Genomic DNA, 72089 nt, shown 5'->3' with positions numbered 1-72089 from the left:
TTTCCCTTCCCCCAGTGAAATCTTCTGTTTTTAAAGTGAATGTGCTTCTCCCTGTTTCTCTGCCTGACCATGATTAAGTGCTCTGTAGTGCCAGTGATGCCAGCCTTAACCAATAAATGAGTGCACCTTGCTGTGCCATTCACTTCCCAGTGTATGGTGCTCCATGTTGGACAGGGCGTTTGTGCAGCTTTGACACACACTGTTAGAATTTATTTGAAAATAGAAATTGCAGAAGAAACTAAGCAGGTCTGGCAGCAGCTATGGAGTCACAGCAAAGTTCATCTGTCGGATCCAGTGACACTTCTTCAAAGCTCTCAGTTTCATCAGCAACTTTTGTTTTTGTTTCAGATTTCCAGCGTCCACAGTTCTATGTTTTGTTGAAAATTTATTTTGTGCTGATTCATTTCTGGAGAAAGTCAGCAGTTCTGGATGCATCTGTGGAGACAGAGAAACAGAGTTAAGGTTTCAAGTCCAGCGTGAGCCTTCTTCAGAACTGAAAAGGATTGGAAAATACCTTGACAGAGGTGGAGGATGAGTGACAGAAAACAGAGGGCGTATTGTACAGTGCAAAAGACAAATGGACGTTTAGTTGTAGTGAAAGAGAAACAGATGTAGAATGGGAGTAAATACAGGTGTGAATGGGAGAGATGGGTTCCTTCCATTCAGTGCAAGATAAACAAGACACAAACATGACATGGTCACAGGGAGACCGGGAGGGAGAACGTACGAAAAATGGAGAACATTCCCAATGGTGTCAGGCTGTGAAGTTATGGAATTGAATATTAAGGCCTACAAGCTATAAAGCACAAAGCATAAAATGAGGTGTAACTCGAGCTTGGGATGCCCTTCATTGAAGCATTGCAATAACCCAGGAGCAAAATGTTAGCATGGGAACAAGGTATATTATCGAAATTGGAAGCAACGAGGAGGTTAGGGTTATTCCTACAGACAGAGTGGAAGTGTTTGGCAAAGCAGTCTCTCTTTGGTCTCGCCAGTGTAAAGCAGGCAGCATTGTGAGCAGCAATGACAGTAGACTGGATTGAAAGAGGACAAGTGAAATGCTGCTTCTCTTGGAAGGTGGGTTTTGGGTTGCAGAGAAAGGAGGAATGAGTCTGCGATCTTTTCAAATATCCGGCTTTATTTCATCTTCAATATTGACAACATTGTTGTACATTGGGACCTCTGCAGCAACAGCTTTCATTGTGCTTCTTAGACTTTTAAAACCTCAATTTACTCACAGGCTGTTCCCAACATCCTTAACTACAGGGTCTAGGCAACAATTTGTTTGTCATGTGCGCTCCTGTATGCTTTAAACCGATTTCCTTCATTTCAACCGCACTTGCAAGTCTTCAGTTTGTATTATAATTTGTAAATTTAACCCTTGTTATGCTGTAGCTTAATCAAATATTTTTTCAATATACTCCACCACTTCCCCTCTTTAATACTCTGGACCTCCATTCATAAAACTAAGGACCCACTGAGCCTTGTTCAAAATATTTTTCATTGCCCCATCACCTATAATTTCCTGATTTCTGTGTCTCTCTCTCCTTAAACTGTGGGGTGATATTTGCCAGTCTTCTGGGACCCTCCCTGACTCCAGTGATTCCTGAAAGATCACCAGCAAAGCCAAACAAACTCGTCCGCTATCTCCTTAGAACTATGGCACGCAGTTCATCTGATCTGGTTAATTTATCTACCTTCAGATCTTTCAGCTTCCCCAGCACCTTCTCCTTACTGATGGTTACCTCACTTACCTCTGCTTCTGATTCGCTTTATGTTCTGGCTGGCTGCTGGTGTCTTCCACCGTGAAGACTGATGCATAGTCCCCAATCAGATACTCTACCATTTCTATGTTTCCCATAACTACTCCAGCCTCATTTCCAGCAGTCCCGTGTTTGGTCCTGCTTCCCTCTCTTCCTTGTTATATATCTAAAGACCTCTTCCAACCTTCTTTTATATTATTAACAAGCTTGCCATCATATTTCATCTTCTCCTCCCTATTGTTTTTATCATTTACCCTAAGATGGAATGTCAAGTCTCAATAATCCTTTGGATTTCCAATAGTCTTCACCACTTTGAACGCTTTCTCTTTTGCTCTTATGCTGTCCCCGACCTCCTGTATTACCGACAGCTGCCTTGTCCTCCCTGAGTATGCTTCTTCTCCCTTGGGAGGAATTTAAAATGTGCCTTCGAATTATCCCAAGAAAGTCCTGCCATTGCCGCTCCACTGTTTTCCCTGCTCGGCTTCCCTTCCCATCAACTCTGGCAACATCCTTCCTCCTTTATAGTGATGTTCCTCCATTATTATCACATCACATCCACAAATGAGCAATAGATCTAACTGAAAGAGGGAGGTTTGAGAGATTTACCGGGGAATTTTGAAGGATTTATTAACAAGATATAAATAGAAAGGGAGACTGAAACAGAGAGGGAATATGGATTAAGAGGTGTAAAAATAGATTATTGACAGAAGTAAATGTACTTCGCTATTTTGGCAATTTCTGTGTGCTGTGTTCCTCAGTACAATGAAGGTACAACAGAGTAACATGTTCGCATTCTCTGTCTGATGCCAGAACTTTTATCTACACTAATATGACAGACGCCAGCCATTGACAGAACCCAGCAGGTCAGTATATTTATTTCCTTGCAGTGTGTTAATTAATTCAAATAAGGTACGACACACAAAGCAGAAATTTATAACACACAAACTGATAAGAATGAGAGAGGAGAGCATAGAAACCCAGAGAGGGGAAATTCTTGAGAGAATGGGAACAGAACACATCAGCTGAGAATCAAACAATGTTTAAATGTTTTATAAATTTTGTACATCATCTGCATCATATTTTGTGAACTATGTCTCAGTTGTTAACTCTGAATGTCTTGTGCATACATGAACAGTCTTTTCTATCTGCACACACTGACAGAGAACATATCAAATCATTTCTCCTCTATTCCAAACTATTATGTTTTGTTTACATTGTCACTCGCCATTCCTTCGGACAAGGATATTCTTTTTCCTTCTCTGCATTTTATTTTATTCTGACTATAAGATGATATTGGTGTCTGGGGGATATTGCTTTACTCCTGCCCAGTCTGCATTTCCTATTCTCCTATTCCTTTCTGTTTGCTAACCAATCACATAGATGCTGTCTCTGACTCTTTAATCCCAATAAACACGGCAATTGGAAATGTAATGCTTACTTTTAAGCTCAGGCCAAAGGAAATGGGAAAGAAAATGTGTATAAACTGTGAAAAAATGATTGCAACTTGAGAGGGAAATTATTGAATGTATTGTGTTAAAGATAAAATGTTGCCTTATTAGGGCAATGAGAGGAAAGTTCAGCGTTTCCTGTCTTTCTTCAGGGCAGTTGTGTCCAGAGACAGGGCTTACTTTGGCACTTATAGTGGAGGAGGCTTCAGCGCAGTGAAAACCTCTTGAATGGCTCTTAGGAATGTGGTTACACCGAACGCCTCATGTGGATAACACAATAGAGTCATCGAGCCTGTGAAAAGAAATCTTCACCTTTCTCCTTTATGCCTAACAGTGTGAGAGTAATTGGAGATGAGCACTCAGACCAATAGCAGGCAATGTCAGCTTCCCACCCAGACCAGGTATTCATGTTACATTTAAAGTGTCAGTGTGAAAGGGGTTAACTGGAGCTGTTTGTTCAGTGAATCAAATTAATGTCTGTCCCCATGGATACTGACTGTGTCACTGGAGGGTTTCCCGCTTCTATTAATAAGGGGTTTCTTTCAATGTGTTATCACATCGTATCAGTGGCTGTGTCATCCTCAACACGATTGGGATCAGCAGCTCCAGAGAGTGGGGAGATCAGAATCTGTGACTAGCAGATTGGGATGTTCCAATATTGGATCAGAATGTGAGAACAGTGGAGTGGAATGTTACGACAACGCACCAGAATCTGAGAGGAATAGATTGGAATATTCCAACAATGGACAGGAGTTTATCCGTTGGCCTTTACTGGCTTACTTTCAATTGGATACCATTAACATTGCTCATAGAAGCTGTTCTGATAATTATTCAAGCAGGTTACTATCCCATTCTCGCTTTTCTTGGTGTTCCTGGTAAGTTTCTCTGTGTCTTTCCATTTATTAATTCTGTAAGTCTTTGTGAACAGCATCTCGATTTCTATTTTCTGTATTTGGCAAAGATGGAAACTATTGTATTCACTTTCAGTCACAAACTCAATTCTTATGCCACAGCTTCACTTACAAACATCTGAGGATGAAGAAAAGTATTCATAACCACCATTGGCCCATTTTGCCCAGAGCTGATCTGTATCATAATATTCATTTTATCACCAATAATATCCCCAGTCTTCACTTCTGCCTCAGTGCTGTTTATGAATAAATCATAATCTGCTCCTTTCCAGTTGCAGTTCTCTTCTGGCCACACTTGCAGTTACTATAATTTTGACTGGAGACTGATTCTTGTCTCTCCCTGGACCTATGTCAGTTGCAAAGTGTGAAGACAGTTTGATTCTAAAATGAGGTGGTTACAGCTTTGTGTCACTGGTTTCAGCATAACCTGTCAATGGTCGTCAAATGACAGTTTCATTGAACTGTTTAGATTCTAGAACTCTCCGAGCAGGAGTGGGTGCCATGTCCATCATCTCCTAAGTGCAGTGCTCCAATGTATTCGCTTGGTGACAGAGGCATCTCTTTTCACCTCACCCCCACTGACCCACTGCTGGATGGGATACATTACTCTGTCTCCACTGAAGAAGATACAGAAAATCTTCCAGAAATTCCGCAGGGCAGAGTGAATGTGAAAATGAGTAACTGTAGGAGATTAGAATTAACAAAGAAGAATTGCTCAAAACTAATTGAACTGAAGTTTGATACGTTGCTCTGGTACATCCCAGAGTAGACACAGAGGTGGTAATAGAGCTAGTGAAAGAGTTACAGGGTCAGACAGCTCTTCAGCCCAACCAGTCCATTTCAACCATAATCCCAAACTATCCTCGTTCCACCTGCCTGGGATTGACCAGCCTTGGAGGGCTGAATTTTCTTTGTTTTTTGATCTATGTAAATTCCCTTCTAAGTTGTTCCCCTCTCAGCTTTGAATTTAGCACTTGACTTTTGGCCTCCTCCCCACCCCCCCATCCCCCCCCCCCCCACCCCGCAGAGAAATGGACTTTGGTTATTCAGAATATTCATGGAATTGAAGTTTTATAAACCTCTGTCATGTCACCCCTCAGCCTCTGACACTCGAGGGGAAAACCTTTCAAACTATTCGGCCTCTCCATACAGTTCAAACCCTCCAGTTGAGGAACATCCTTGTAAATCTTTATTTCTGCACCCTCTCAAAAATAACAACTTCCTGCCTTGAGCAGAGCCAACCGATATGTGCGCAGTATTCTTAAAGTGCCCTCATCAATGTCCTGTACAGGAGCAACATGCCATCACAACCCCTGTACCCAATGCTCTGACTGATTAGGGCAATCATGACAAATGTGTCCTTCCCTACCCTGTCTCACATGCTACTCCACCTTCAAGGAACTAAGTGAGTGCACTAAAGGTCTCTTTATTCAGCAACAGTCCCCAGGGCACCAGCATTGACTGTATAAGACCATAAGATGATAAGACATAGGAGTGGAAGTAAGGCCATTTGACCCATCAAATCCACTCTGCCTTTTAAATCATGGCTGATGGGCATTTTAACTCCACTTCCCTGCACTCTCCCTGTAGCCCTTGATTCCTTGTGCAATCAAGAATTTGTGGAGCTCTGCCTTGAAGGCATCCAACGTCCTGGCCTCCGCGGCACTCCGTGGCATTGAATTCCACAAGCACACCACTCTCTGGCTGAAGAAATGTCGTCTCATTTCAGTTTTAAATTTATCGCCTTTAATTTTAAGGCAGTGCCCACGTGTCAAAGAACAAAGAACAAAGAAAATTACAGCACAGGAATAGGCCCTTCGGCCCTCCAAGCCTACGCCAATCATAATCCTCTGTTAGCGAGTTTTGAGAAGATTTGTAGCTCAAGTTGAGTTTCTGGATGTGAGTTTGCTTGCTGAGCTGGAAGGTTAGTTCTCAGACGTTTCGTCACCATTCTAGGTAACATCATCACTGAGCCTCCGATGAAGCGCTGGTGTTATGTCCAGCTTTCTGTTTATCTGTTTAGGTTTCCTTGGGTTGATGATGTCATTTCCTGTTCTTTTTTCTCAGAGGATGGTAGATGGGCTCCAAATCAATGTGTCTGTTGATGGAGTTCCAGTTGGAATGCCATGCTTCTAGGAATTCTCACGTGTGTCTCTGTTTGGCTTGTCCGAGGATGGATGTGTTGTCCCAATCAAAGTGGTGTCCTTCCTCATCTGTATGTAAGGATACTAGTGATAGTGGGTCATGTCGTTTTGTGGCAAGTTGATGTTCATGTATCCTGGTGGCTAGCTTTCTGCCTGTTTGTCCATTTGATTGTCCATTTGTCCTGTTTGATTGGGACAACACATCCATCTGAGGACAAGCCAAACAGAGACATGCTCGAGAATTCCTAGAAGCATGGCATTCCAACTGGAACTCCATCAACAAACACATTGTTTTGGAGCCAATCTACCATCCGCTGAGAAAAAGAACAGGAAATGACATCACCAACCCAAGGAAACCAAAACAGATAAATAGAAAGCGGGACATAACACCAGCGCTTCATCGGAGGCTCGCTGATGATGTTACCTAGAATGGTGACGAAACGTCTGAAAACTAACCTTCCAGCTGAGCGAGCAAACTCACATCCAGAAGATCCTCTGTCTGACATGTCATCTATTTTCTAACGGTCTGGGTCCATTTTCTCCCTGCCCATCCATACACCTGTCCAAATATATCTGAAAAGACGCTAACATGTCTGCGCCTACCACCTCCGCTGGCAACGCATTCCAAGCACCCACCAACCTCTGTGTAAAGAACTTTACACGCATATCTCCTTTAAACATTCCTCCTCTCACTTTGAACTCATGACCCCTCGTAATTGAATCCCCCACTCTGGGTAAAAAGCTTTTTGCTATCCACCCTGTCTCTCCCCCTCATGATTTTGTAGACCTCAATCAGGTCCCCCCTCAATCTCTGTCTTTCTCACGAAAATAATCCTAATCTACTCAGCCTCTCTTCATAGCTAGCACCCTCCATACCAGGCAACATCCTGGTGAACCTCCTCTGCACCCTCTCCAAAGCATTTATATCCTTTTGGTAATATGGCGAACAGAGCTATACACAGTACTCCAAATGTGGCCGAACCAAAGTCCTATACAACTGCAACATGACCTGCCAACTCTTGTACTCAATACCCTGCCCAATGAAGGAAAGCATGCCATATGCCTTCTTGACCACCCTATTGACCTGTGTTGTCACCTTCAGGGAGCAATGGACCGAAACACCCAGATCTCTCTGTTCATCAATTTTCCCTCGGACTTTTCCATTTACTGTATAGTTCGCACTTGAATTTGATCTTCCAAAATGCATCACCTTGCATTTGCCCGGATTGAACTCCATCTGCCATTTATCTGCCCAACTCTCCAGTCTATCTATATTCTGCTGTAATCTCTGACAGTTCCCTTCACTATCTGCTACTCCACCAATCTCGGTGTCATCTGAAAACTTGCTGATCAGACCACCTACACCATCCTCCAAATCATTTACATATGTCACAAACAACAATGGTCCCAGCACAGATCCCTGTGGAACACCACTGGTCACCGGTCTCCAATTTGAGAAACTCCCTTCCACTACAACTCTCTGTCTCCTGTTGCCTAGCCAGTTTTTTTATCCATCTGGTTAGCACACTCTGGACCCCATGAGACTTCACGTTCTCCATGAGCCTGCCATGGGAAATCTTATCAAACATCTCACTGAAGTCCACGTCTATGATATCTACAGCCTTTCCCTCATCAATCAACTTTGTCACATCCTCAAAGAATACTATTCAGTTGGTAAGACATGGCCTTCCCTGCACAAAACCATGTTGCCTATCACTGATATGCCCATTTTTTTCCAAATGGGAATAGATCCTATCCCTCAGTATATTCTCCAGTAGCTTCCCTAGCACTGAAGTCAGGCTCACCAGTCAATAGTTACCTGGATTATCCTTGCTGCCCTTCTTAAACAAGGGGAAAACATTAGAACGTCTCCAGAGCTCTGTGCCCTCACCCGTGTTGAAGGATGCTGCAAAGATATCTGTAAAGGCTCCGGCTATGCCCTCTCTCACTTCCCTCAGTAACCTGGGATAGATACCATCCGGGCCAGGGGACTTGTCCATCTTAATGATTTTTAGGTTACCCAACACTTCCTCTTTCCTAATGTCAACTTGACCTACAGTAAGCAAACATCTATCCCTAACCTCAACATCTGTCATGTCCCTCTCCTTGGAGAATACCGATGCAAAATACTCGTTAAGAATGTCACCCATTTTCGCTGAATCAGCATATAACTTTCCTTCTTTGTCCTTAAGTGGGCCAATCCTTTCTCTAGTTATCCTCTTGATCTTTATATATGAATAAAAGGCTTTGGGATTTTCCTTAACCATGTTTGCCAGCAATATCTCATGTCCTCTCTTAGCCCTCTTAATCCTTCGTTTCAGATTCGATCTACATTCCCAATATTCTTGCAAAGCTTCGTCTGTCTCCAGTCGCCTAGACCTCATGTATGCTTCCTTTTTGCTCTTGGCTAGTCTCACAATTTCAACTGTCATCCATGGTTCCTTCATCTTGCCATTTCTATTCCTCATTTTCACAGGAACATGTCTCTCCTGCATGTTAATCAACCTCTCCTTAAAAGCCTCCCGCAGATCAAATGTGGATTTACCTTCAAACAGTTTCTCCCAATCTACATTCCTCAGATCCTGCCGAATCTTGGTATAGTCAGCCTTCCCCCAGTTTAGTACTCTTCCTTTAGGACCACTCCCATCCTCGTCCATGTGTATTGTAAAACTTACGGAATTGTAGTCGCTATTTCCAAGGTAGTGCCCTGCTGTAATATCAAGCACCTGGCCGGGTTCATTCCCCAGCACCAGGTCCAATATGGCACCTTCCCGAGTTGGACGACATACATACTGCTCGAGAAAACCCTCCTGGACACACCTTACACATTATGCTCCGTCTTGACCCCTCACACTGAGTGAATCCCAGTCAATGTTGGGAAAATTAAAATCTCCCATCACCACCGCCCTGTTTCTCCTACACCTTTCCATTATCTGTTTACATATTTGTACCTCTATCTCACGCTCGCTGTTGGGAGACCTGTAGTCCAGTCCCAACATTGTTACTGCATCCTTCCTATTTCAGAGTTCTACCCATATTGCTTCATTGCTTGAGTCCTCCAGGGGGCCTTCCTTCAGTACGGCTGTGTTATCGTCTTTGACAAGTACTGCAACTCCTCCACCCCTTTTATCTCCCTCTCTAACCCCACTGAAGCATCGATATCCTGGGACAACTAGTTGCCAAGCATACTGTTCTCTCAACCAAGCCTCAGTAATAGCAATAACATCATACTCCCAGGTACTGATCCAAGCCCTAAGCTCATCTGCCTTATCAACTACACCTTTCGCATTAAAACAAATGCACCTCAGACCACCTGTCCCTTTGTGTTCATCATCTGCTTCCCGACTACTATTCCCTTTAGTCACACTGACTCCATTAACTATTACCCTGCAGGCTTTCGTTCCTTCGTCTTTTCTATCCAATATTTGGTTGCCATCCCCCTGCCACATTAGTTTAAACCCTCCCCCACAGCATTAGCAAAAGCATCCCCAAAGACATTGGTTCCAGTATGGCTCAGCTGTAGACCATCCAATTTGTAATAGTTCAACGTTTTCCAGAACCAGTTCCAAAGTCCCAAAAATCTGAACCACTCCCTCCTATACCATCTCTCAAGCCACGCATCCATCCTAGCTGTTCTTTCATTTCTGCACTGACGAGCACGTTGCACTGGTAGCAATCCTGAGATTACTACCTTTGAGGTCCTACTTTTTAACTTGGCTCTTAACTCCCTAAATTCTGCTTGGATGACCTCATCCCGTTTTCTGCCTATATCGTTGGTGCCTATATGCAACACGACAACTGGCTGTTCACCCTCCCCCTTCAGAATGTTCTGCAGCCGACCGGAGACATCCCTGACCCGTGCACCTGGGAGGCAACATACCATTTGGGAGTCCCGTTTTCCACCGCAGAACCGCCTATCTATTCCCCTTACAATTGAATCCCCAATGACTATCGCCCTTCCGCTCTTTTTCCTGCCCAAGTACATGAAGACAGCCCCCGCTCGAGGTAAGCTTTTTAAAGTGGGAATAAAAAATGTTACATTCCCGACAGCCTCCTGGCGCTCTCTCTGTCTGGCCCTCGCTCTCCTCCCGCCTAACAGAAACAACTTAGTCTCCCTTAGTCTCCCGCCTAACAGAAACAACTTCCTAGCGCCCACCCCTTCTAAGCCATCCATTATTTTGTAAGTTTCTATTGGGTCTCCCCTCAACCTTCTAAACTCTGATGAGTACAATCCCAGGATCCTTAGCCGTTCATCATACATTAAACGTACCATTCCAGGGATCATCTGTGTGAATCTCCGCTGGAGATGCTCCAGGGCTAGTATGTCATTCCTGAGTTGTGGGGCCCAAAGTCCTGCCCTGCTTTACTCTACCAAACACAAAACCTCTCATTTATCTAAATTAAACTCCATCAGCCACACCTTGGCCCATTGGCCCATCTGATCAATGTTCCATTGCACATTGAGATAAACTTCACCACTGTCCACGGCACCACTTTTTAATGTCATCTGTAAACTTACTAACCATGTCCCTGATATTCACATCCAAATCCTTTATATTAATGATGGAAAGCAGTGAACTCAGCACTGATACTTGCGGTACACCGCTGGTCAATGGTCTCCAGTCTGTAAAACAATCCTCCACCTTCAAGCCAATTTTGAATTCAATTGACTAGCTCCCCTTGGATCCTATGTGATTACCCATTGCTAATCTGTCTACCGTTTGGAACATTATGGAACACCTTCCTGATGCCGATTTGGAAAATGTCTGCCACACTGCCTTCATCAACCTTCTTTATCACCTCTTCAAAATAATCAAGTTCGGGAGATGTGATTTACACTGCACAAAGCAATGTTCACTATCCCTATTCACTTCTACCCTTTCCAAATGCATGTAATTCCTATCCCTCAGAATCGCCTCCAACAACTTACCCAGCTCTCATGTCAGGCTCAATGGTCTCTGGCGCGCTGGCTGCCGGGTCAGTGTTTCCTTTTCCAGTCCCACCTCTCCCCTGATCACTCCAAATTTTAAATGTAGCCAGGTTGGAGATGTGGCTGATAATATCGGTCTCAGACTGGGTCAGGGTCAGTGTAAGGAAAGAGTCACACAGTTTTCTTTAATCTGCTAAAATGACACATTTATGACCAAACCAATTTTACTCAAACTATGATGCAAAGAAGAAAGACACACATACACACACACACACACACACACACACACAGATACACACACACACACACACACACACACACACACACACACACACGTATATTTGATGACAAGCTGAAATATTAACTTGAAAGAACTTTGTCCACGTAACAGTTGAACTCATGATAAAAGGAAAAATGTGAGAGATTGTCCCAAATGTTATTCTGCTTCCAAATTTATTCTGCTCGCACAAGTTGTTGGCAATGGGATTATTTCCTGGAACTATTAGATTTGGCTGCATTCCCTTTGCTACAGGCAGTGGGAGATTCCAATTAATCCTCATCATGAATCCTCCATGAGTGGTAAAGATGATTGGTGCGTTTTCAGCTCTCATACATTGATGCGATGAGGAACAAGGAAATAGAGAGGCGATAGGCTGTTGCTTTTCAGGGAGGTTGTGTTTCTTTTCCCCTCTCTGAGTTGAATCACGCAATAATGCTATGCAACCCCCAAACATGAACATGTGAGGTCCTCTTGAACATTGTCCGAGCTACTTATTTCCATCACATTCCCTGCTCCATGTTGGCGCATCATTGCTGCTGTCATACACAGAGTCATTTCCTGAGCAACAAAAGGGCCTACTTGATTTAAAGACATGTTTATGTGTGCCTGCATAATTTACAACATCTTCACAACATCTATATTAAAATGAATGTGTCTTACTCCTAAAGAAATACAGAAATTAGTGGAAAAGGTCAGCAGCCTGGCAGCATCTATGAAGAGAAATTAGAATTAATGTTTCAGGTCAAGTGAACCTTCCTCAGAATCTGTTTTATTTTTAAAATTATTTCCCCAGTTGTATTCACCCAATCAAGACAAATTATCCGTCGGGTATTCACCATTTACACTCTCCTCAAGTTCTGATATAATCAAGAATATTTCTGGTTCTCAGGCCTAAGCTGTTAATCCTCCATAACATAATGCCTTCATCACAGGACAGTCTATAGAGAACCATCTTTGAAAAGTGTTAAAGGCCATTGTGATTTTTTTTTAGTTTCGTGCATCATACCTACAGACAGAGTATGAGATGGATTCTCAGCAATGCCCTGTACAGAAGCAGGGAAACATGCCTAACATCATACCCAGCACCCTTTTCAAGAAACAGCACTATTCCATTTACTTTCCAAATCACTTGCGACATCTTCAGACTAACTTTATATGATTTCTCTACCAGGACACACAAATCACTCAGTAGCACCAATCTCTGTGTTACTTCTCCAGTCGTATAATTTACTGCTGCTTTATCCTTTCCCCAAAACACAAATGACCCACAACCCACACTCTCATGTTTTATTTGCATTGCCGGAAGTTTGCTCCCAAACACCCCCTGTCTACACACCAGTGTAGATCGCCTCCCTCCACTTGTCATCTTATTGGGTGACTATAATGCTGTACTAGCACATTGAGCTCCAATCCTATCAGCCCTTCATTGACATCATTAATCTGGATTGTAAACTGTTGATGAACTCACAACATTTCTTGAGGAATTCCATTAATCACTGCTTTCCAACCTGAAACTAAATAATTATCTATATTCTGCATTTCTTGTTGGTGAACTAGGACTCGCTGTGCAGCAGCTGGGAAAGGTTGCAGGGCCTCTCCTGTGGTGTGTAGCTGGTTGTCGAGAAGTATCTGAGCTCAGCATTACACCATTAGGGCCATTTGTTGTCAGATCATCAGGTAGAGGTTGTACTGTCAATGATTTTGATCCTTCAGTGTTTAAAAAACAAGCACAGGATATAGACTGACATTTGAGTAGAACGCTGTAAGATCAGAAATGCTGTCTTTTAGATGCAGCAATAAATCTAGTCTGCCCTCTCAATCAGGTGTTCAATTTTCTCCAGAAATATATCGAGGAGAAGGGGAGGTTTCCTATCAGTCTGGTTAACATCTGTCCCTTTAAGAACATCACAAATACAGATAAGCTTCTGGTTAATTTCATTTTTGGCTGTGGGTGCTGTGTGGAAACATTGCCACAATTGGTACACAATAAAATAAAATATCGTTGACGTGTGACCTTACAGACGTTTGCAAAGTCATAAGGGACATAGGAGTGTAAACAGCCAAGGTCTTTTTCCCCGGGTTGGGAGAGTCCAAAACGAGAGGGCACAGCTTTAAGGAGAGAGGGGAAAGGTTTAAAACGGACTTAAGGGGCAACATTTTCATGCAGAGGGTGATGTGTTTATGGAATGAGCTGCCAGAGGAAGTGGTGGAGGCTGGTACAATTACAACATTTAATTGGCATCAGGATGGGTATATGATTCAGAATGGTTTAGAGAGGAATGGACCAAATGCTGGCAAATGGGCCCAGATTTATTTAGGATATCTGGATGGCGTGGATGAGTTGGAGCGAAGGGTCTGTTTTCATGCTGTATATCTCTGTGTCTCTATGATAACAACCATGACTGTTTGAATGGGGACATCCTTTTCCTCTGCAACAGCTTTGAAGGGAGGAGTGAGACAACAACAAACAGAATACGAGCTGCAGTTGGCCAGTTGGACCCTCGGGGCTGCTGCTTAATTTAGAAAGATCATGGCTGATCTGTTTGTGGCTGAACACACTTTTCCTGTTTATTCCCAATAATGGACTCTCTTGTCCGTTAAAGGTCAGTTGAGCTCCGCCTTGAATATCTTCACTAATCCAGTGTTCATTATTCCCTGGGGATGAGAACACCACAGACAGCACAATGTTAAAGAGAAAGATATATTCGTACCTCAGTCTTAATTGGGAGACTCCTTAAAGTGCGTCAGCCACACAGCAAATTACCTCCTCTAAATATTCCCGATACCTTCAGACCAGACAGTATAAGAAATTGGAGCAGAATTTGCCATCTGGCCCATTGAGTCTGCTCTGCTGTTCAATTATGCTTGACATATTTCTCAAAACAATTCCCTTGCCTTCTCACCATAACCCTTGAACTGCTTATTCATCAGAATGTATCTATCTCCACGGCTGTGTGCATGTGTGCAAGTGCGTGCACGTGTGCGCGTGCGTGTGTGTGTGTGTGTCTTTCTGCTTTATGGCAGGAGACAGGGTGGTCATGGAGGATTGTCCTTCAGACTGGAATCCTGTGGTTTGTGGTGATCCACAGGGGTCAGTGCTAGATTTACTTTTGGTTGTCATTTAAATGAATGATTCAGATGAAAATTATAGAAGGCAAGGTTAGCAAGTTTACGGATGACACTGAGATTATTTGAACCATGGACAGACAAGGTTATCCAAGATTACAAAGAGATCCCGAGCAAATGAATGAATCATAAAGATGCACAGTATGGGAACAAATCCTTTGGTCCACATGTCCATGCTGCCCAGGTAGCCGAAATTAATCTCATCCCATTTGCAGGCGTTTGGCCTACATTCCTCTGGACCCTTCCAATACATATACCCATCCTTTGAAATGTTGTTTTCACAAGCCTCCAGCACTTTATCTAGAAGTTCATTCGTATGGTTTTTGAAATTTTTCCCGGTGTTCCAAAAACCTGTGCCTTCTAATGTTTGACTCGCCATACTCTAGAAAAAGACCCTGACTATTCACCCTATCCATGCCCTTCATGATTTTATAAACATATATAAGGTGCACATTTTACTACAATCAACACGAATGACTGTGCTTTCTGTTATCCCGGGCCTGAATTCTGAAATTCAACACTGGGCCTTCTCAATCAAGTCACAATTCTGGAAAAAATTTCACCAACTTGTTTAGACATTTTATGAAACACTGCTGGGGGATTTGAATTGAGGCCTCTGGTCCAAAGATGAAGGCCACCACACTGCGATGGCCCCTGAATCTACAATATGACTGTCCCGTATATTTGCTCATCAACCTGTTCTGACAGGCTGTGACACACCTCCTCGACTGGCAGGAGTTGTATCCAGAACTTCTGGTCCAGAGCTAGTGACATTATCATAGATTCAGAGATTGGAATTGAATCAGACCTCTGGCACAGAGGCATTGGTGCTACCCATTACACAAGACCAAAGTCATGCCCAGATTTTGAGTCACATTTTACGTGCCAACTTTCAGCTGAATTTGAATTTATCAAATTCTGGTTAAATTTACTGAGTTACACAGAGAAGATTTTTCAGTGTTGAACAATTGCAAGGTACTTGCCTCAACTAGAGGATGTTGAGGGAATGCGCTGCATCATTGAGATAACTATTAGCATCTTTAATTGCTTGGCTATGATTTCCAGCTTCAATGGTTATTATCTGAAATCCTCCCTCTACTGAACCCTTCTCCCACTGCCAACACACCCCCTCCTCCTGGCCACCATCCCCAGGCCTCCTACCCTCCCTCGACTTCTTCATCTCCAACTGCCATTGAGACATCAATTGCCTCAACCTCTCCACCCCTCTCACCCATTCCAACCTCGCCCCGCAGAACCTACAGCCCTCCGCTCCCTTGTCTCCAACCTTCACCTCACTATAAAACCCACGGACAAGGGAAGCACATTTGTAGAATGGCACACTGACCTCGACATTGCTGAGACCAGATGCCAGCTCTCTGACACCTCCATCTACTGACTCCTTGATCATGACCCCACCCCTGACCACCAATACATCATCTCCCAGACCATCCTGAACCTCATCACCTCAGGTGACCTCCCACTCACAGCCTCCAACCTCATTGTTCCCTCATCCTGCACCGCCCGCTTCTATCTCCTTCCCAAAATCCACAAACCTGTCGGCCCTGGTCAACCCATTGTCTCTGCCTGCTCCTGCCCCACCGAAATTATCTCCAACTATCAGGACTCCATTCCCCCCCCACCCCTTGGTCCAGCTAATCCCCACCGATGTCCATGATACCACCCACGCCCTCCAACTCCTCCAGAACTTCCAATTCCCTGATCCCCAACACCTCATCTTCACCATGGACCTGCAATCCCTGTATACTTGTAATCCCCATACAGATGACCTAAAGGACCTCTGCTTCTTCCTGTCCCCCAGGCCCAACCAGTCCCCCTTCATTGACACCCTTGTCCGCTTAGCTGAACTCGTCTTCACCATTAATAACTTCTCCTTCAAGTCCTTCCACTTCCTACAGACAAAGGGGTTGGCCGGAGGACCTGCATGGGCCCAAGTTATGCCTGCCTCTTTGTAGGTTACATAGAACAATCCCTTTTCCGAAGCTACGCTGGCCTTAAACCCCACCTCTTCCTCCGTTATATTGATAACTGTATCGGTGCCACCTCATGCTCCCACAAGGAGCTCAAACAGTTCATCCACTTCACCAACATCTTCCATCCCAACCTTGAGTTTCCCTGGACCATGTGTGATACATCTATCTCCATCCTGGGCCTCTGTGTTTCCATCTCTGGAAACCACCTGGAAACCAATATCCATTTCAAGCCTACCAACTCCCACAGCTACCTAGAATACATTTCTTCCCACCCACATTCCTGCAAAAATGTTATTCTCTATTCCCAATTCCTTCGCATCCTCTGCATCTGTTCCTGAGATGAGGCATTCCACTTGCAGTCATCCCAGATGTCTTCATTTTTCAAGGGTTGCAACTCCCCCTCCACAGTGGTTGAAAATACCCTCGAACGCATCTCTCATGTTTTCTGCAAGTCATCCCTCACACCCCCTCCCCTCAATAAAACCAAAACAGAATCTTCTCATCCTGAGGTACCCCACACGCCCCGCCCACCCCCACCAACCTCCGGATCCAACACATCATCCTCCAGCGCCTGCGCCATCTGCAATCTGACCCCACCACCAAAGATATTTTCCCCATGCCACTCTTCCCTGCTTTCCGGAGGGACCACTTTCTCCACGAATCTCTTGTCCGCTCTACACTCCCCTCCAGCTCCATGTCACCCGGCTCTTTTCCCTGCAACTGCGAGAAGTGCGGAACCTGCCCCTACCCCACCACCCCGTACCCTCCATCCCAGGCCGCAGGAAAACCTTCCACATCAAACAGATGTTCACCTGCACATCTGCGGATGCATATTGTATCCCCTGTTCCTGATGTGGCCTCCTCTTCATTGGGGAAAACAAGCAGAGCCTTTGAGACCGCTTTGTGGAACATCTACGCTCCACACCCTGGATGTCATGTCCATCCTGGGACTCATCCAGTGCCACAATGATACCACCCGAAGGCTGCAGGAACAGGACCTCATATTTTGCTTGGGAATCCTGCAGCGTCATGGTATCAATGTGGACTTCACAAGCTTCAAAATCTCCCGACCCCCAAATGCATCCCAAAACCAGCCCAGCTCATCCCTGACTCTGTGACCTGTCCATCCTTTCTCCCACTGATCCACTCCTCCCACCTCAACCCCCGCCCCTACCTCCTACCAACCAGTCTCATCCCTGTCTCCTTGACCTGTCCGGCTTCCCTTGACTGACCAACCTCTACCCTAACTCCCGCCTACGCTCACCTTTACTGGCTCCATCCCAGCTTCCTTGACCTGTCTGTCTCTTCTCCACCTATCTGTTCGTTTATCCATCTTCCATCCGCCTCCCCCTCTCCCTCTCTATTTATTCCAGAATCCCCTTCTCCTCCCCCATTTCTGAAGAAGTGTCCAGACCCGAAATGTCAGCTTTCCTGCTCCTCTGATGCTGCTTGGCCTGCTGTGTTCCTCCAGCTCGATACTTTGTTATCTCAGATTCTCCAGCAGCAGCAGTTCCTACTATATCTGGAGACTGCAATGTTAGGGAAAGAAATTCTGCAGACATGTTCTGCACTCTGAAGAATCTCGATTAGACATTACTGAACACCAGACACGACAAAAGAGCATAATTTCCAACCCCAAAAGATCATATTGCAGATCACTATTTCCCACCTCTAAGGTGTGAATGCTCTCATCTTAAAAGCATGAAACGTTACACAGCGACAAATTATATTCTAAGATCAAAAACAATGTTGCTGGAAAAGCTCAGCAGATCTGGCAGCATCTTTGAAGGAAAAAAAAAGTCAATGTTTGGGGTTCAGTGACCGTTCCTCAGAATTGTTGGTGGCTGAGAAAATGTCAGTTCATATGCTGAAAATAGGGAGGTGGGTGGGGTAGAGAGTAACCGAGATGCTCGGGCCCAAAGACAGAGAAAGAAGTTGGACAGACAAAGGAGTTAATAACGATCAGGCTGGGAGGGTGAGTAGTTGCTCATAGGGACTGTTATTGACTAACAACAGGGAGTGTGTTCTGGCAGGGTATGTGGTAACAAGGCCTGGTGTGTGCAGTGGGGTGTGGGGCATGGGAGAGTTTAGCCCCTAAAATTATTGAACTCAATACTGAGTCCGGAGGGCTGCAGGGTCCCCAAGTGGAAAATGAGGTGTTGTTCCTCCAGCTTGCTTTGAGCACCACTGTAACACTGCAGCAAGACAGAGATATTGGCCAGGGAGCAGGGTGGCGCATTAAAGTGGCAGGCAACAGGCAGTTCAGAGACTTTTTTTTACAAGTCGCGCATAGATGTTCTACCTCGCATTCACCATGTCTTGACTTCATTTCCCAATGCAGAGGAGACCACATTGTGAGCAGCGAATGCAGTAGACTAGATTCTGGGAAGTGCGGGTGAAGTGTTGCTTCACCTGGAACGTATGTTTGGGCCCGTGGATACTGGGGAGGGAGGGGGTAAATGGGCAGGTATAGCACCTTCACCGGTTACAGGGGAAGGGCCGTAGGGCTGTGGGGAATTGTTGGGGGTGAAGGAAGTGTGTAACAGGGTGTCCCGGAGAGAACAGTCCCTGCGGAAGGCAGGCCTGTAATGCTGCTTGGCCTGCTGTGTTCATCCAGCTTCACACTTTGTTATCAAGGGAAAGGTGGTCTGGTGGTGGCATCTCACTGAAAGTGGCAGAAGTGGCGTCTGATGATCTTCTGGATGTGGATGCTGTTGGGATGGTTGGTGAGGCTAAGCGGAACCCTATCATTGTTGCGGGAGGAAGGAGAAGGAGTGAGGGTAGAAGTGTGCGAGATGGATCAGACCTGGTTGAGGGCCCTGTCAACAAAGGAGCTGGGGAATCCTCAGTTGAGGAGGAAGGTGGACATGTCGGAGGCTCTCTTGTTGAAGTTAGCCTCATCTGAACATATGTGCTGGAAACGGAGGAACTGAGAGAATGGGATGGAGGGAGTATTTACGAAAATAAAGACCGGAGTTTGTCGGCCTTCTGGAGCTGGCAGGGTCATTCAAAACATGTCAGGGTTGTGTGGGGGTGCAGTAGGAATATCACTCACTGGGCTGTGGTGTGGCAGATTGTGTTTAATTTGCATAAATGCAAGACATTTACAGGATTTTACAGGAAGGAGGGTGTGAGGGCATATAGCCCAGGTAGCTGTGGGAGACAGTGGATTTGTAATGAATATTAGTGGCCAGTCTATCCCAGAAATGGAAACAGAAATGTTGAAGAAGGGAAGGTCAGAGATAGACCAGGTGAAAGTTTGGGCAGGGTGGAAGTTGGAAGCAAAATATGTGAAGCTTTCCAATTCCAGACGAGAGAGAGAAGCAGTACTGATGATATCTCAGATTCTCCAGTATCTGCAGTTCCTACTATCTCCGGTGATATCATTGATACAGTGGAGAAAGAGCTGTGGGTGGAGGAGGGTAGCAGAATAGGACTGGGAAAAGGAATGTTCCACGTACCCAATGAAGAGACAGGCATAACTAGGGCCCATCTGGGTGCCCATTGGCAAACTCTCTACCCTGAAGAAAATGAATCTCCCCATCACAGGCTGGTCTGCAATCCACACTCCCACCACCACCACCCCACGCCTCCTGCTGCCCGCACAAGGCAAACCAAGCTCAGGGTCTTTGCGAAAATAAAGACCGGAGTTTGCAGGCCTTCTGGAGATGGGAGGGTCTTTCAAAACATGTCAGGGTTGTGTGGGGGGTGGGAATATCTCTCACTGGGCTGTGGTGTGGCAGATTGTGTTTAATTTGCACAAATGCAAGACATTGCTTTTGCTAAAACAAACAAGGGCAGGACTTATACAATTTAAATTAGGGCCTTTGTTAATGTTGCAGAACAGAGACTCGGCCATCAGGTATAATTCTTCGAAGTCTGTCTCACATACAGACAGGCTGGTTAAGGAGGCATTTAGTACGTTACCTTCTTTGCTCAGGCCTTTGACTTTGGGACTTGGGATGTCATTTTCACGTTGTACAGGATGTAGGTGAGGCATCTTCTGAAGTATTGTGTCCAGTTCTGGTCGCACTGTTATAGGAAGGATAATATTAATCTGGAGAGGGAACAGCAGAGATTTACCGGGATGTCGGTGGGAATGGATAGTTTGAGATATAAGGATTAGATTAGATTCCCTACGGTGTGGAAACAGGCCCTTTGGCACAACCAGTCCACACCACCCCTTGAAGTATCACACCCAGACCCATCCCCCTATAACCCACACACTCCTGAACACTACGGGCAATTTAGCATGGCCAATCCACCAAGCCTGCACATCTTTGGCCTGTGGGAGGAAACCGAAGCACCTGGAGGAAGCTCACGCAGACACGGGGAGAACGTGCAAAATCCGCACAGACAGTTTCCCGAGGCTGGAATCGAACCCGGGTCCCTGGTGCTGTGAGGCTGCAGTGCTAACCACTGAGCCACTGTGCTGCCTGTGCCAGGACAAGGGGTGCCATGGGTGTCACTGCCAGAGAGAGATGGTCTGGAATCGGTTTAAATATGAACAAATGGGATGGTTTGGGTATATAGATAGAGAGGGGGAGATAGAGAGACAGTGCCATGGAAGGAGGTGTTCGCAAGTTTCAGAATGCTGACATGTAGACATACTCCCTTACACCGAAAACACTGCATGGGCCCAACACTGTCGCCTGATTCAATCCGGATACATCACCACTTCAGAGTGTTTTCAGAGGCTGGATAGGCTGGGACTTTACTGACTTATGCACAGGGAGGATGAGGGGTGAAATGATTGAGGCTTTTAAATCATGAGGTGCACAAATAAGTTGAATGTCGGTTATCTTTTCTTGGGGATGGAGGATTTCAAGACTGTGGGGATGTTTCAAATTTTGAGGATCAAACATTTTAAAAGAGACATGAGGGGCAATTATTTTACAGAGAGTCGTTCGCGTATGGGATAAAATTCCACAGGAAATGGTGGAAGTGAGTGCAGTTACAGCGTTTAAAAGACATTTAGATAAGTACATGAGGAAGAAATCAGTTTGGATGGTGTCGTGCGCTGCTGCCCGCCCAGTCCCTCTCTGAACAAATCCCTGATGGTGCCCATCCCCTGCTGCTGCCTGTGCAGTGGCGTGTGGAGGCCAGCAGAGGGAGGCATTGCATCACATCAAACAGCACAGAGACTGTCAGAGATAATAAAATGTGAGGCTGGATGAACACAGCAGGACAAGCAGCATCTCAGGAGCACAAAAGCTGGCGTTTCGGGCCAAGACCCTTCATCAGAGAGGGGGATGGGGTGAGGGTTCTGAAATAAATAGGGAGGGAGGGGGATGCGGACCGAAGATGGAGAGAAAAGAAGATAGGTGGAGAGGAGAGTTTTGGTGGGGAGGCATGGAGGGATTAGGTCAGTCCAGGGAAGACGGACAGGTCCAGGAGGTGGGATGAGGTTAGTAGGTAGGAGATGGAGGTGCGGCTTGGGGTGGGAGGAAGGGATGGGTGAGAGGAAGAACAGGTTAGGGAGGCAGAGACAGGCTGGGCTGGTTGTGTGATACACTGGGGGAAGGGGAAGAGCTCGGTTGGTTGTGTGATGCAGTGGGGGGAGGGGACGAACTGGGCTGGTTTTGGGATGCAGTGGGGGAAGGGGAGATTTTGAAGCTGGTGAAGTCCACATTGACACCATTGGGCTGCAGGGTTCCCAAGCGGAATATGAGTTGCTGTTCCTGCAACCTTCGGGTGGCATCATTGTGGCAGTGCAGGAGGCTCATGATGGGCATGTCATCTAAAGAATGGGAGGCAGAGTGGAAACGGTTCATGACTGGGAGGTGCAGTTGTTTATTGTGAACTGAGCGGAGGTGTTCTGCAAAGCGGTCCCCATGCCCCCGCTTGGATTCCCCAATGTAGAGGAAGCCGCACCGGGTACAGTGGATGCAGTATACCCCATTGGCAGATGCGCAGGTGAAGCTCTGCTTAATATGGAAAGTCATCTTCGGGACTGGGATATGGGTGAGGGAGGAGTTGTGGCGGCAAGCGTAGCATTTCCTGCAGTTGCAGGGGAAGGTGCTGGGTGTGTTGGGGTTGGAGGGGAGTGCGGAGCGAACAAGGGAGTCACGGAGAGAGTGGTCTCTCCAGAAAGCAGACAAGGGTGGGGATGGAAAAATGTCTTGGGTGGTGGGGTCGGATTGCAGATGGCGGAAGTGTCGGAGGATAATGCGTTGTATCCGGAGGTTGGTAGGGTGGTGTGAGAGAACGAGGGGGATCCTTGTTGGGCGGTTGTGGCGTGGGCGGGGTGTGAGGGATGTGTCCCGGGAAATGCAGGAGATGCGGTCAAGGGCGTTCTCAACCACTGTGGAGGGAAAGTTGCGGTCCTTAAAGAACTTGGACATCTGGGATGTGCGGGAGTGGAAAGCCTCATCGTGGGAGCAGATGCGGCGGTGGCGGAGGAATTGGGAATAGGGGATGGAATTTTTGCAGGAGGGTGAGTCGGAAGAGATGTATTCTAGGTAGCTGTGGGAGTCGGTGGCCTTGAAATGGACATCAGTTACAAGCTGAGATGGAGACTGAGAGGTCCAGGAAGGTGAGGATTGTGATAGAGATGGCCCAGGTGAACTGAAGGTTGGGGTGGAAGTTGTAGGTGAAATGGATGAACTGTTCGAGCTCCTCTGGGGAGCAAGAGGCGGCGCCGATACAGTCATCAATGTAACGCCGGAGGAAGAGGTGGGTTTTGGGGCCTGTGTAGGTGCGGAAAAGGGTCTGTTCCACGTAACCTACAAAGAGGCAGGCATAGCTGGGACCTATGCGGGTGCCCGTGGCCACCCACTTTGTCTGTAGGAAGTGGGAGGAATGGAAAGAGAAGTTGTTGAGGGTGAGGACGAGTTCAGCGAGGCCGATGAGGGTGTCGGTGGAGGGGGCTGCTCAGACCTGCAGGACAGGAAGAAGAGGAGGGCCTTGTGTCCATCTGCATGCAGAATACAGGTGTATAGGGACTGGACATCCATGGTGAAAATGAAATGTTTGGTGCCAGGGAATTGGAAGGTCTGAAGGAGGTAGAGGGCGTGGGTTGTGTCACGGACGTAGGTAGGGAGTTCCTGGACCAAAGGGGAGAAAATGGATTCCAGATAGGTGGCGATGAGTTTGGTGGGGCAGGAACAGGCTGAGTCAATGTGTCGACCAGGGCAGGCAGGTTTGTGGATTGTTTGGACACAGAGCAGTTTTGCAACCGCCTTCGCCTCCACGCTTACTTCTTCAACCGGGAACCTAACCCTCCCTCCACTGATCCCTTCACCCGCTTCCAACACAAGTCCTCCTCCTGAACACCACCCCTTGGCCTCCGACACTCCCTTGACCTCTTCGTCTCCAACTGCCGTCGAGACATTAATCACCTCAACCTCTCCACCCGTCTCAAACACTCCAACCTCTCCCCTACAGAACGGGCAGCCCTCCGCTCCCTCTGCTCCAACTCCAACCTCGCCATCAAACCCACAGACAAGGGTGGCGCAGTGGTAGTATGGCGCACTGACCTCTACGTCGCCAAGGCCGAGCGCCAACTCTCCAACACCTCCTCCCACCACCCCCTTCATCGTGACCCCAGCAACGAGCAACAAACCATCATCTCCAACACCATTCATGACCTCATCACCTCAGGGGACCTCCCACCCACAGCCTCCAACCTTATTATTCCCCAACCCCGCATGGGCCATTTCTATCTCCTTCCCAAAGTCCACAAACCTGCTTGTAACTGATGTCCATTTCAAGCCCATCGACTCCCACAGCTACCTAGAATACACCTCCTCCCACCCACCCTCCTGCAAAAATTCCATCCCCTTTTCCCAATTCCTCCACCTCCGCTGCATCTGCTCCCACAATGAGGCATTCCACTCCCGCACATCCCAGACGTCCCAGTTCTTCAAGGACCACAACTTTCCCCCCACAGTGTTCGAGAACGCCCTTGACCGCGTCTCCCACATTTCCCGCAACACATCCCTCACAACCTGTTCCCGCCACAACCGCCCAACGAGGATCCCCCTCTTTCTCACACACCACCCCACCAACCTCCGGATACAACGCATCATCCTCCGCCACTTCCGCCATCTACAATCCGACTCCACCAGCCAAGGCATTTTTCCATCCCCACCCTTGTCTGCTTTCCGGAGAGACCACTCTCTCCGTGACTCCCTTGTTCGCTCCACACTGCCCTTCAACCCGACCACACCCAGCACCTTCCCCTGCAACTGCAGGAAATGCTACACATCGCCCCCAGACCTCCTCCCTCACCCCTATCCCAGGCCCCAAGATGACTTTCGATATAACCTCCCCACCTAGAGTCTCCTCTCCACCTATCTTCTTTTCTCTACATCTTCGGTCCGCCTCCCCCTCTCTCCCTATTTATTCCAGAACGCACTCCCCATCCCCGTCTCTGATGAAGGGTCGAGGCCCGAAACGTCAGCTTTTGTGCTCCTGAGATGCTGCTTGGCCTGCTGTGTTCATGCAGCTTCATACTTTATTATCTTGGATTCTCCAGCATCTGCAGTTCCCATTATCTCAGAGACTGTCAGACCTGCCCCACACAGAGACACACGTAAACACACACAAATACACCGATACTTACACAAATAAGGGGAACCTATCAGAATTTCTCTGGTTCTGTGTTTTGCTAATAACTGCATTCATTCCATTTGGTGTGTGTTGGGATTACTGTTATTCCGTGGACTGCATTTCATTATTTGAGTCACTCCATGAGAGTACATCAGTATTTGCTCTCTCCAGTGAGTGTGACAGTGTTTCAATTGTTCCATGGGGACTGTGACTCTGTGAGATTTTCAATGCTTGATTATTGAAGATGGAAGGACAATTTGGGAGACGAGTAAATATTATAGGTTAGTTTCAGTGTCTGAGGTGTCTGAAGGAGGAGGTGTAGGAGGGAGACTCTGTGCTCCCTTCCTGGGAGCTGGTGGAGACGATGTGTAGTGAGCTCACCCTCCTGCCCACCGAGACCGTGGGGATTCCATTTGTACCGGCTCGATACAAAAGAGAGATGGCATCAGGGGAACGGTTTCTGAGCTGTGCCAGGTGGAAATGGAACTGACAGTGGGATTAAAGTGAGAATTACCCTTCACTGAACATTGCTCCTTACTCAGTCGGTGGGACGTGTATATTTTGGAATCTCCACACAGGTCGTCCTGGTTCTCTCCGGCTCATTCCAGGGCCCTCCCCAATCGGCGGGGGAAGGTGGGTGAGGGAACTGATGTGCGGAACACCACCGCCCTGCTTGGCCTTTTCTGTCCTATTCCAGGCTGTTCCTCCTGGAATGAGGGAAAGGGAGGGAGGGAATGAAGGTGAATGTGCATGGCCCTGCTGTTAGTGATGGTGTAGGTGAGGGGGAAGTGGTGAGGTGTCCGGATTGAATCAGTCGACAATGTTGGATCGTTGCAGTGTTTTCAGTGTTGGGGAATATGTCGACATGTCAGCATTCTAAAGTTGTGAGCACATCCTTCCATGACACAGTCTCTCAATCTCCCCGTCTCTGTCTAGAAATCCAACCCATCCCATTTGTTCGTATTTAAAGTGATTCCCCACCATCTCTCTCTGGCAGTGATTTTCACACCCTTGGCACCCGTTGTCATGGCACATTGGAGATATGGAGCTGTAAATGGATGGGAGCCCCACATCCTGTCACTTCCAGCATGGGCTGCAAGTTTCCCCAGGCTGGGAGGTGATTTAACACAGTGTTACCGCGCACTGCTCTGGGGTGGTCTGTACAGATCTACACGCTGGGAAGGTAACTGCTCCAGGTTTGCAGATCAGTTCAGTGGTGTTCACCTCACTGTCCCCCGTGCTGGACAGATACCTGGTCCGGATTTATATATTAATGCACTGGTGTGGTCTGCACAGCTCCCCGTGCTGGACTGATATCTATGTGACTGGTGAGGACTGCACAGTGTCCCACTCTGGACAGATTGCCGGGTTGTGTGGAGCAGGACACTAGCCTGGTCTGCACAGTGCTCCATGCTGAACAGATGTTTCATCTGGGTTTGTGGTGTCTGGGCTGGTTCTGTGAGGTGGATTGAGAATGTGAGATAACTGACCACTTCAGCTGATCTGGCAATGCCTTTAATTTGTGTTTGCCAGTTGTGTTGAGTTTGGGGAGAGATTTCCACCGCAAGACTGAGTGGGTCTCACCAAAACTGATGGACAGAAGGGCCTTTGTGATATGGATCTTTTATGACTCCATCACATTCTGTTTCCGACATTCCCTGGAACATTCTGTAACCGACATTCCCCGGAACATTTTGTATCCGACATTATTTGTGAACATTTGGATGCCAGTTAATTGAACAAAAGATAAGACCCCGAGGGAAAAGATCCCATTCCAGAGAGAAGGAGACGCTGTTGCAAATTCCCCTCGGGTAGTTAATGGGGTGAATACATTTTCCCTGTGTTCCCGTTACTTCACAAACAAAAATTGACCACAATGTGGACGAAAAGACTGAAATTTCCATCCTCCGTTTGTCTGCATGGAACTGGGAGAGAATCCTTCAGGACAGCAACGTCTTCACCCTCTATATCAGGAACTGTAATGAAATGACCTGTGCCTGCTCTCGAGTGAATGAGTCTGTGGGAATGTTCTAGAAGCCGTCTGTCCTTATGGATGTGTGTTTGTGTATTTCAGGAGGGAGAGTTTCTTGTATTTTATGCTAGTTTTTTTGTAAAATAAAACAAATTGAGAAATTACTACGGGTTATTTCAGCTTCTTTTTTTTCAATAAATCAGCGATAAATTTGAAAATGTCACTGGGTCCTCAATCAAACTGGTAACTGTGCCTCCAGACTGATGTGTAATTTATTTGTTTTCCTTCCTCACAGTTAATGTAGTGACGATCTACGTCCTGCTTTATAAAGATTGTGGATTGTCTCCATGTGTCAGACGTCACCTGGGGGCCATGGCAGTGGCGGATCTACTGGTCATTATCCTCGACCTGATATTGAGACACATTCCCACTGTTTATGACGAACAGTTTTATTTCCTGCTCTCCATCCCCGTGTGTAATATCCACGCCGTCCTGCTTTATGCAGCCACTGACTGTTCTGTCTGGTTCACCGTCACTTTCACCTTTGATCGATTTGTGGCCATTTGTTGCCAGAAGCTGAAAAGTAAATATTGCAGTGAGAAAACGGCGGCTGTGGTTCTGGGAACAGTGACTGTGCTGAGCTGTTTAAAGAACATTTTCTGGTATTTTATGCTCACAGCTCACTATTCGCTGGGGAACTCCCCCTGGTTTTGTTGGCAAATAATCGATGTTCAATCATCTCGTGCCTGGGTCACAATCGAGTTCCTCCACCACATTCTAACCCCGACTCTCCCATTTCTCCTGATTCTGCTGCTCAATGTTTTCACCGTCAGACACATTTTAGTGACCAGCAGAGCCCGCAGGAGACTCCGGGCTCACACCAATGGGGACGGTCAGTGTGACACAGAAATGAGAAATCGAAAAAAATCTGTCATTTTACTGTTTGTGATCTCGGCCAATTTCATCCTGTTATGGTCAATGTTAATGGTGTATTCTCTGTGGGCCCGGATGTGGGATTTTGGGTATCGGTCTGTGTACCTCGATTACTTTGTGCAGGAATTGGGCTTCATGCTGCAGCTCCTCAGTTGCTGCACAAACACCGCGATTTATGCCGTGACCCAGACTAAGTTCAGGCAGCAGCTGAAGAATGTGCTGAAATATCCCTTTACCCAAATACAACCATCAATCAAATTCACTCATTAATCAATCCATCCAGGATTTTCTCATTTCAGTTCAATGTTTCAGCAATGAAGCAGCCTGTCGCTATGGTAACAGACTGAGGGTAGTGCGGGTTTATCCAACCTTATCCCACAGGGGGTCACAGGGAAACATGTCAATGTTTCTCTCAACTCACAGGCCAAAGAGAAAAGGCACCATTCCACTGACTGCATCCATAACTTCAATATGTAATTAACGTTCATTAAAAAGTGCCAAGCAGCTCAGCAAACTATATTGTTGTTTGTCTCTGTGTTGAAGAAGCTCACCTGGAGAGAGACAGTATCGGCCCCAAGGGAATGGGACAATTCTGGGACTGAGCTCAGGAGTTGGGTTTAAGTCACCCTGTCCTTGCGTTCACCTCTGGGATATCTGTCTCTTTCTCTCCAGTCCCTCCCCGCTCACTCCCTCTCCGGCCCACATTTCTCCCTACCCCCCTGTTCCCCATCCCTCTCTCCATTCCCCTCCTTCTCTCTTTCCACCTCCCCTCCCCAAAACACCCTGTCTCCTTGAGTCCTGTCTCTCTCTCTCTCCCTCCTCCTCGGATGTTCGCGCCCACTTCTCTCATCCTCTGCCTGTGTGAGCCCCATCTCCCACTCTGTATTTTTCCCTCTGACCCCACCTCTCCTCATCCCCTATCACACTCTTTCCCTCTCTCCGTCCCCATCCCCCCGTACCCTTTATCTGTCTCCTCTCCCCTCGCTCTCACCTCTCACTCTCTATCTCTGACCCACTTTCTCTCTCTCTCTGCCCCCCTTCCTTGTCCTCCTCTTTCCCTTCAAGTCCCTCACTTATCTCTGTAACCCCCTGGCTCCACGCCCTGTATCTGGCTCTCTGGGCCCCGTCTCCCTGTACCCTAGCCCCTTCCCCTGTTGCTCTCTCCCTCCGTCCCTGTCACTCACTCCCTCCCTCCTTGTCGCTCACTCCATCGTTCCCACCCCATCGCTCCTTCATCGTCCTTTGCTCCAACCCCGTCCCTTGCTCTCTCGCCATTCCTCACACCCTCGCTACCTCCCCATTGCTCCCTCGCCGTCCCTCACCCCCTCCCCGTCCCTCACTCCCACCATGTCCCTCGCTCCCTGTCCCTCCCAGTCCATATCCCTCGCTCCCTCATCCCTTTCACCATCCCTGTCCCACACGCTCTCTCCCAATCACATGCTCCCTTCCTTATCCCTCACTCCGTCCATCTTTCCCTCACTCCCTCGCCATCCTTCTGTTTCACCCCACTCCCCTCCCTCACTGCCTCACTCCCCGTCCCTTGTTCGCTCTCTCCCGGTCCCTCCCTCCCTGTCCTTCTCTCCTTTGCTCCCTCCTCGCCGGTCCCTCCCCATCCCTCACTCCCTCCCTGTCCCTCGCTACCTTGCTCCTCCACATCCCTGGCTGCCTCGTTCCCTCCCAGTTCCTCCCTGTCATTTGTTCCTTTCCTGTCCCCACCCATCTCGTTCCCTTGCTCCCTCCCTGTCCCTTGCTCCCTCCCTGTGCCACCCTGTCCCTGTCCCTCGCTTCCTCTCTGTGCCACCCTGTCCCTGTTCCTTGCTTCCTCCCTGTGCCACCCTGTCCCTCGCTCCCTCCCTGTGCCACCTTGTCCCTGTCCCTCGCTCCCTCCCTGTGCCACCCTGTCCCTCGCTCCCTCCCTGTGCCACCCTGTCCCTGTCCCTCGCTCCCTCCCTTTGCCACCCTGTCCCTCGCTCCCTCCCTGTGCCACACTGTCCCTGTCCCTCGCTCCCTCCCTGTGCCCACCTGTCCCTGGCACTCGCTCCCTCCCTGTGCCACCCTGTCCCTGTCCCTTGCTCCCTCCCTGTGCCACCCTGTCCTGTCACTTGCTCCCTCCCTGTGCCACCCTGTTCCTGTCCCTCGCTCCCTCCCTGTGCCCACCACCCTGTGCCTGTCCCTCGCTCCATCCCTGTGCCACCCTGTCCCTGTCCCTCGCTCCCTCCGTGTGCCACCCTGTCCCTGTCCCTCGCTCCCTCCCTGTGCCCACCACCCAGTTCCTGTCCCTCGCTCCCTCCCTGTGCCATCCTGTCCCTGTCCCTCGCTCCCTCCCTGTGCCACCCTGTCCCTGTCCCTCGCTCCCTCCCTGTGCCACCCTGTCCCTGTCCCTTGCTCCCTCCCTGTGCCACCCTGTCCCTGTCCCTCGCTCCCTCCCTGTGCCACCCTGTCCCTCGCTCCCTCCCTGTGCCCACCACTCTGTGCCTGTCCCTCGCTCCCTCCCTGTGCCACCCTGTCCCTGTCCCTCGCTCCCTCCCTGTGCCACCCTGTCCCTGTCCCTCGCTCCCTCCCTGTGCCACCCTATCCCTGTCACTCGCTCCCTCCCTGTGCCACCCTGTCCCTGTGCTTTACTCCCTCCCTGTGCCACCCTGTCCCTGTCCCTCGCTCCATCCCTGTGCCACCCTGTCCCTGTGCTTTGCTCCCTCCATGCCACTCGCTCCCTCTCTGTCTGTCCAACGTTGGCTACCTCCCTGTACCTCGCTCTCTCCCTGACTCTCCCAGTCCCCCTCCTTGTCACTCACTCCCTCTCGCTCACACCCTCCCAGTCCATCCCTCCCTGTTCTTTGCTCCCTTCCTGTCCCTCCCCTGCCTCGACCATCCCTGTCCCAGTCCTTCACTCCCTCCCTGTATCCCTCCCTATCCCTGCTCAGCCTCTCTCCTTCCCTGTCCCCTTCCCTCTCCCTCGATGTCCCTCAATCCCTCCCTGTCCCTCACTCCCACCTCATTCATTGCTCCCTTCCCTAGATTCCTCTCCCATCCCTCACTCCTGCCCCTCTCTCCCTCCCTCCCTGCCCTTGCTATGGTCCTTCCCTCCCTCACCCCCCTCTCTCGCTCCCTCTATGTCCATCACTCCCTACCTCACTCATTCCCTGCACCTCATTCCCTCCCTCCTTCCCTGCCCCTTGCTCACTCCCCATCCCTTAGACCCCCCTCCCTGCCCATTGCTCTCTCAGTCCATCCCTCACTCACTCACTTCCTCCACCCTCCCCGTCCCGCGCTTCCTTGTTGCTTCCCCATCCCTCACTCCCTCCCTGCCTCTCAATCCCTCTGTCTCTCTCTCTCTCTCATTCCCTCCCTCCCTCCCTCTCCATCCCTCGGTCCACCCCCACCCACTAACCATCCCTCACTCCCTTCCTTCCTCATCATCCCTTGCTCCCTGGCTCTGTCCCTCACTCAATCGCTCCCTCACCATCTCTCATTCTGTCCCCATCCATCACTCCCTCACTGCTCCTTGCTCCCTCCCTGTCCCTTGATCCTTCCCTCCCCATCCTTTACAGCCCCTTGCTTACTCGCTTCCTCCAAGTCCCTCACTCCTTTGCTCCCTCCCTGCCCCTCGTTCCCACCCCATCCCTCACTCCCTTGCTCACTCAGTCCCTCACTCTCTCACCATCCCTTGTTCCCTCGCTCCCCATCGCTTGCTCTCCCACTGCCTGTCCTTCAAACTCTCTCTCCCTCACCGTCCCTCGCTCCCTTACTCTGTCCCTGACTCCATCCCTCTCTCTGTCCCTCATTCCCTCGCTCAGTCTCTCGCTCACTCAATCCATCCTATGCTCACACATTCCCTCACTCCCTCCCCGTCTCTCACTCCCTCCCCGTCCCTTCCTGTCGGAACCTCACTCACTCACTCCCTGTCCCTCGCTCCGACCCATTGCTCCCTCCCTTGTTCCCTATCCCTCGCTCCTTCTCTGTCCCTCGCTCCCTTGCTGTCCCTAACTCCCTCACTCCCTCAACATCCCTTGCTCCCCTCACAGTCCCTTGCTCCCTCCCTTGCTTGGTCTCTGTCCCGCATTCCCTTCCTCAGTCCCCGTCCCTCACTCCATTGCTCCCTCCTGGTCCTTCACTCCCTGTCCCTCGCTCCCTCCCTCCCATCCCTTGCTCCTTCGCCATCCCTCTTTCACTCACTCTCTCCCTCCCTCCCTGTCCCTCCCTCTTCTCCCTGTATCCCTCCCTATCCCTAGCTCCATCCCTCTCCTTCCCTGTTCCCCTCCCTCTCCCTCTATGTCACTCGCTCCCTCCCTGTCCTTCGCTGCCTCACTGTCCCTCACTCCCTCCCCATCCCTTGCTCCCTTCCCTGGCTTCCTCCCTTGTCCCTCGTTCCTGTCCCTCTCTCCCTTGCTCCCAACCCTTGCTATGGCCCTTCCCGCCCTCACTCACTCTCTCGCTCTCTCAACATCCATTGCTCCCTACCTCACTCCTTCCCTAACCCTTGCTGCCTCCCTCCCCATCCCTTACTCCCTTGCTCCCTCCATCCATGTCCTTGCTCACTCCTCATCCCTCACTCTCTCCCTCGCTCTCTCGCACCATCCATTGCTCACTCACTTCCTCACTCCCTCCCTGTCCCTTGCTTCCTCTGTCCCTCTCTCTTGTTCCATCCCTCCCTCTCCATCGCTCGCTCCCTCCATCTCTGCCCCTCGCTCCCTTGCTTGTTCCCTCACTCAATTGCTCCCTCCCCATCCCTCGCTCTGTCCCCATCCCTCGTTCTCTCGCCAACACTCGCTCCCTCCCTGTCCCTTGATCCTTCTCTTCCCATCCTTAACAGGCCCTTGCTCACTCGCTCCCTCCCAGGCCCTCACTCCCTTGCTCCCTCCCCATCCCTCATTCCCACCCCATCCCTCGGTCCTTTGCTCCATCCCTCGCTTTCTCGTAGCATTCCTTGCTCGCTAGCTCACTCAGTCCCTCGTTCCCTCACTCCCCATCCCTTGATCCCTCCCCCCCGACCTTCAGTCCCTCCTGCCCTCACCGTCCCTCACTTCCTCGCTCTGTTCCTCACACCATCCCTCACTCTGTCCGTCACTCCTTTGCTTAGTCTCTTGCTCACTCACTCCATCCCTCGCTCAGATGTCCCTCTCTCCCTCCCAATCCCTCACTCCCTCACTTCCTCCCTCCCTCCCCATCCCTCCCTCCCTCCCACCACCCCAACCCTCCCTTGGTCCTTCCCCGTCCCTCTTTCACTCACTCCCTCCTTCTGTCCCTGTCCCTCCCTCAATTGTTTCCCATCCCTCGCTCCCTTTGCATCCCACACTGCTTTTATCACTCAGTCCCTGTCCCTTTCTCCCTCCCTCTCCCTCCCTTGCTCCCTCCCTCCCTGTCCCTCACTCTATCCCTTGCTCCCTCCCCATCCCTCACTCTCACCCTGCCCCTCCCTTGTTCCCTCGCTTCCTCGCTCCCTGTCTGTCCATCATGCTCTCTCTCACTCCCTCCTTGCCCCTCGCTCCCAACCTGTCCCTCACTCTCTCCCTCCGCTTCCATTCCTCCCTCCCACCTCCTCATCCCTCTGTTGCTCCTTTGCTCCTTCCCCGTCCCTCTTTTGATCACTCACACCCTTCCCCCTTGTCCCTTGCTAGATCCCTCCCCGTCCGTCGCTCCGTCCCTTGTTCCATTCCTCCCTGTCCTTCGCTCCCTCGCCATCCCTCACTCGCTCCCTCACCCCCTCCCTTTACCTCACTCCTTCACCGTCCCTCAGTCCCTCCCTCACGCTCTCTTACTGTCCCTATCTCCCTCCCTTTCCGTCCCTTGCTCTCTCCCTTCCTGTCCGTCCCTCCCTCCCTCCTGCCTCATCCCTCACTCCCTCCTTGCTCCCTCCCTCCCTGTCTCCCTTGCTTTTGCTCCCTCTCTGTCCCTATCTCCCTCCCTCTCTCCATCTCTGTCCCTCGCTCCCTGCCTCCACTTTCCTCATTCACTTCCTTGCTCCCTCCCCATCCCTCGCTCATTTTCTCCTCTGTCCCTCGCTTCCCATCCCTCACTCCCTGTCTCTCCCTCCCCATTCCTTGATCCCCTGAATCCATCCCTGACTGGCCCACTCCCTGCCCTTGCTCATTCACTCCCTGTCTGTTCCTCCCCACCCCTCGCTCCCTCACTCTGTCCCTCACTCACTCACTCCCTCCCCATCCCTCACTCCATTGCCGTCCCTCAATCCATCCCCACCAATTGCTCCCACCCTGTAGCTCAGTCCATCCCAATCCCTTGCTCCCTTGCTCACTCCCTCCCCATTCCTTGCACCCCATCCCTCGCCCCCCCATCCCTCGCCTCCTCGCTTCACGAAGAAGTAAAAAATAAACTTTTTTGTAGTAAATGGTTGACATAAGTAAGATGCTGTTCTGTAATTTCGACTTCCTCAGAGCTTATCTGTGACACAGCACATGCTCTCAGCACATGCCTTTCCTTTTAGGAGTGACACTTATGTGACTATCTTAAATTATACAGATGATTTCTGAAGCCGAAGTGTCCGCTGACTGTTCACTGTTATGGATATAATATTAAATACCTGAGCTACAATAGTAATGTCCTTTATATAGATATATTTCACTCAGCCCTATCCTGTGTGATTTGTCCATGTGTATTTACTCCTGTATGGTATATACTACGGTGCCTCTCTCCATTACATCTATATTCCCCTTTTACACACTGCTGACTCCTTACCCTTCATCACCCTGATTGCATAATGCAGCAGTGGGAATGCTGGCTGATGATTTCATATCCCATTGACATTATTTTCATTTATCTTCACTGAATTTCCCACTCTAACATCCTGGGGACGAGTGTTGGAGAGAAACAGAACTGGACCTGCCATGTAAATTTTGTTGCTACAAGTGAATCGAAGTTTTGTGATTAAATCAAATTTTGACTCCCGGAAACCTGTGTATCGCCTGCAAGGCACAAGGCAGGAGTATAATGGGATACTGTCCATTTGCTTGGATGGGTGCAGCTCCAGCAACACTCAAGAAACTTGACACAGTGCAGGAAAGGCAGCCCCCTTAACTGGCACCGCATTCAGTACTTGCAATATCAACTCCCTTCAACACCGAGGCACAGTGGCAATGGAATGCACCATCTACAAGATGCACTAGAGTAAGTCACGCAGCCCATGGACTGTACCGCCTGAATGGGCAAGAGCAGACAGTGCATCAGAACAACCCCATCTGTAAGTTCCCCTGTGAGGAACATTCCACCCTGAGTTGGAGCAGTATAAGGGATGATCTCACTGAGTGGTGGAGTCGGCTTGATGGACCAAATGGCCTATTTCTGCCCTCCATCTTCTGCCTTATGATACTTTTTCCAGTTGTTTAGTGCAGTGACCAAACTTGTGTTCAGCCTCTAGATGGTCTCAAAAGAGCCAGTCCTCAAGCCCTCTCTCAAGCACCTGATCTTCCCATCCAACCACCTTCATGGATCTGTGAATGCCCACTCCAAGCTCTGTTCTTTACTTTAATCCACTCAGTGCCCTTACTGTTTTTGAGCACTCCCATAACTTACCCTTCCCAGTTTCATTACCAGCCACTTCCCTGGATTGAATTCCTCATTTTCTTCCTAATTATTTAATGTCCCCGTGCAGCCCACAGCTTGCTTCCTCATGGTTAACCATCTGACCAATTGTTGCATCATCTGCAAACATCGAAATCACAGCCACTACAGCTACATCTAAATCATTGATCTACACCAGAAACAACAGATAGAAGGCATGGATAGTAAGTTCACAAACGACACCAAAATTGGTGGCATAGTAGGCAGGAAAGAAGGTTCTCTATTTGTTCATTTCCAGCCCCGTTTCTGGTTCCACCTCCCCTGCTGCGCCACTGTTTTGGTCTGATTCTGGGCCTGGGAACTGGGATTATATGGCCATCTGCAGCAGTGGTCACTTCCTTGTGTGAGGGAACTGGTGAAGTATCCGATGTTAAACTACATTGTTACTGAAATTACATTTCAATAATATCGTCTCAGTTAATGGATTCTGGAGGCATCGAAGTTAAAGATTCAGCTCGCTCTGAGTTCCCACATGTTAGTCCACTGGTCGCCAAGTATTCCCGTTGTATTTATGGAGCTGTTCCTGACACATCCTCAGCCATTGTACTTGTCACACTTTTCCAGAGTGTCTCCCTGTGTGGCCCTGCTTGTACAGTGATGAGTACTCTGAGTGGTGGCCGGAGCAACCTCAGTTCTGATCTGAGCCGTAGCAATGGGTGTTCTTCCCATGTTGCTCCTTGTGAATCATCCTTCGATAAGGAATTAATTGATTCGCATGAAAATATTCTCCCAGTTGATGAACTTATTCCCTCAAACACCCGCTCTCTCCCATGTCTGTGTTTGATGTATCAGAATACAAACCCATCTCTTCCCGCAGATTTTTCTCCCTCCCACAATCACTAACTCTCCTTTACGTCCCTTCTCCCACTTCGCTGAGGCACTGCACAATCTATCACACACTGCCATATTCACACCATTTAGCCTCTGCTCTTGCGGTCATTGTTGCTGGGTGAGCGTGCCCCAGTCTCACCATGTGGACCTTCAAATCAGTCGATCCATTTAGTTGCCGCAGTTGGGAGTAGAATATCTTTTACAGACATGGACCAGTGATTGTTGGGACATCAGGTTCAGGAAAAAGACACAGGATACGTTTGAGCAAAAGAATCTTTATTGGAAAGGAACAGTTTCTGTAGCTGTTTGAATCATTTATTTCATTTGTTCATTCCTTTACAGCGACAGCATTGTGTGCAGTTCTGCAATTCTCCTCTTGGAGAGATGTGCTCCTATAGGGAACGGTGCAAAAGGGGTTTACAAGGATATTGCCCGGGCTGAAGAGTTTCAGTTACGAAGAGAGATTGGACAGACTGGGGTTGTTTTCTTAGAGCAGGGGTGATTGCGAGGGAAGGTGATCGAGATATGCAAACTAATGAGGCATACGAACAGGGGAGACTGAAGGTGCTGTTTCTCTTTGATCGATCACCATGGAGCCGTAGATTTAAGGTAAGAGGCAGGCCGGTTTGAATAGATACTCAGAAAGACTTGTTTCAGCCAGCAGATGCTGAGCCAAGTGATGGTAAATAGGATTGGGATAGTTCAGTGCTTGTTTTGTACAGTGCAGCCGCAATAGACTGAAGGGCCTTATGCTGTGTGGAAGACAGCAGTAGTGGACTGGTTCGTATCCCTGCGTCTCACGTGGGAGAGCAGCGTTAAACTCCCCACAGGAGACCATCCTCATATTCCAGGGTGGTTCAGCATTGCCTCGTGGTGGCGGGAACACAGTTTCGACTGTAGTTTTGTGAGACTCTCTGTATGGAGTTTGCGCATTCTCCCCAAAGTTGTGCCGTTTCGGTAAATTGTCCCGTCATGGTTCGTCGTAGTAAATGTGGGTTTGTGGGGTTAGGGTGGAGAAGTGGAAAGCTCGAGTGGTGTTAGGTGCAGAAGCAGTGGGCTGAAAGATCTCCATCTGCATTGTAGGGATTCTGTGATCTCTGACTCTGAGTTGTGTCTCTCTTAGGAATTTGAAATTGCCCGCTCCGTTTACAGGTGTGGGTTATTACTATCTGTCCTTCCATTCTCGATGGGACATGTCAGAGGAAGGACGGTGCTGTCTGACTCAGTGCTGGGCAGGACTACATCCGGGGGAGACAGAGTGTCAGTGAAAGTGCCAACACATGCCTTCTGCAAGCTGCGCCTTTTGTCTGCGTTGAAATCAAAATGATTTGATAGATTTGTTCCAGAGTGAAGTGTTTACTGGAAGCAGAAATCCGAGGGAGGCACAGGGTAAAGCGATCCCGATTTGAGTGCAGTAACAGCAAATACCTTTCCTGCAGCGCTAATGAGATTGTACAGCACAGAGGAGAGTTTCGCTGCTCTGCATTTGGGTTCGTGGGTCCCGCGTGCTTTCACTAAACTGGGTTACCGGGAATAAAGATATCAGAAAGGGCACAGATGGTGCTTACTGGGGTTCACGGTTGTAAAGATATCAGATATGACACAGACAGGGTTTACTAGGATCGTACAGTGTCTCAGTGGTTACACTGCTGTTGGATGGGCAGGTTCGGTGTATTGGCCTTGCTAAATTGCTCTGTGCTGTCAGGGATGTGTAGGTTAAACCATAGTTAATGCAGAGATAGGGCGACCGCTAGGTCTGGGTGGGATGTTCTTTCAAGGGTCGGGGCAGACTCGATCGGCACTTTCCACACTCTAGTGATTCTATTATTTGAAAAGGAAGGGCATGATGGAGCTTACTTGGGTGTTAAAACATTCCAGAGAACACCAATGGGGTTTACCGCGACAGGATTTTATTCACGAGGGATGTTAGAAAAGTTGGAAATGCTCACACTAACGAAAGGAATACCTCATGGACATTTTGCAGATGATTTGAGTTGTGGAGAGAGGAAAAAGGGGGAAGTTCCCTCTTTCAAGTGAACCAATAACTGGAAGTCAGACATTCAAAACCATTGACGAAAAATAAAAGATAGGAGCTGAATTCCTGTCACACCGAAAAACCGTTTCCAAAATATTTTGAAAGACTCGTTTGCAGTCGCACAAGGAGTGCATTCTCAGGGAGAGAGAGAGTCTGTGGGTGGTTGAGGGATTAGGGGTAGGGTGTGGTCAGGGAAAACGTTGAGAAACAATCTCTGACTTGAAATGTAACGAAATTTCGTGAACGTGTGCCGCTGTATAAGATTGAGTAAAACAGAAGCTCATGGCTTTGGAAGATCTGGCATAAATTTCCATGTGATCAATTCTGACTGCAACTGACCAAACTTTATTTAAAATTGCACAGGAAAAATATTCCCGAATGAACAGTTGCTCGGAGATCCGTTTCCAGCTTTAATCAAGTGCCTTAAAAATGCAACAGTAATCAATACCAAGATGTAGAATCCATTTAGTACTCAGTAATCTCCACCCAAGAAACACAGGAACAAGGCACATTGGTTTTGCAGTTTAACTCTCTTCTTATCAGCAGCGCTTTCTTTAAGCTGAAATAAATGCGGGACAATGTTAAAAATTAGATAACTCTAATTCATTTTCGACTATTGCAATGAACTGTATGTGTGGGCGCAAAGTATAATGAGCAAAACAGCTTTGCCCTGAATTTAACCACGTTCAGCGCCAGCCATACGAGAAAGGTCGTGGCGCTCAAACGCCATCTTCATTCTTACCTCCATAGATGCTTCTTCGCGAGTTGAATATTTGCAGGGTTTTCCTTGACCACTGGGACAGTTCCCCAGGACCAGACATTTCTCAAACCCAGAAACCAATCTTTATCAAAAGAGGCTATTATGCTGAAAAATGCTCTTTATCCTTGTCCTGCTGGTCCGTGTCACTAAAAGCTGGCCCGGGTGAGGTTGGAGCTCACAGGCTGGGCATTTCACGCGCCTCTGTACCGTCAGAGAAGGACCGCGCGCTCACCGATTGCATCACTGGAGGCACAGAGTAGCTCCGTGCCCTCATTCAGTGTTCCTTCATCACAGTTTACTGTTTGATGAGTATTCCTGTTGAGGGTCTGATGGTGCTCCTTACAAACCCTCTATCACTGTACTTATTTCCTGCTCCCGCTCGTTTCATTGTGTGGCGCTGTGACAGTGTCGTGACCCGTTCTTTGTAATGTGGCAGCATGAGCTTCGGCTCGAGTCTGAGTCAAACCACTGACTGTTGTCCCCAATATTTCCTCTTAACATATCCTGAAGTGATACTGTAAGGGATCAGTTAATATTGCAATCAGACATGCAGAGACCGTGGTAAGAATTGCCGAGGTTGTGAGATGAAGTCTCATCCACACCATGTTTTGTTGACACAGATTATAAGTGTGAAGCTAGATGAACACAGCAGGCCAAGCAGCATCTCAGGAGCACAAAAGCTGACGTTTCGGGCCTAGACCCTTCATCAGAGAGGGGGATGGGTTGAGGGTTCTGGAATAAATAGGGAGAGAGGGGGAGGCGGACCGAAGCTGGAGAGAAAAGATAGGTGGAGAGGAGAGTACAGGTGGGGTGGTAGTGAGTGGACAGGTCAAGGAGGTGGGATGAGGTTAGTAGGTAGTAAATAGAGGTGCGGCTTGGGGTGGGAGGAAGGAATGGGTGAGAGGAAGAACAGGTTAGGGAGGCAGAGACAGGCTGGGCTGGTTTTGGGATGCAGAGGGTGGAGGGGAAGAGCTGGGCTGGTTGCATGGTGCAGTGGCGGGAGGAGTCGAACTGGGCTGGTTTAGGGATGCGGTGGGGGAAGGGGAGATTTTGAATCTGGTGATGTCCACATTGATACCATTGGGCTGCAGGGTTCCCAAGCGCAATATGAGTTGCTGTTCCTGCAACCTTCGTGTGGCATCATTGTGGCACTGCAGGAGGCCCATGATGGACATGTCATCTAAAGAATGGGAGGGGGAGTTGAAATGGTTCGCGACTGGGAGGTGCAGTTGTTTATTGCGAATCGAGCGGAGGTGTTCTGCAAAGTGGTCCTCAAGCCTCCGCTTGGTTTCCCCAATGTACAGGAAGCCACACCGGGTACAATGGATACAGTATACCACATTGGCAGATGTGCAGGTGAACATCTGCTTAATACGGAAAGTCATCTTGAGGCCTGGGATAGGGGTGAGGGAGGAGGTGTGGGGGCAAGTGTAGCATTTCCTGCAGTTGCAGGGGAAGGTGCCGGGTGTGGTGGGGTTGGAGGGCAGTGTGGAGCGAGCAAGGGAGTCACGGAGAGAGTGGTCTCTCCGGAAAGCAGACAAGGGTGGGGATGGAAAAATGTCTTGGGTGGTGGGGTCGGATTGTAGGTGGCAGACGTGTCGGAGGATGATGCGTTGTATCCAGACGTTGGTGGGGTGGTGTGTGAGAACGAGGGGGATCCTCTTGGGGCGGTTGTGGCGGGGGCGGGGTGTGAGGGATGTGTTGTGGGAAATGCGGGAGACGCGGTCAAGGGCGTTCTCGACCACTTTGGGGGGAAAGTTGCGGTCCTTGAAGAACTTGGACATCTGGGATGTGCGGGAGTGGAATGTCTTATCGTGGGAGCAGATGCGGCGGGGGCGGAGGAATTGGGAATAGGGGATGGAATTTTTGCAGGAGGGTGGGTGGGAGGAGGTGTCTTCTAGGTAGCTGTGGGAGTCAGTAGGCTTGAAATGGACATCTGTTACTAGCTGGTTGCCTGAGATGGAGACTGAGAGGTCCAGGAAGGTGAGGGATGTGATTGAGATGGCCCAGGTGAACTGAAGGTTGGGGTGGAAGGTGTTGGTGAAGTGGATGAACTGTTCGAGCTCCTCTGGGGAGCAAGAGGCGGCGCCGATACAGTCATCAATGTACCGGATGAAGAGGTGGGGTTTGGGGCCTGTGTAGGTTCGGAAGAGGGACTGTTCCACGTAACCTACAAAGAGGCAGGCATAGCTGGGGCCCATGCGGGTGCCCATGGCCACCCACTTTGTCTGTAGGAAGTGGGAGGAATCGAAAGAGAAGTTGTTGAGGTTGAGGGCGAGTTTGGCTAGGCTGATGAAGGTGTCAGTCGAGGAGGACTGGTTGGGCCTGTGGGGCAGAAGAAGCGGAGGGCCTTGAGGCCATCTGCATGCGGAATACAGGTGTATAGGGACTGGACGGCCATGCTGAAAATGAGGTGTTGGGGGCCAGGGAATTGGAAGTTCTGGAGGAGGTGGAGGGCGTGGGTGGTGTCACAGATGTAGGGAGGGAGTTCCTCGACCAAAGGCGAAAAAATGGAGTCCAGATAGGTGGAGATGAGTTCGGTGGGGCAGGAACACGTTGAGTCAATGGGTCGACCACGGCATACAACGCATCATCCTCCGACACGTCCGCCATCTACAATCCAACCCCACCACCCAAGACATTTTTCCATCCCCACGCTTGTCTGCATTCTGGAGAGACCACTCTCTCCATGACTCCCTTGTCCGCTCCACACGCCCCTCCAACCCCACCACACCCGGCACCTTCCGCTGCAACCACAGGAAATGCTACACTTGCCCCCACACCTCCTCCCTCACCCCTATCCCAGGCCCCAAGTTGACTTTCCATATTAAGCAGAGGTTCACCTGCACATCTGCCAATGTGGTATACTGCATCCACTGTACCCGGTGTGGCTTCCTCTACATTGGGGAAACCAAGTGGAGGCTTGGAGACCGCTTTGCAGAACACCTCTGCTCAGTTCGCAACAAACTACTGCACCTCCCAGTCGCAAACCATTTCCACTCCCCCTCCCATTCTTTAGATGACATGTCCATCATGGGCCTCCTGCAGTGCCACAATGATGCCACCCGAAGGTTGCAGGAACAGCAACTCATATTCTGCCTGGGAACCCTGCAGCCTAATGGTTTCAATGTGGACTTCACCAGTTTCAAAATCTCCCCTTCCCCAACTGCATCCCCAAACCAGCCCAGTTCGTCCCCTCCCCCCACTGCACCACACAACCAACCCAGCTCTTTCCCTCCACCCACTGCATCCCAAAACCAGTTCAGCCTGTCTCTGCCTCCCTAACCTGTTCTTCCTCTCACCCATCCCTTCCTCCCACCCCAAGCCGCACCCCCATCTACCTACTAACCTCATCCCACCTCCATGACTGTCCGTCTTCCCTGGACTGACTTATCCCCTCCCTACCTCCCCACCTATACTCTCTCCACCTATCTTCTTTTCTCTCCATCTTCGGCCCGCCTCCCCCTCTCTCCCTATTTATTCCAGAACCCTCTCCCCATCCCCCTCTCTGATGAAGGGTCTCGGCCCGAAACGTCAGCTTTTGTGCTCCTGAGATGCTGCTTGTCCTGCTGTGTTCATCCAGCCTCACATTTTATTATCTTGGATTCTCCAGCACCTGCAGTTCCCATTATCTCCGGGTCAAAGGCCTGTAGATTCATTTTCAGTTTTCATTGCCTTCCAGAGGTGTTTAGAAACCCCTCTCAGGCCACAGTGGTGTCCATCGCTCCCTTCGCACTTTCAATCTTTACTGACTGCGAATGTGACAAAAGAGCAGAGCATCTTCCCCCGTCGCCGTCACTCTCAGCGCACACATTCCAAAGAACTCAACGGCACGACGCCTGCGCAGTGCTCGCCTATAATGTTAATCAGGGACCTTTACCAGCGCGGGGACTGCTGGGTAACGGCCGTGACATTGAAAACCCTCAATCAATACAAATTTTACTGTGATGCGGCAGTTGGAGAAGGGTGCAGTACAAAACAACAATACAGCACAGACGCAGGCACTTCAGCCCTCCAAGCTTGCGCTGACAGATTTTGCCCTTCCATATTAAAACTGTCTTCTCTACAAGATCTACATCCCTCTATTCCCTTCCTATTCATAGACAATGTATATATATTTACTTTTTCCATCTTTCAAGTCTGAATCTATAAATAAGACAATTTTGTTAACTTATTTTAAATAAGTCTCGAGCGGTACCCATCTAAAATTAAAATTGTAACTACATGGCAATGGGTAAATGGAAAGGAGGTGATGGGATAGTGCTAATGTGTAAGTGGTCAGTACTCCAGAACCCTCCCTCTGACACTTTCAGGCTGTGACTTACAGATAGTCACTCACCTCCTTTTGGAAGAATTTGTTTTCCCTCAAATCCACTTAAAACCTCCAACTACTTATTTTAAAAGTGTTTCCCCCGCCCCAGTTATTGATTTCTGTACTAGGCGGAGATGATTATCCCTATCTAAGCAATCTATGCCCTCCAGAGCTTTGTTCACTTCAATCAGGTCCCCACCCAGCCTCCTCTTCCACCAGGAAAACAACACAGCCTCTCTACTTTTTCTTCATAACGCCATCACTCCAGCCCAAGCAACATCCTGCTGGATCTCTGCACTTGTGCAGTCACATCATCCTTTGATGTCATTTATATAAATGATTTGGATGTGAACATAGGAGGCATGGTTATTAAGTTTGTGGATGACACCAAAATTTCTGGTGCAGTGCGCAGTGAGAATGTTATCTCAGAGTACAGCAGGGCCTTTATCAGATTGGCCAACAGGCTGAGGAGTAACAGGTGGAGTTAAGTTTGGATAAATGTGAGGTGTTGCATTTTGGGAAGGCAAACCAGGCCAGGAGTCATGCACTTAATGGTAAGGTCCTGGGGAACATTGCTGAACAAAGACTTTGGGGTGCAGGTTCAAGAGTTCCTTTAAGGTGGAGCCAGAGTTAGATAGGATAGTGAAGGAAGACTTTGGTATTCTTGCATTTATTGGTCAATGCATTATAGGTGTTGAAATGTCATATTGTGACTATACAGGATATTGGTTAGACCAATTTTGGAATGTTGCTGTCACTAAAGACACTTGAAGTGGTTCAGAAAAGATTTAAAAGGATTTCACTGGAGTTGGAGGGTTTGGGCTATAGGGAGAGGCTGAATAAGCTGGGGCTATTTTCCCTGAAATATTGGAGGCTGAGGGGTGGCCTTGTAAATGTTTATAAAATCGTGAGAGACGCGGCTAAGGTGAGTAGTCAACGTCATTTTCCCAGGCTAGTAGTCCAAAACTGGAGCACGTAGCTTTAAGTTGATAGCAGAAAGGTGTAAAAGGAACCTAAGGGACGTTTTCTTTTCATGTCGAGGGTGGTACATGTATGGAATGAGCTACCACAGGAAGTGGTAGAGGCTGGTACAATTACAACATTTAAAAGGTATCTAGATGGGTGCGTGAACAGGAAGAGTTTGCAGGGGTATGGGCCAAATGGTATTAAATGGGACCACATTAATTAGGATACCTGGTTAGCTTGGACGCATTGGACCAAAGATTCTGTTTCCATGCTGTACAACTCTGTGGCTCTAAGTTGGAGAGTGGCAGAATTGCTTCTGAGACTAAGATCCTGAATTTAAAAAGAGGAAGCCGTGATGGCATGGCACACAAGCTGGCCATAATAAATTGGGGAGCATAACTTAAGGGGATAGAATTGGATAGGCAAGTGAAAACACTTAAAGAAAATATTGGAGAACTGCAACAGTTGTTCATTCCTATCTGGCACAAAAATAAAATGAGAAATGGGGCCTATCCATGACTAGGAGGGAAATTAAGAATAGTGATCTAGAGTCTTAGAAAATAAGAACATGACGTGCTGGTGTTGGACTAGGGTGGACAAGGTCAGAAATCACACAACACCAGCTTATTAGTCCAACAGGTTTATTTGAAAACACAAGCTTTCGGAGCCTCAGACCTTCTTCATGAACAGATTGCTCTTTCGCCCTTGAGACTGTTCTGCCATTCATGCTGATATTGCTGATCACCAACTCAGTACTTTCTCACTTTCAACACCCTTTGATCCCTTTATCCCTCTGAACAATAATCTAAACCTTCTTCACAACGTTCAATATTTTGCTAAACCACTTTCTTTGGTAGTTGAAGTCCACAGATTTACTCCTCTCTGAATGAAGAAACCCCCTTCCCGGAATCAGTCTGGTATATCTCCATAGCACTGTGACTACAAAGACAGACTATCATTCCTCAGATAAGGAGAACAATACTGAACAGAATACTCCTGGTGCAGTTGCCCTGGTGTCATGCAGTGTTGTTCAGTTCACTGGGTGTATGATACGTCGTGTCCGCCTCAGAACTATGACGCTTGGTATGAGTTTCAGCCAATGAGCGAGAGCTACATACATTCTTGCCCGTCATTCACTCCGATTGGTTAGACGATCGCCCCTGTTTTGTTGGTCACTCATATCTGCACCCCCACCCCCCCCACCTTCACATTGACGGCAGCTCCAGGCCAATCACACAGGCCCAGTGCGCAATGCAGGCATTGCAGCAGGCTGCAGGGGACTCAATTTGAGAAGCTCTCCAGGCTCAAGCAACAAAATCCCTGTCCTGCTCTCGAGGCAGGAGTTTGTGAGACGGGGTAGGAATGGAAACCGCGGGAGGTGATGGCCTGGGCAGTTTATAATCTCGTAGAGGAGGCCTGGGGCCCCAATGTATCAGGCCCAAGGATTACTAACAGCCACCTTGGTTAGGTCGGGGACGGGAATTCTCCCCAGATACTTGGCTGCCATTTTCGGAAAGGGAAGCCGTGTCTCACTTGGGCAGAAATCGATGAGGCTGTAACTAAGAAGGAAATCCTAGAGGTGTATGGGGAGGATTCACCAAACAGCCACTGGAGACTCAAACCCCGAATCAGACTCACTGATTTGATTTTCAGTCAGCCGACTGGAGTTGGGAACTTGATCCAGAGAGAAGAGGACGAAGAAAGGGAGAAAACTGGAAGGAGGAGGACAGAGATAGGGGGATAGATCTGGATTTCAGTTGAAAGAGGAAGGAGGGTAGAGCCAGGAGTTTACAGATTTGAGAAATAAGAGAGAAGAATAATGTTCCTTAGGATCTGGACATGTCTGTTCTGAATTTATTCCTGCAATGACAGTAAGTGACTTTTGTAAACTCCTTTTGCAGGATATTAGAAGAGAAGTATTTGCAGATATTAAACACAAATCAAATTTCCTGCTGTGAATGGTTGACTCATGCAATTTACGAGGAGCTGAGTCCCTTCAGCCTCTGAATGTGGAAGGAGAAATGTTTGACCTGTATGTAGGTGATACACACAATATTCAGCTGACAATATTGCAGTGAGTAGACTGCATAAAAGATTTACCCTGTTACACATCCCATGTGGGAGCATTCCAGCATATTTCTTGTGGAGAGAAATTGAACCAATCGATCAAGAAGGTTGGAAAAACATTTACACCATTCACAGTAGGGAGATACTCTGCTCGATCAGTGTGCTGTCGAGGCTTCAGTTGATCAACCATTCTGAAGTGATACAAAGGTGACAGTCCTGTGGAGAAACCGTGGAAATGTGAGAACTACAGTAAAAAGATTCAATTACCCATATTACCCATCCCAGCTGGAAATCCATCAATGAATTCGCATCAGGAAGAAGCCACTTACCTGTTCTGTGTGTGGGAAGGAATTTAATCAAATAACCAAACTCATGTCACACCAGAGAATTCACACTGGGGAGAGACCGTTCACCTGTTCAGAGCGTGGGAAGAGATTTACACAGACATCCTGGCTCATGTGACGTCAATGGATTCGCACCGAGGAAGGGAGAAGCCATTCAATTGTTCGGTGCATGGGAAGAGATTCCCTCATTCATCCGGCCTTCAATCACACCAGCAAATTCATACTGAGCAGAAACTATTTGGCTGCACCTCCTATGGAAAGAAGTTCAGACATGCATCTGCCCTCATTCGACACCAGCAAGTTCACGCTCTGTATGTGGGAAGGGCTGCAGTCAATCATCCAGTTTGCTGAGACACCAGCGAGTTTATCCCAGAGAAAAGCTGTTCAGCTGCACTTCCTGTGGGAGTCGTTTCAGGTGTTCATCCTCGCTCTGCTCATCAGCGAGTTCACACTAGAGAATGGCCATTCATTTGCTCCATTTGTGGGAAGCGATTCACTCAATCCTTCAACTGGAGATATATAAGTGAACCTCAATACCTTTATACTGCAGTAGTTCAAGGAGGAAACTCAGCAGCATCTTCTCCAGGGTGACTAATGATGGCCCAGCCAGAGATTTCCGTATTTTATGAAAGAATTGAATTCTGCTGTTATCGCTACCAAAATTAAGTCTGACAATATTAGATCTGTTTCAACTGATGTTAACACACCTATAATTGGCTGCAGTTTGGTACTCTGGACATATTGCTGATGGTTTGGACAAGTGTCCCTTTTTAAAAGCACCAACAGTCATTCTGAATTCAAGATTTGTGTTTGGAGAAAGAAACAGATGCCTTGTGGAAAGGAAAACATAAAAATCAATTTATAGAAAGGAAGCTGACAAAGGAGATGACCAAACAAGTTTTGTTCATCAAAGCTTCTTGGGCCAACTGCTGCTTTCACTGCCCTGTTTTGCACAGATTAACAGCATCACATCTGATAGGTCCAGGGTAAAGAATGAAGTGAAACTGGGCTGTGTCATAACCCCAACTTTGTTTCACATTTTCTTCCTCATTTTCTCAGCCTTGACATTCCCCTCTGAAATGAAGAAGTCTACCTGTATACCTGGTCAGGCAGTGAGCCCGCCTCTCAATCCAGACTGAAAACAAATACAAAAATAAAGCTTGTCTTTAAGACTCTCCCCTACACTGATGACAGTGCACTGGTCCACTCAACTTTCTTCTTTACCACCTTATCCAACTGTGTTCAGGGAGCTATCTGGAATTAGACCCCAAGATCCCCCTTTATACCAATGCTCCTAATGGTCCTGCCATTTACTGTATACTTTCCTCCTGCATTTAGCCTCCGAAACTGCATTTCCTCACTCTTCTCTGAATTAAAGTCCATCTGCCATTTCTCCATCCAACTTTCCGATTGATCTACATCCCGCTGTGTCCTTTGACAACCTACCTCACTATCGTCAGCTGCACCAATTTTCACAGCATTAGCAAACCTATTAAACAGACAACTTAGATTTTCATCCCAATCATTTATAAAAATGACAAACCTTGTGGAACATCACTGGTTGCAGATCTCTCGTCAAAAAACACCATCCCCACCCACCCTCTGTCCTCTAACCCAATCCAATTTAGCAACTCACCATGGATCGATCTCATGTGACATAATCTCCTGGACCCACCTACCATGAGGGAGCTTGTCAAATGCTTCAGTAGAGTACATGCAAACAACATCCACTGCGCTGCCTACATCAATCATCTTCATCACTTCTTCAAAAAAAACACAATCCAGTTTGAGAGACATGGCCTCTTCTGCAGGAAGCCACGATGCATGTTATCCACATGAACTTCAGCAAGGCCTTTGACAAGGCCCATCATGGCAGGCTGATACAGAAGTCTAAGTGACCTAGGTTACACCATGAGGTGGGTACAGAACTGGCTTTGTCATAGAAGATGAAAAGTAGCTATAGATCTGTGACCAGTGCTTTTCTGTAGGAATCAGACACCTGTTGTTAACATATTTATTATTAAAAAAAATTTGAAGGAGAATGTAGGTGATCAAATTAGTAAATATATGAATGACAAAGATGTGTGGAGCTGAGAGTAGTGAGGAGGAATGCTTGAGGATACAGCAGGATATAGATTGACTGGAGACTTGTATGGGAAAATGGCAGGTGGTATTTAATCCAGACAAATGTGAGGTGATACATTTTGGAAGGTCTAATGAAGGAGGTAAGTGCACAGTAAATGGCAGAATTCTGAGAAGCACGATCATAGAGCAGTATCTAGGTCTACAGGTTCACAGTTCCCTGAAAATGGCAACCGTAGTGGAGATGATGGTCAGGGCAAAGTGCATAAAAATTGGTCATATTGCAGCTCACTAGAACTTCAGTGAGGCTACATCTGCAATGTCGTGTACAATTCTGCTGACCAAACCACCACAAGGATGATCAGCTTTGCAAAGGGTACAGAAACAGGTTACCAGGATGTCACCTTGTTTGGAGGATATTAGTTATGAGGAGATGTTGGATAAATTTGGTTTGTTTTCATTTAAACATCAGAGGCTGAGGAGCAATCAGGTAGAAATGTACTAAACTGTGACAGACATGGATAGGTGGAGTCTAGAGTAGAAATGACAGTGTGTAGGGGACATAAGTTTAAGGTATAAGGGAAAAATGCAAAGGAGGTGTGAAAAGTAAGTTTTTACACACAGGACAGTATGTGCCGCGAATGCATTGCCAGAGAAAGTGGGATAAGCAGGTACAATCACAATGCTTAAAAGACATCTTGATGGATTTGTGAATTGGCAGGGAATAGAGAGATACAAACTGTGCAGGGGAAATAAAGAGATTTCATGATTAGAAAATCGTGTGTTAATGGATGCTTGTGGGCTAAAGGGACTGTTCCTGTTCTATAGTGTTATTTGAGACCTCAGTTTTTCAAATACAGACTGGAATATTGGTAGAGTAAGAGGCAGCAAGGGTAAGTTTTCCTGGATTGTATGCACGACAAAGTTCCGAAAACAGTGCATTCAGTTCAAAAAGAAAGAGTGCTCGTTTGATCATACTTCTTGGGAATGATGGGGGCCAAGTAGATCAAGTGTCAGTGGCAGATCATTCAGGAGACCATGATCACGTGTAGGAAGGTGCAGAATAATGTCAGATAATAACCAGCATTAGTTCAGAATAAGAAAGCTCAGTTGATGGAGAATTGTCTTCAACAGAGCAAGGTCAAAGCTGGACAGCAATGACTGGAGTGACAGGTTGATGGGACAAAGTATAAATAATAATAAGGGCTACTTTCAAAGAGAAGCTGGCTCAAGTACACTCAAAAAGGAAAGGAAGGACAAACATTCAGGGCTGCTTGTATGACAAATAGAATTTAAGATAAGATATAAAAAAAACACATGATAGGTGTCAAGGAGAAAAGTCGAAATTGACAGTCACGAGGAACACAGAAGGCTCAGAAGTTGGGGCAAGCAGGTGAAAAAGCACACAAGGAAGGGAGACAGTTCGGAGAAAAGGTTGGCAGCCAGTTGAGAGGGGCTCATAACATACTGGCTATAACAATGTAGGAGACAAACCAGAGAAACATGCAGGTTCTGGGTTCAGACAGGGGAAAACTTTAGGAGCCCCTTGGCCTCATCAGAAGCAGCAGAGGCAGTGGATCGATTATCACCATGAGTTAGAAAATGAAGCTCTTTGAGCTCCTCACAGGTGTTGCAGGTGAGGATGGAGGATACATGGGGGAGGGTGAAAGAGATGTTCAATGAGAACAAACTTTTATTAGACACATCATTAAAAAAAACATACTGCAGGTCACACAGAAAACTGTTTGATTTGACTCTGATTCTAAATATAAAGACTGAGAACTGGAGTTATTTAAACCAGTGGAAACAGATTCCATTGAAACGGTTCAGTACTGACTGATTGAAAGCAAAATGCAAACATCCAACAGCTACTTACAAACTCACTTCTGTGTCAGCAAATGAGATAAATGAGTGAATCCCTTCCCACCCTCAGAGCAGATGAATGGCCTCTCTCCAGTGTGAACTCGCTGGCATATATTGAGGTTAGTTGATCATCTGAACACATGTCTACAAAAAACACACGAATGGTCCCTCAACAGTGTGAACATATTGATGATTCATCAGTTGCCCAGAACATTTAAAGCACTTCCCACAGTTTGGACATTTAAAAGGTCTCTCGTCAGTGTGAGCAGCGTGTGTGCCAGGACTGTAGTTAACCAAGTGAATCCCTCCCCACAATCAAGGCTTGCATTGTGTCAGTCCTGGTAGTTAATTAAAACTGGTGTCCACACACACAATACGTGTATGGTTTCACACTGTGAATAATGCTTTCTCCTTCCATGTTCAAAATCTGATAATGTTCTGTTTACAATAAACTGAGGGGCCCATAAAACGCTGGGATTGTGCCTGGTGTCAGTTTCCCTTTGAATACTCCGTGAAATCAATTTAAAACAGAACAATGCAAATAAGAGAGAGTCCACACAAACACCAGGCTGCCTATGATATCAGCTGGTAATGAATCTGGTAGTTTGATTAGATTAGATTAGACTAGACTCCCTACAGTGTGGAAACAGGCCCTTTGGCCCAACAAGTCCACACTGCCCCTTGAAGCATCCCACCCAGACCCATCCCTCTATATCCCACACAGCCTTGAACACCACGGGCAATTTAGCATGGCTAATCCACTAATCCACCTAGGCTGCACATCTTTGTGGGAGGAAACCGGAGCACCTGGAGGAAACCCACACAGACACGGGGAGAACGTGAAAACTCTGCACATACAGTTGCCCGAGGCTAGAATTGAACCCGGGTCCCTGGTGCTGTGAGGCTGCAAAGCTAATCACTGAGCCACCGTGCCACCCCATTGGATTAATGATGTACTATAAAAAAGAAGTGACCACAAAAGCCAGTGATTCATTAATGTCGATCAGGGAACGGAACCTACCACCTGGTCTGGACTTACACAAGACTCTGACCTCTTTGTGAGTGGACAGACAAAGAAAGAATGTGGCGAAAGAAGTGAAACACAGGTATTGAATAAATCCACATCTCAATCAGAACTTTAACATCATGTCACAAACCCTTAAAATTCACTACTGTGAACGTCCAGTGTGGAAGATCTATATGGAACACCATCACGGTGAGGACCCCCTCCAAGTCACACATCATCCTGACTTGTCTGAATCCGGTGCAGGATGAACTGAAATTTCCTCCAATTACCCAGCGAGACAGCTTCTACACTGACTGCAACCTTCTGTCCAGTAACTGTGTGAAGCTGAACCAGGCTGTTCACAACTCTGAAAAAATACTTCACACTAAGATGAGCTTTCAACCACATCATCACCAAACCAACTGTTTCCATCTCAGTAACATCACCTGACCCCATCCACGTCTCAGCTCATCTGCTGCTGAAACCCTATCCATTCTTAATTACCTCTAGATTTATCTGCCCTAACACTGACCGGTCCCCCATACTCAACTGTCCCGTAATGTTGGAGTGATTCAAGTCTCTGCTCTCTCAGTTCTAGTGTTATTGGCCCGAAGTGCATCACAAATAAGTCAGCAGATTTGTTAAAAGACTATCCAACTTAGCATCATGATAGTGCCAGGCAGCGTGAGAAGTTTTTCCTTGAAGTGAGAATGGGACCTACTTTCCACAGGACTGTACAGTAGTTACTCTCACCGAATGCTGTTCTGGATAAATACTGAGGATGAGGTAATGTAGGTTTTCCCCTCCCTCTCTCGCACTGTTCTTCCTCACCCCTGTTGTACCTATTTTGTTTCTATGCCTCCTGTATACTCAAACATGTCTGTGTAGCTCCTAGAAAAAAAAACTTTAAGAGAACTTCAAGTATATATTTTTTTCTTCATGCAGCAAATTATATGTGTATTGTCTCCTCTTTTCTTACACACAGTAAAAATCCTGTGGAGAAGAAAATGCCACTTGCTCAACGGACAGTTGCAGCAGTGAGATTCAAACCCACATCAATGAAAAGACTGCAGTCTTCATTCAGCTCCTTAGAATGTTCAGCCACAGTAATTGACAAGTCGTGGTCATCCTTATTGTCTTTGACGATAATGTCGCTGCACCAAATTTTAGTCATGGAGCAGGAGGCCTCAAGACAGCATTACCATTTCTTAAATCTCTAATGGGTTCCCAAGCTCAACACCAATTTTGCCTCAAATCCCTGCAAAGTCTCCAATTTCTCTCAGGTCACTTCTCAAGCTTTTCCCTTCTCAAACAGCCAAAAGTTCTTTTCTTAACAGAAAGTGTTATAGAAACATAGTAGGTCTGAGACAAGTGAAATCATGTTAGTTTCAAGAACTTAGAACTATTTCTCTCTCCACAGGAATGGCTTCACTAACATCCTACATAGTTGTTACAATTTTTAACAATTATGTAGCAATTAAAGTTAAAATTCTATTTTCTTTCTTTATCATTTGCAGCACCAGCATAGGACTTTAGACCCATTTCTGTCCTTTTCCGTACCAATCCTGAATCAGAAACAGCTATCAATAACTATCTGAGAGCCCCGCTGAATTTATCCAGCACTTTTTTTTGGACAGAGATTTAATTTAGAAACACAAATTGTCCAATGTGTCAAATGCCTGAAATACTTGCTCACAAGGTCTTGGTGTCTGTCTGTTTAAACATTGCGCTGTGAAGACTTCAATCATCCATTTTAAGCAACAAGCACACAGTAACTGAACAGTCTTCACTTAAAAATACATTTCCTTCCTCATCTTTTAAGCTTGTTTATTTCTTTGTACCACTTAGTAGGAAGTCATACAACTGCACCAGAAACCTCTGGTCCTTCGAATCTTTTTAACCAATGGCTAAAAATGCAGTCCATAACATGAGAATTGGCAAAAGTTGTTGACACATAGAACAAAGAACATGTTGTGTGAGACTCAGCAAATAAATGAACATTTCTTAGACTGTAGCTGAAAAGAATTGGTTTATTGAGACAGATTTATTCACCATTTAACCGAGTGACTGGAGTCATACAGGCTGCTTAAAGATGAGGGAAACAACATCACTAAATTAATTTTGAATGTTAAATCCTGGAGCAAGTACCGAAAATGGGTTGCAATGTGAATGAGAAGAATACATTGGAACCTTGGGATTTTCTAAAGCAAATACCTTTTACTTCCTTGGACTGCAGTGGCGTCAGTGAAAAAACCCATTCGTCGCCTTATAAAGCAAGATTTGAACACTGACTGTGGGAGGCCAAGTTAGCTCAGTTGTTAGAACATACGCTGTTGAAGTGCAGGGTTGTGAATATGAGCCCAACTTTGAGCACGACCTGTTTAATTACTTGGTATTTCCCCTCTGCAAATTCCCTTCCTCCAGCTATTCTTGACAGGCTAACCCTTTCATCCCATGAATCAGCTTAGCGAATCTCTTTGTACTGCATTCAACACCAGTATATCCTTTCTTAAATACAAGCACCAAAACTGTAAATAATATACCAGTATGGCTTCACCAACATCCAATACAGTTGTTACAAGATGTCCTTATCCTCAAACACCAACACCTCGCAATTAAGGCCAAAATTCCATTTACTTTCTTCATAACTTCAGCAGTTTGGGACTTCAGACCCATCCTTGCCCTTTTCCATACAAATCCTGAATCGAAAAGTTATAATAACTGCCTGCAAAATGCCATCCCACTGAAACTTCAACCACTTGCTCAACTTTGTAACCGAAAGTCAAGTCCAGGACCTTCCCCTTCCTTGTTGCATCTTCTACTTAGTGGCTGAAAAAAATGCTGCCCTGGATGTATTTTTAAAATTCTGATAAATCCTTCACACGACGATGCCTACATTAATGTTGAGGAAGTTGAAAGCTCCTGCTACCTCAATCCTGCTATTTTTACACTTTCTCAAAATTTGCCTCCTTATTTATTTGTGGAGTTTTCAAAGACGCCGCCCCTCCTTATTGCTGTAATAGATTTCCTAAACAAAATAACAATATCTCCTCCTCCTTTACCAACTCCACTGCCTTGCATGAAGGCCCTATATCCTGGAATACTGAGCTGCTAACCGTGTCCAAGTGACAGCAATGTCTTTATGACCCCATTAATTTGTATCCTCAAATCATCCGCCTTATTCACCTGACTCCAAGCATTAAATACCATTCACCCTTAAACTCCCTTATACCTTAACCTGGCCTGTGACAATGCCTTCCAGACTCTCGTTTCTTCTCTTTTTGGCCCTTGTTATTATTTTGAACATTCTCTCTGGATTTCAGCCCACTGCTGAGTTATTTACAAGGCCCTCAACAGTACTGGAAACCCACCCCCACCTCCCACAAGGATGCAGGTCCCATTCCAGTTGAGGTGTAACTGCTGTGTGTAATTCTAGTCTTCCTGCTAAAGGAAGGGTGTTGTAAAACTTGAAAAGATTCAGAAAAGAAGTGTAATGGTTATTATTGTAATAGTGTACCATTAGTACACTAAGTTTCAAGCATTATGGGATGACCCTGTTCCCAATTGCTCATATGAACTGTACTGACTGTCATTGAGTGAAAAGTAAAAACCTAGGTTACTCACACTTGGAGGTGAGGATGGAGGAGTTAGGGCAGATGGACAGCCTTTCAAAATAAACTAGTCTGCTTTTGAGATGAAGACTCAATGCACAGTAGTTTTAATAAAAGGTTAACTTATATCGTTTTTTTTCTCCCAACTAGGTAACCAAACACGTGGTGTTTTCAAACATCATGAGAAACATGCCCAGATAACATGACGTGGACACAGATAATAGGAGCAACAAAAAAAATTCCTACAGATTCTTGGGAACTCATTGGTGGTTATCCACAGTGGCTCAGCGGTTAGCACTGCTGGCTCACAATGCCAGGGACCCAGACTTGATTCCACCCTTGGGCAACTGAGTGTGTGGCTGTTGGCATGTTCTCCCTGTGGCTGCGTGGGTTTCCTCTGGGTGTTCTGGTTTCCTCCCATGTGTTGGTTAGGTGGATTCGCCAAGCTAAATTGCCCAGAGTGTTCAGGGATGTGTAGATTAGGTGGGTTACCAGGACATGTGTCTGAGTGGCATGCTGTGAGGTTTTCTGTGAATTCTTGGGCCAAACAGCCTGTTTCCATACTGTCGGAATACTCTGAATTCTATGAAAACCAGTCCTAATGAACTAGGAAATCCTTTTTCACAGTGTGCAGGTGGATTGTCTTTACCCACTGTGAATGTGTTGATATACAGCAATAAAACGTCATCATTTTCAAAACCTACCCTACCGTTACGTATTTGTTATTGAGATTAATGCAAAAGGACGAATAAATTAAACACCATTTATTTCAATGCCAGAGGCCTAACAGCTAAGGCAGATGAACTCAGGGCAAGGTTGGAAACATGGAACTGGGTTATCATTGCAATTACAGAGACAAGGCTCAAGGATGGACAGGGCTGCCAGATTAATGTTCCAAGATATAGATCCGATAGAAAGTCAAAGCGGGAGGGGAAGCAAAGCATGACAGGAGTGAAAAGCGGCATTTTTGAGCAAGGATAACATTATGGCTTTACTTAGGCAGGATATAGCTGAGAACACATCCAGGGAAGTTATTTGGGTGGAACTTAGAAATAAGAAAAGGGACGATCACTTTATTGGGATTATACTATATGCCTCCCAATAGTCAGCAGGAATCTGACAAACAATTTTGAAAGAAGATCTCAGTTATCTGTAAGAATAACAGGGTGGTTATGGAATGGATTTTAGTTTTCCAAACAGATTGGGAATTCCATAGTGTAAAAGGCTTGAATGGAGAGGAATTTGCTGAGAGTGTACAGGAAAATGTTCTGATTCAGTATGCGATGTATCGACTCGAGAAAGAGCAAAACTTGACCTGCTCTTGGCAAATAAAGCAGGACAGGTGACTAGGGTATCAGTGGGGGAGGACTTTGGGGCCAGTGACCATAATACTATTAGTTTTAAAATAGTGATGGAAAAGAGTAGACCGGGTCTGAAAGTTAAAGTTCTATATTGGAGGAAGGCCAATTTTAATGGTAGTACGCAAGAGCTTTCAAAAGTTGATTGGGGCAGATATTTGCAGGTAAAACGGAAAGGTTCAGAAGTGGGAAGCCTTCAAAAAAAAAGATAATGAGTGTTCAGGGACAGTATGTTCCTGTTCGGGTGACGGACAATGCTGGTCGGTGTAGGGAATTCTGGATGACTAGAGAAATCAAGGTTTTGGTCAAGAAAAAGGAAGGAAGGGCATGCCAGGTATAGACAGCAGAGATTGAGTGAATCCTTATAAGAGTATAATGACAATGGTATACTTAAGAGGGAAATTAGGAGGGCAAAAAGGGGACATGAGGTAGCTTCGGCAAATAGTATTAAGGAAAATCCAGAGGGATTCTACAAATAGATTAAGAACAAAAGGATAACTAGGGAGAGAATAGGGCCCCTTAAAAAGCAGCAATGCCGCCTTTGTGTGGAATTGCAAGAAATGGGGAATATAATAAAACAAGTATTATGCATCAGTATTTACTACAGAAAAGGATATGGAAGATATAGACAGTGGGGAAATAAAGAGCAACATCTTGAAAATTAGCCATATTTCAGAGGTAGTGATGCTGAACGGCTTAAAACGCATAAAAGTGGATAAATTCCTGGGACCTGATCAGGTGTATCCGAGAACTCGGAGGGAAACTAGGCAAGAGATTGTTGGGCCCCTTGCTGAGATATTTGTATCATCGATAGCCACAGATGAGGGATCAGAAGTTGGCTAATGTGATGCCACTATTTAAGAAAGGTGCTAAGGAAAAGCCAGGAAACTATAGGCCAGTGAGCCTGATATTAGTGGTGGGCAAGTCATTGGAGGGAATCCTGAGGGATAGTACTTGAAATATTTGGAAAGGGAAGGACTGATTCGGGACAGGCAACATGGCTGTGTGTGTAGGAAATCATGTCTCACTAACTTGATTTTTTTTGAAGAAGGAACAAAGAGGATTGATTAGGGCAAAGCAGTGGATGTGTTCTATATGGATGTCAGTAAGGCAGTTGACAAGGTTCCTCATGGTAGACTGATTAGCAAGGTCAGATCACATGGAATACAGAGAGAACCAGTCATTTGGAAACAGATCTGACTTGAAGGTAGAAGACAGAGTGCTGGTGGAGGGTTGCTTTGTAGATTGGAGGTGTGTGACCAGTGGTGTGCTGCAAGGATCAGAGCTGGGTCCACTCATTTCTGTCATTTATAAAGATGATTTGGATGTGAATGCAGGAGTTATAGTTACTAAGTACCAATCCTTGCAGCATACTGCAGGCCAAAGGCCTTTCCAAATGGCCAGCTCTCCCTGGATTCCATGTGATCTCACCTTGTTAATCAGGCTACCATGCGGAATTTTACTTACTGAAATCCATATCGAAAACATCCACCAGTCTGCCATCAATTTTCTTTGTAACTTCTTCAAAAAAAACTCAATCAAGACATAATTTCCTATGGACAAAGACATGTTGACTATCCCCATTCAGTCCACGCTTTCCAAATACATGTAAATCCTATCCCTCAGACTTCCCTCCAACAACTTACACATAACTGACATCAGGCTCACCAAAAGTTTATTGTTCCCTGGCTTTATGTTACCACCTTTCTTAAACAATGGCACTGGAATAGCCAACCTCCAGCCTAACAGCTCACCTATGACTGTCAATGGTGCAAATATCTGAGCAAGGGGCCCAATCGCAAGCCTAACTTCCCGCAAAGTTGGAGAATACACCTGAAGAAGTCCTGGGGATTTATCCACCTTTATGCTCTGTAAGGCATCCAGCACCACCTCCTCTATAATATGGAACTTTTCAAGATACACATTCATTTCTAAGTTCTCTAGCTTTCATATTCTTTTCCACAGTAAATACCGATGTAAAATACTTGTTTTGCATGTCATCCATCTTGTGCATTCCCATACATAGGCGGTCTTACTGTGCTTTTAAGGGGCATAATAGTGTCAAAATTGGCCTTAGTCCCATTGAAAACTTTAACTTTTAGACCAAGTCTATCCTTCTCCATAACTATTTTAAAACTAATACAACAATGATCATAGGCCCCAAAATATTTCTCCCACTGACCTCTCAGTCACCTGCCCTACCTTATTTCCCAAGAGAAGATCAAGTTTTGAGCAGGGACTAATGACACCAGTACAAACAGCCCAAAGATCCAAGTTCAATCCTTGATTTAAAAGCAAAATCCTTCAAATGTGGTTGTGGTGAACTTGCTGGTGTGTTAACAGTTTGCATGATTGAGTGAATCCCTTTCCACACATAGAACAAGTGAATGGTCTGGCCCCAGAGTGAACTCGCTGGTGTCTCAGCAGGTTGGTTGAGTGAGCAAATCCCTTCCCACATTCGGAACATGTGAACGGTTTCTCTCCAGTGTGAATTCACTGATGTGTCAGCAGGTGAACTGTCTGAGTGAATGCTTTTCCACACTCCGAACAGCTGAATGGTCTCTCTCCAGTATGAAGTCGCTGATGTGTCAGCAGGTTGGATGAGTGAGTAAATCCCTTCCCACACTCAGAACAGGTGAAAGGTTTCTCTCCAGTGTGAACTCGCTGATGTACCAATAGTTTGGAATTGCGAGTGAATCCTTTCCCACATTCAGAACAGATGAATGGTCTTTTCCCAGTGTGAACTTGCTGGTGTTCCAGCAGAGAGGATGACTGAGTGAATCCTTTCCCACACACAGAACAGGTGAATGATTTCTCTCTGGTGTGAACTTGCTGGTGTCTCAGCAGGTTGGTTGACGAAACGAATCCTTTCCCACAAATAAAGCAGGTGAACAGTCTGTCCCCATTGTGAATTCGCTGATGTGTCAACAGGCTGGATGACAAAGCAAATTCTTTCCCACATACAGAGCAAGTGAATGGCCTCTCTCCTGTGTGAATTTGCTGGTGTTTCAGCAGGTGAGATGTCTGCGCAAATCCTTTCCCACACACAGAGCAGGCAAACGGTCTCTCCCCACTGTGAACTTGTTGGTGTTTCAGCAGGTTGTTTGACTGAGTGAATCCCAGCCCACAATCAGAGCAAATGAACGGTTTCTCCCCAGTGTGACTGCGTTGGTGCATTTCCAGCTGGGATGGGTAAATAAATCCTTTCCCACAATCCCCACATTTCCACAGTCTCTCCCCAGTGTGACTGCGCTGGTGTTTGGACATTTCAGATGAATCTTCACAGACTCTTCGGCACACAGACAATACGCATTTCTCCCTGGTGAACAGTGCTTCTTCCTTCAATGTTCAAAATCCTGAGATAATTAGGTTATGACAAACAGATTGAGTGTCAGATCTGGATGTGGTTTTGTTTGATTTCTCTGAATGCAATCAAAATTTCAAACAGAAAAGTAGAGAGAGAGAAACCAGAAGAATACACACAAAGATTGTGAAACTCTGAAATTAATCTGGTCAATTGTGGATCCAACACCGAGGGGCACTGCTGGATTATCAGTAAAACTGAACCGGTTCATTTAATGTCCTTCAGGGAAGGAAAACAGTCAGCGTTTGCCTACAAAAAAAAGAGATAGAGTTTGGACAGACATGAAGGGCAGGCATTTTATACATCAGAAAATGAATCCAATTCCTGTTTTCTCCCCATACCCTCTGATGCTTCTGAAGGGCTGAGAATACACAGCAAAATACCTGAAATCTGAAATAAAAACAGAAAAAGATGGAGATACACAGCAGATCTGACAGCATCTGAAATGGTGACAGATGCAGGAACCATTGCAATCTTGAAGAAGTGTTGAGATGATCATCCATTGCACCATAATATAGGTTACACACCGAGTGCCAGAAAACGGGCCTAGCTTCAATAGGTGCTTGATGGCCAGCACCGATACAATGGGGACAGTGTGTTCAACAATTGTACCCGAGTGTCTGACCCCATTTAGTTCCATGTTTCTCTCCTGTTCTCTTTTAGGAAACAGGCAGCAGCAAGTAGTGAAGAATGCAAATGATATTTTGCCCTTCATTGTGAGAGGATTCGAGTACAGGAAGAGGGATATCTTTCTATAAGGGCCTTGGTGAGACCACACCTGGAGTCGTGTGCACCTTTGTTCTCCTTTCCAAAGGAAGGATGGCCTGGCTACTGAATGATCGTAAAGAAGGTTCACCAGACCAATTCCTGGGATCTCAGGACTGATGCATGATGAGAGAGTTTTGATCTTGATTAATCCTTCTTTCTTTTAATCTTTCAGCCACCGACAACATCATGAACTAATTTCACGTCCCATTTGCTGATCTGAGTCTCTTACTACTGAAGCTATACTTTGGTTCCCATTCCCCTGTCATACGAGTTTAAATCCTCACCAGTGGAACTAGCAAAAGCATCAACAAGAATATCTGTCCCAGCTCTGCCCAGGACAATTGTTCAAGCTTGTGCATGTCCCACCTTCCCCAGAAACAAACAGTCTCAAAGCCTCAGGAATCTAAACGCTTTAAGTTATATCTCCAGCCATGCACTCATCTCATCTGTCCTCTTATTCTCGCTTTCACAAGCACGTGCATTGTAGCAGCTCACACTGTTACTGGATTAGATCACGAAAGGTCCTGTGGGGGTCATAAAAGAGTCCTGTTGAGAAGGAACATTTGGGAATTTACTTGGGTTTCTGTAAACAGGCAGTTCAAAACACATAAGCATTTTAATAAGAGGCAGTTTTTAAAGGCCTGGTCCAGCCACAATCACAAGTTTGTTACTTAATTAAAAAGTAGAAGCAAAAGTCTGATCCTACAGCATTCTGAACTGTTTAGGTAATTGTAACCAGAAATGCAAACAACCAATTAACATGAAATGGTTAGCTGAATTCCTTGAGCGAATGTTTGTCAGCAATAAAAGCAGCTCACTGCATCATTATGGAAGGCAAAGCAATAAATGGTGTAAACACAACCTGTAAAAGACCAACAACATAGGAAGGGGCAAAGAAAGGTTATAAAAGAGAGAAGTCAGGGCTGCAGAGAGATAAAACAATTGAAATGTAGATATGGATAATTTGAATAAATTCTTACATGCAAAGATCAACGGAAGAGTGACAAAGATAGATTGCAAAATCCGAAGTGAAGACATGATTAGTGCCTTAGTTATTTGTGAAATCTAAACAAGTTTTGTTTAATGGCTTGGTAAAGCTCTAAAGTGACTGAATTTCATCCTCAGTGGAATTTGAATAGATGCTTTTTATTAAAACAAGAAAGTAATAATGGAAAGCGCTTCGAGTGGAAAATGAAACTTCAATTTAAAAATCATTTGCAGCATGCAAATCGTTGGGGTTGTAAACTGCAACAGCAAGTCAGAAACACTGTTTGTTTGGTCTCTTAAGCTGAAGTGAGAGAGGGATTTTTCCACAATTTTCAACTGTATTACAAAATTGTAGTTACTTTATATCAGAGTTGAGTTTAAAAGACTTAATCACAATTCCTAACAATCCACACTACAGTTAGTAGAGAATTTGGAAAAGTTCTCAGTGATAAGCTACTATTTTGTTTTTTGGCAAAAAACATGGTGCAGCTGGCAAATGTCTGAGGAGGAATATAACTGTCAAAAGCATTGTCAGGTCCCAAAGACAGATGAAGTCATTTTCTAGCTAACCTCAGGAGATTATAGGAGGGTTTAAGGCTGAACATAGTATTGTCCATGATTGTTTGCTTACTGGATTGGATATATTGATTTGGGGTGTGTGGCTAACAATGACAACAATATTGCATGTAAATAACATCTAGCAAAAGGAATAAAAATATTACAATCAGCCAGGGAAAGTTTGAGTATCATTGCCCACTCTTCCAATCTGAGCTGTATTTAAGAGGGGAATTAGGCCTCACGTGAAAGCCAGGTTTGGAGTGGACTCTGGCCTCTCCCACACATGCGGTAACAGAGCTCTGAATAAAGGTCGCTTGTACAACTGAACACAACACAAAACTCCTCCCTACCACAATGTGGCAATGGGTGTAAGCTTGACAATACTACATTTGAGATCTTGTATTTTAATGTATCTCTTATCTTCCTATCTTCAGCTTTCAGGTCCTCCTATGTCACTGGTACAATCGGATGTTCACCCTCCCACTCCAGAATGTCCTGAAGCTGTTCCATGTCATCGCTGATCCTGGCACCAGGGAGGCAACATACCATCCCGGATTCATGTCTCTCTGTGCCCCGTACTATTGAATCCCCTGTCTCTACAGTCATATTCATCATTTTCCTCCCCTTCTCCGCAGCAGAGTCACTCCAAGTGCCATGAACTTGACTGATGCTGCTTCCCGATTGGCCACCCCACCACCACCAGCCCTCCCCCGACCAAACAGTACCCAAAACAGTATATTTGTTTGAGGACGATGACCACGAGGGACTCGAGCACTTCATTTCTGAGCCTTTTACTTGTCTGATGGCCACCCATTCCCTTGCTGTCTGTGTAATCTTCACCTGCTTGTGACCAATCTGTTGAGAATGCTACCACAACCTTCTCAGTATCATGAATGCTCCATACTGACTGCACCCACAGCTCCAGCTCTGAAAAACAGCTAACCAGTAGCTGCAGACGGATACACTTCCTGCACAAATAGCCAATAGGGACACTGGTAATATCCCGGAGTTTAACGCGGAAAAGTGTGAGGTGATTCACTTTGGAAGGAGTGACAGGAATACAGAGTACTGGGCTAATGGTAAGATTCTTGGTAGTGTGGATGAGCAAAGAGATCTCAGGATCCGTGTGCATAGATCCCTGAAAGTTTCCACCCAGGTTGATAGGGTTGTTAAGAAGGTGGATGGTGTGTGAGGTTTTATTGGTAGAGGGATTGAGTTTCAGAGCCATGAAGTCATGTTGCAGCTGTACACAACGCTGGTGCGGCCACACTTGGAGCTCTGGTCGCCACATTATAAGAAGGACGTGGAAGCATTGGAAAGGGTGCACAGGAGATTTACCTGGATGTTCCCTGGTATTGAGGGAAGGTCTTTTGAGGAAAAGTTGAGGGACTTGAGGCTGTTTTCGTTAGAAGAAGGTTAAGAGGTGACCTAATAGAGACATACAAGCTGATATGAGGAGTAGATAGGGCGGACACTGAGATCCTTCTTCCTCGGATGGAGGTGGCCAGCACGAGGGGCCATAGCTTTAAATTGAGGGGTGATAGTTGTAGGACAGATGTCAGAGGTAGGTTCTTTACTCAGAGTAGTAAGGGCGTGAAATGCCCTGCCTGCAACAGTAGTAGACTCGCCAAGTTTAAGGGCATTTAAGTGGTCATTGGATAAACATATGGATGATCATGGAATAGTGTGGGTTAAATGGGCTTCAGTTTGATTTCCCAGGTCGACACAACATCAAGGGTCTATGTTCTATTGTGCTAGACAAGGACAACACAGACCTGAGGGCTTCTGTTGTGACTTCTCTCCAGATTAAGCCAGTTTCTGCCTTAAAGAGAATTTAATGAAGCTAGGTCCTTCCCCTTCATTTCAAACATTACTATTATAAAATCAAAAGTCGCTAACTTTATATAAGCTAATATATACTTTAAAAACTGTAAGAAAATTCTTTCCAGTATCAATTATCAATTGACTGTTTCCGTTAGGACGGTGAGACTTTCTGAACTGCCCAAACTGAGACTGAGCATCACACTCAATCTTTCAGTTTCACTTTCTTTCTGTTTCACCCAACTCCAAAGCACTCTCATTTAGCCAAGCAGCACTCACAGTGCAGCCTTTTCATTTTCATTTTCATTGTCTGCTCACACCCACTCTGATCTCAGCCTCCCATACTGTTTCAATTCAGCTCAATGGGAGCTCAGGGAACAGCATCTTCACGTTAAATGCAGTAATTTATAACCCTCAGGACTCCACACAGACTTCAGCAGTTTCAGGATCAAAAGAATTGTCAGGATCTGGAAGATTCCACTTGAAGGGGTGCTGGAATTTGTGCCCATAAGGAATTTTAAAAGGAAGTTTGCAGATATTCAAGAATGAAGAATATATAGATTAAAATCATGAAGTGGGCGATTGGGACTAAATATGACAGTTCTTTCAAGGAGACGAGGTGTTGTTTGGACAAATCTGCCCCTCTCAGGCCAATATCTCCTTTCTCAGCTGCAGGGTATAGAACTCAACACTTATCCCAGGGGTGATCAAACCAAAAATTTGAATATTCTGCTTTCAAGTTACAACCTTACCAGGAATATTCTCCCATGGATAGAATGGTTAAACCTCTTCCCTTTCGCATTTAAGTGTCAATGATACTCAGATCCTGATCACTCTGCTTAATGGAGAACTTGCATGGATCCTGGTCTGCAAATTATTCTCAATTAATACCCTGTAAAACAAATCCATAAGAGACAAATAACTGTCAGCCCTGGATAGAAATCCAAAAAACACCACAAGATTGTTTGGAAAAGGCAAACATTTCTCTTGGTTTCCGTTCGTTATGTATAAATCCTCCTGTTCAAATCACCCTGCTCCCCGACACAGAAAGATGCAGAGGGAAAATACACCCATTATTAGAGACGGAGGAAGTCAGATATTAATGAATTTGACCAGGGAGCACAAGGGGACTCAGAGCACGTTCAGTGATTTGATCCCAATCATATGAACACTGGGCAAACGGATATGCTTTAATAGATCATAATATTTAAAGGAGGACTTCCGAAAGTGAGAGTGCAACAGGTAACATGAAGTTCTGAGCAAGGGTTAGCGGATCCGAAACGTTATTTTTTTAATTCACGGATGCTGCCAAACCTACTGAGCTTTTCCACCAACTCTGTTTTTGAACATGCAGTTCTGAACGCGTTTTCGGCATTTCTCCTCCACTAAGTATCTAACGTGTAACTGCAGCAATTTATACTGCCTGAAGCCAGTACTCCGCCAGCGTCAAAAGTCCTTCCCAGGAAATACACGCCACGTCTCAGTCTGGGGAAGAAGTCCAGAAAAAAAAAACACATTTCGCTTCTATATACCCGCCCCCCCCAAAGAAAGGCTGCGCTGGCGTTCCACTGCAGGTTGCCACCTATAAATATGGCGATCCGGCATGAGTCCCAAAGATCATTGCCCCTAATAAAGATGGTGGCAATCACCTCTGCCTATCGCAGCCTCAGGTCCGCAGCAATTCTTCCATTTGCTGCAAAACACGGGGCCGGCATGTTAAAATGTATGTTTTCTGACATGCATCGACCGCAATTAAAACCTCTCAGTCAATACCGAAACTATTTCCCTCCCGGTTTTTGCTCCTTTCCTTTTTGTCCCGTGTACTGTACCTTCCGAAAGCAGCCGACCTTCAGTCGCAGAGATTTTGCGCCCCCGAACAAGGGCGATCACGTGATTTTCACACAGACAAACATCTCACTCGCTCTGATTGGTTGGAGGGTAGGCCGCTTCCATTGGCCCCGCCCCGTGCTCCGATTGAACCAAAGCTGACATCGCTCACAGGGAGATAGCAATAGCTGCAGGTGTTGGAGTCACAGATGACACAGTGTGGAGCTGGAGGAACACAGCGAGCCAGGCACCATCAGAGGAGCAGGAAAGTTGATGGTTCAGGACCCTTCTTCAGAAATGGGGGAGGGGACGGGAACTGAAACATAAACAGAGTGGGGGCTGGGGAAGGTAGGTGGGAAGGTGATAGGTGAGTGCAGGTAGTCAGTGGTGAAGATTTTTCCTGCTGTTCATCAGCTCTGTGAGTGATGGTGAGTGTTCATCCCGAGATGAGGGAAAAAATGGGCCACTCCTGATTCTCCTAATGTAAGGCAAAACAACAGCTTGTATTTTATGGAAACTTTTACTCTGTCATTTTCCTCGATGTTTTGGCTGTTTCGGAGACATGGATAGAGCAGGGTCAGGAATGGATGTTGTAAGCTCCAGGGTTTAGATCTTTCATTAAGGACAGGGAAGGTGGTAAAAGAGGGGGAGGTGTGGCTTTGTTAGCCAAGGACAGTACAACGGTGGCTGAAAGAACTCTTGATGAGGACTCGTCTACTGAGGTGTTATGGGCTGAGGTCAGAAACAGGAGAGGAGAGGTCACACTGCTGGGAGTTTTTTATAGGCCCCTGGAAAGTTCCAGGGATGTGGAGGAGAGGATTGGCAAAACTATTCTGAGCAGGAGTGAAAATAACAGGGAGATTAGCTATGGCAGACATTAACTTCCCTAACATTGACTGGAAATGCGATAACTCTAGTATGTTGGATGCATCAGTTTTTGTCCAATGTGTGCAGGAGGGTTTCCTGACTCAGTATGTTGAAGGGCCGACAAGAGGGGAGGCCACACTGGATCTGGTACTTGGTAATGAACCAGGCCAGGTGTTTGATTTAGTGGTAGGTGAGCACTTTGGACAGAGTGACCATAATTCGGTTATGTTTACTTTAGCAATGGAAAGGGTTAGGAATATGCTCCAGGGCAAGAGTTATAGATGGGGGAAGGGCAATTATAATGCGATTAGGCAAGACTTAGGAGGCAGAGAATGGGTTAGCAAAATGCAAGGGATGGAGACAATCGAAATGTGGAGCAGGTTTAAGGAACAGATATTGCTGTCCTTGATAGGTATGTACCTGTCAGGCAGGGAGGAAGCGATTGAGGTAAGGGAGCTGTGGTTTATGAAAAAAATTGTATCTCTTGTTAGGCAGAAGAGGGAGGCTTATGTGACGATGAGACAAGATGGTTCAGATGAGGCGATGGAGAGTTACAGATTAGCTAGGAAGGATTTAAAGAGAGAGAGAGAGTTAAGAAGAGCAAGGAAGGGACAAGAGCAGACATTGGCAGGTAGAATAAAGGAGAACCCTAAAGCGTTCTATAGGTGTGTGACGAATAAGATGATGTCTCGGGTAGATATAGGGCCAGTCAAAGACAGAAGTGGGAAGTTGTGGAGATTGGAGAGGTACTAAATGATTATTTCTCATCTGTTTTCACTGAGGAACAGGAGAATATTGTAGAGGAGATGACTGAGTTATGGGCTACTAGAATTGAAAGGATTAAGGTTAGTAAGGAGGAGGTGTGATCAATTCTAGAAGGTATGAATTAGATAAATCCCCTGGGCCAGATGGGATTTTTCCGAGGATTGTCTGGGAAGCTAGGGAGGTGGTAGCGGAGCATTTGGCCTTGATCTTTGAGTCCTCATTGTCTACAGGTTCAGTACCAGAGGTCTGGAGGATTGCAAATGTTGTGCCCTTGTTCAAGAAGGGCAGTGGGGCTGACCCAGGTAATTATAGGCCTGTGAGCCTTACATCAGTTGCAGGAAACATTTTGGGAAGGATTATAAGAGATAGGATTTATAGTCATCTAGCAAGCAACAATTTGATTGGAGATAGTCAGCATGGATTCGTCAAGGGCAGGTTGTGTCTCACAAACCTCATTGAGTTTTTTGAGAAGGTGACCAAGCATGTGGATGAGGGAAGGGCAGTTGACATGGTGTACATGGACTTCAGTAAAGCCTTTGATAAGGTTCCACATGGTAGGCTATTGAAGAGAATACAGAGACACAGGATTGAGGGAGAAATAGCAGTTTGGATTAGAAACTGGCTTTCTGTAAGAAGACAACGAGTGGTGGTTGATGGAAAATATTCAGCCTGGAGTCCAGTTACTAGTGGTGTGCCTCAAGGATTTGTTTTGGGACCACTGCTGTTTGTCATTTTTATAAATGACTTGGACGCAGGCATAGGTGGATGGGTTAGTAAATTTGCAGATGACACTAAAGTCGGTGGAGTGGTGGACAGTGTGGAAGAATGTTGCAGGTTGCAGGGAGACTTGGATAAACTGCAGAATTGGGCTGGAAGTTGGAAAATGGAGTTTAATATGGATTAAATGTGAGGTGATTCACTTTGGGAAGAATAATAGGAACGCAGAAATGGAAAGATTGTTGGTAGTGTGGATGTGCAGAGGGATCTTGGTGCCCATGTACATCGATCCCTGAAAGTTGCCACCCAGGTTGATACTGCTGTTAAGAAGGCTTACGGTGTGTTAGGTTTTATTGGGAGAGGGACTGGGTTCTGGAGCCATGATGTCATGCTGCAACTGTAGAAAATGCTAGTGTGGCCTCATTTGGAATATTGCGTGCAGTTCTGGTTGCCCCATTACAGGAAGGATGTGGAATCATTGGAAAAGGTGCAGAGGAGATTTACCAGGATGTTGCCTGGTCTGGAGAATAGGCCCTATGAAGAAAAGCTGAGGGACTTGGGTCTGTTCTCAATGGAGAGAAGGAAGCTAAGAGGGGATTTAATAGAGACATACAAGATGTTCAGAGGATTAAATAGGGTGGACAGTGAGAGCCTTTTTCCGAGGATGATGACGTCAGCTTGTACAAGGGGACATAGCTACAAATTGACGGGTGGTAGATTTAAGACAGATGTCAGAGGCAGGTTCTTTACTCAGAGAGTGGTAAGGGTATGGAACGCCCTGCCTGCCAGTGTCGTTAACTCAGCCACATTAGGGGCATTTAAACAGTCCTTGGATAAGCATATGGATAATGATGGGATAGTGTAGGGCGAGGGGCTTAGATAGGTTCAGAGGTCGGCGCAACGTCAAGGGCCGAAAGGTCTGTTCTGTGCTGTATTGTTCTACGTTCTATGTTCTAGGTGCTTCACAGATGAGCAAAACATCGATTAAAGATATCGATTTTTATGATGTATCATAAAGAATGAGAGAGAGAGGTTTAGGGAGGAAATTCCATAGTTTGGGTTGTCAGCAGCTCCATTCCTGGAGGGTTGTAAGTCGGGTGGGTCAGAAAAACGTCTGGGAAGGAGAATTGCAGGAGTGAAAAAAACACATATGGCCTTAAGGATGGCAAAGATTTCAGAGACTGTCATTAGAGAGTACGGTTGTCTCATGGAGCTTAAGGCATGGCACTGCACTCAATCCATTGCAAGTCATGACCGCAGAGGTACAGAAGATTTCTGCTGCCTTAATCAGGCTGACCAATATTTGTATCAATGGGCTTGTAAAATGTCAGTAATCTCCTCTACCTCAGAGTCAAGGTGTTGATGGGATGCTGCTACAGAAGAGGAGACAGGAAGCAAGGAATGTCACACAAAGATCTCTCCTCTTCTCACTATTTTCACTGCAAAACCAAGGGAGCACCTAACATATCACCTCTATCTCCCGTCACAACACTTTGCCCCACAATAACTGTGTCTGCCCCTGCACAAGTAGAAGTGGGAGTCTTTTCCAGGACCATGTGGTACCCTGAAACTCTGAGCGAAGACCAAAAGCATCTGAGCGGTGAGAGCAAAGATTTGAGAAGACTGTCTGCACCTTTGCTGAAACTTATAGGGTCACTAGGTCAAAGCAATAGGCAGCATGCGGAATACAAACTGGAATTGATTAAGTGTGCGTCTGTACAAATTTGGACAGGCCGGGGGTGTGGGACACTTGACAAAATTTTCAGTTTCCTTTTTGAATAGTCCCCTGAAATGCCTTTTTGGAACCACTTCTAACCCTTATCCATGCTCCGATCTGGAGGGCCAGGTCACTCTTGCTCTGGTTTCATCCTGCAATTTTATGAAGTCAGCAACAAGATGAGTTTCAGCATTGAATTTGAAGATTATTAAAAGCTAACATTGATTGCCATTAGAATGTTTTGATTTTGATTTATGTTGTCTTGTGTACCGAAGTACAGTGAAGTGTTTTTGAGAGCGGCACAGGCAGATCATAGCAAACAATGATTTACAGATCAAAGTGTGCTTAGACAGAGCAAGGCATGCAAGGTTATGCCTGCACAGGAGGTGTGCAAAGCAAGATCAACACTATTTGGAGTGACAGAATCCATTCATCAGTCTAATAATGGCAGAGAAGAAGCTGTTCTTCAACCCCTTGATAGAACATAGAACATTACAGCACAGTACAGGCCCTTCGGCCCTCGATGTTGTGCCGACCTGTCATACTGATCTCAAGCCCATCTAACCTACACTATTTCATTTATGTCCATATGCTTATCCAATGACGACTTAAATGTACCTAAAGTTGGCGAATCTACTACCGTTGCAGGCAAAGCGTTCCATTCCCTTACTACTCTCTGAGTAAAGAAACTACCTCTGACAGCTGTCCTTATCTTTCACCCCTCAATTTAAAGCTATGCCCCCTCATGCTCGCCGTCACCATCCTCGGAAAAAGGCTCTCCCTATCCACCCGATCTAACCCTCTGATTATTTTATATGTTTCAAGTAAGTCACCTCTCAACCTTCTTCTCTCTAATGAAAACAGCCTCAAGTCCCTCAGCCTTTCCTCATGAGACCTTCCCTCTATACCAGGCAACATCCTAGTAAATCTCCTCCGCACCCTTTCCAAAGCTTCCACATCCTTCTTGTAATGCGGTGACCAGAACAGTACACAATACTCCAAGTGCGGCCGCACCAGAGTTTTGTACAGCTTCACCATAACCGCTTGGTTCCGGAACTCGATCCCTCTATTAATAAAAGCTAAAAACACTGTATGCCTTCTTAACAGCCCTGTCAACCTGGGTGGCAACTTTCAAGGATCTGTGTACATGGACACCGAGATCTCTCTGTCCATCTACACTACCAAGAGTCTTACCATTAGCCCAGTACTTTGCCTTCCGGTTACTCCAAAGTGCATCACCTCACACTTGTCTGCATTAAACTCCATTTGCCACCTCTCAGCCCAGCTCTGCAGCTTATCTGTGTCTCTCTGCAACCTACAGCATCCTTCGTCACTATCCACAACTCGACCAACCTTCGTGTCGTCTGCAAATTTACTAACCCATCCATCTACGCCCTCATCCAAGTCATTTCCAAAAATGACAAACAACAGTGGACCCAACACCGACCCTTGCGGTACACCATGGGTGTGTTCTATCTTCTGCCTCATGGAAGAAGTTGGATGAGAGCATTACCGAGATGGGACGAGTCATTGATGATGTTGGCAGCCTTTCTGTGGCAACGAGACGTGTAAATGAAGTCCATGGAAAGGAGGCTGTTGCCGTTGTGGCCTTCTCTACATTGGGGAAACCAAGCAGAGGCTTGAAGACTGCTTTTCAGAACACCTACGCTTGGTTCGCACAAAACAACTGCACCTTCCAGTTGTGAACCATTTTAACTCACCCTCCCATTCCTCAGACGACATATCCATCCTGGGCCTCCTGCAGTACCACAACGATGCCACCCGAAGGTTGCAGGAACAGCATCTCATATTCTGCCTGGGAACCCTGCAGCCCAATGAT

At 46.7% G+C, this 72089-nt stretch overlaps 1 protein-coding gene across 5 annotated transcripts; it reads right to left on the bottom strand.

Annotated features, from left to right (window-relative positions):
• Positions 1-53899: 53899 nt before the first annotated feature.
• On the bottom strand, positions 53900-66257 carry LOC132207853 (zinc finger protein 16-like). 5 transcript variants are annotated; one of them, XR_009443914.1, is made up of 3 exons: positions 66186-66257; positions 65109-65248; positions 53900-60471 (listed from the first exon to the last, which is right to left on the bottom strand). XR_009443914.1 is itself a non-coding variant. In XM_059643691.1 (2 exons), the coding sequence occupies exon 2, from the start codon at positions 60123-60125 to the stop codon at positions 59352-59354; it is 774 nt and encodes a 257-aa protein (XP_059499674.1). In that variant the 5' UTR covers positions 60126-60471; positions 66204-66226; the 3' UTR covers positions 53900-59351. The 5 variants fall into 5 exon arrangements, 2 of the variants coding, with proteins under 2 accessions (XP_059499674.1, XP_059499672.1); XR_009443916.1 differs by having other exon boundaries at positions 66204-66246; XR_009443915.1 differs by lacking the exon at positions 66186-66257 and adding an exon at positions 65675-65824.
• Between the last annotated feature and the right edge of the window lie 5832 nt (positions 66258-72089).

The sequence above is a fragment of the Stegostoma tigrinum genome, unplaced genomic scaffold (assembly GCF_030684315.1).
Source record: "Stegostoma tigrinum isolate sSteTig4 unplaced genomic scaffold, sSteTig4.hap1 scaffold_179, whole genome shotgun sequence".
NCBI classification, from domain to species: domain Eukaryota; kingdom Metazoa; phylum Chordata; class Chondrichthyes; order Orectolobiformes; family Stegostomatidae; genus Stegostoma; species Stegostoma tigrinum.
Note: the sequence above shows the minus strand (reverse complement) of the source record. Positions and strands in the feature narration are given on the sequence as shown.

Excerpts from the sequence above, each read along its gene's own strand:
- LOC132207853 (XM_059643691.1), bottom strand. The coding sequence starts at position 60,125 with ATGTCCAAACACCAGCGCAGTCACACTGGGGAGAGACTGTGGAAATGT.